A 56,368-nucleotide genomic window follows, 5' to 3' on the forward strand; every position below is an offset into this window, starting at 1 on the left:
AACGCTAACTCTCACCCTAAATATTATTAGCAAAATAAACCCTGGATAAAAAGGTGGTAGGATTCTAGACCAGCGCTCCTAAAAAACACATACGTGACAACGCAACCTTTAAACTATTTCCAAAATGCTTTTTGTAAACGTCTATGATTACAAAATTGGTTTCAAAAGACTCAAAAAAAAATTGGGTGGTCTAGCATCCTAACAAATTTATTTTAACATTACGAAACGAGTTGACAAGGTTGAAATTGCGAGAAGGCATAAATATGTAACAATAAATATACTTGACTCACCCAAACGCTAACTCTCCGCCTGACCCAAATATCTTTAGCAATATAAAACTCTCGACAAAAATATGGTAGGATTCTAGACCAGCGCCTAATTTTTTTCATTGTCAAGTCAAATTAATTTATTATAATAATCGCCATACTAAAGGCTGATTCACAGTTCACACTAGACGCGTCTAGCGTTAAAAGTTGAAATATGTCAACTTTGACGCTTGCGGTTAGAACACCGAAAAGCCATTGCAGACTCACCGAATCTGTCGATCAATGATGCAAGCAGAGCAGACTAGAAAAACAACTAGCCTGCAGTGAGGTTCGAACTCACGACCTCTGGTCAAGCCGGGACCGTCGCTCTACCAACTGAGCTATGCAGGCTCAGAAGGGAACGAGTCGAGAAACAACCATACGCCAATGCTTGCTCAATCTGTTAGTACAAGCAGCTTCATAACGAAGGGGATCGCCAGTATCATATCATAATACAATGAAACATATGTACACACATATATGTGTGCTTACAACTGAGATCTAGCCCTTCTGAAGCTGCTTTTTGACCAACGATAACGGCTTACGTATTATTAGTACACCGAAAAGCCATTGCAGACTCACCGAATCTGTCGATCAATGATGCAAGCAGAGCAGACTAGAAAAACAACTAGCCTGCAGTGAGGTTCGAACTCACGACCTCCGGTCAAGCCGGGACCGTCGCTCTACCAACTGAGCTATGCAGGCTCAGAAGGGAACGAGTCGAGAAACAACCATACCCAATGCTTGCTCAATCTGTTAGTACAAGCAGCTTCATAACGAAGGGGATCGCCAGTATCATATCATAATACAATGAAACATATGTACACACATATATGTGTGCGGTTAGAAGCGAGGAAATTTGCTGGCAACGCGTTATGTATGAACTGGACAACATTAGCCGTTCGTTAAAGCGTTTAGTACAGTGGTTCTCAACCTTTTTGTTCTCGCGACCCCTTTTAAGTTTTCGATAACTTGCGTGACCCCCTAATTATAGTGTGCGATACATCAACCTGAGTAAATAAACAACACATTTAAAAATTGGCAAAATTGAAATAGAGATAAATTTAGATTAGGATTGTATTAAGATTTGGCTAAAATGCGATATGCATATATCATATAACAAGCTAAAGTTAAGGTTCGAGCCAGGGTTTCCAGATGCTTGGTTTAGGGTTAGGAGCAGTGATTCTCAACCTTTTTTAGAGCCAGAGCCGCATTTCAAACCTAAGGTTTGCAAGGAGCCGCATGAAAAACAACAGTAGGCATATAATTAAAAAACATTAAAATAGCAACAAGAAAACAACAAATAAATATTACGCTAGCCTAGGCTAACTAATTAACAGTGTTTGCCATAGCTTTGCCTATTGTCATAGCTTGTCGATTAGGACTAAATATATTGTGACGTAACAAACCACAAAATTATTTTAAAGAGCCGGACGGAAGTAAACCGGTAACATTAATACTTCGTACTCGGGATCCTTGCTGATTAAATTCATTCACTTTTGATTTCTTTTACTTCCTTTGTTGCAATTCTGCTACTGCTAAAAAAATTTTTTCACTCCGTTAGTGAGAGCCGCATGCGGCTCTGAGAGCCGCGGTTGAGAATCACTGGTTAGGAGTCTAGGACATTGTTGGTGTGAAATTTGTACATTTTAGGTCAAATAATATGTACCATGTACCTAGTGCGAGACTAAAGGGAATCAGTAGAGGTAAATGTTCTTGGTGGGCAGCCAAATTTCTCACAAATTTACAAAACGGTTAGTCGTTAACAGCAGTGCAATAATAAAGCTTTCTGTAAATTTTATTTCCTTTTGCCAAAACTGCAACACCAAAATTTTATTCTCGGAATTCTGTGGATGTTGTAGAAAAGGCTATGTAAAAAGTTATAATACCACTGAAAAGTAGAAATAGTTTGCCTGTAACCTATTGTAAACCTAGCACGAGTTTTATTGTAAGTTTGCCTAAATTTCAATTTAAAACTAGAGCGCAGTGCGCACTATGGAAAAATTTTTGGCGCTCTTTCACTATTGTATATGAAAAGTTATGCAAAAAAAAATAATAATAATACCGCATACCACAATGCATATTGTTTGGGTTAGCGTTTGGGTGAGGGTTGGTCAAGTAATATTATGTTTATTATTAATAATAACTTGACCCACCCTCAACCAAACGCTAAACCGCACCCTAACCCAAACAATGTGTTGTGGAATGCGGCATTTGAAGAAAAATTTTTTTTATTAATTTTTACGTACAATAGTGAAAGAGCGCCAAATTTTTGTCCTTACGTTTGTAAAGTTGGTATAAACTATTTTGAAGGCCTTGTGAGCCCATGGTTTTACTTCATCCAATGTTTCAAATAAATTCGGCAAAATTGGGACATTCAGCCTACTGTCCTAATGATTTACAAACCTTGGGACACGTCGTTTTTGGTTCGAATTTTAGGCCTTCAGTGATAAATATGGAAATTTTTAACCTTTGAATTTTTTGAAATTCTTTCTTTGGCCAGGTAGGATAGGATAGTCTAAAGCGTCGTGGCGAAATTTCGTTCGATTCCATCTCGAATTGAGGATGCTACAGACGTTTAAAAATTATCGCGATATGTAATGAATATTAATATCGGTTATCGTCGATTTAAACCCTTATGCCCCATACTAGTGGCATCGAGTGTGGTATCACTGGAAAGGTGAGATCAAGGTCTACAACAATTTGTTAATTAAACGGTGCGGAAATTTTTTCATCTTGTCATTTATGACAAATATTAATATTTTTCATCATTTTTATATATTTTTTTTATATTAAGAAAGTCTAGTCCAGTATTAGTATTGTGGTATAATTTTTTGGTGCTTTCTGGCAATCCTGGTTTGAGCGTCCATTCATTTTCATTAGACATCGTTTGACTGAAGATAGGCTGGATTCATTAATTAAAAGTGTAATTGTGACGTCATAAACGCGACAAGTTCACTGCAGCAAAGGCCACATAAAGACAAACGTTAGACTGGCGGTTGCCTTTGCTCCTTCTATATTGCTAAACTTTTAGTTCATATTGCCTAATTGTTATGATTATTTTTTTTGAAATTCTACACGGCAACCCCTTGCGACCCCCAGGTTGAGAACTACTGGTCTAGTATGAACCAGCCTTTACAGTTAAGCCAAACTGCAGGATTCTGCCGTAATTCGAGAATGGTGTTTGGCAATATAATTTAGTTTATTTTTAAGTTTTAGATAACCGTTTACCAGAAAAATGTTAACATCACATGCAAACGCGTTTTTTTTTTGTAAAATTCCTTCAGAATTTATTTCGTCGAAATTAAAGCTAAACATTATTATCATGTTAAAGATTGTTTCCGAAGAATGTAGGCCAAGCCTATCGCAGAAGCCCAGAAGGTTTTGGTCGCATAGAACAAAAATGTGGATCAGTCCTGGTTTAGGTTAAGAGCAATTCAAACTTGCGATTCGGTTTTAATTCAATTATAGCTTCAATTCACGCGTGTCAGCTAATTTAGATATCATGCGTTGCCAGCGTTACCGCAAACGTTGTCCCTCCTAACCAAATGGGTCAAAACTCAAAACTGTAATATTTCAACTCTCCTCGACCAAAAGAGATTCTTACGCTATAGGCGTTGACGTTTTCCTTAACGAACAACGCATCTGGTTTAAACCAACCTTAAGTCTTTCAACGGTATGAAATTTACAAACTTTTCTATCTTTGACTACGGTGTTTTATTCAATTAATATGTAATTTGTTGCAGTAATGTTTGCCGTTGCTGTTGCTGAGATCACGCATTTGCTTTATAAACCGGTTGGTCTATTATTTGTTTGATTATGGTAAACATTTATAAAACAATTAAAAAAACACATTTTATTCGTATAACTGTGCTGCATAATGGGTACTTCCCTAAATTAATATGTTACTATTCAGAATTATTTTTTCGCGCTTCGTTTTGTCAAATCTGGTTCAGAGATAAATATCTGTTTGAGTTAAATTCAGTAAATTACCTCATACCAAATGACAGATTACTAACTTCAAGTTTTTCTGTCATAAAAAAAAACAATGATTAAAAAAAATTATGCGCATGTCCAATAAGTCAAAATCTTAAGTTATAAATATTTAATTGGTTTCGTCTAACTAACCTAAATCTGAACTTCTAATCAACTGAAAACTAAGAGGAAGTCTAAAACAAAGCAGACGCGCAAAGATAAAAAACAGGATGTGACTTCATGACGACTAATTATACTCTGGTGACTGTGGCAGGCAGGTGTGTACTGAAATAGTAGGCTACATTAGGTGTTGTTAGAACTCCACAATTTTATCTGACAAGTGTGGCGAATCTTAGAGCAATTAAAAGCAATGGCATCTGAAGGTAATATTGTAATTATTGTTCAAATTGTAGCCAGCCTTAACATATATTTTTTTTTAAATAGAGGAAAGACAATTTTACATTACCCAGTTTTTATTAACTAATTTCCGATAGATTTTTATAATCAATAATTGCAAATACGCAGACTTTTCTACGGGCCTGATCACGGTCACCTTGCATGTGCTGGATAACCCAGAGGCGTCATACGAAGGACCTTACGATTATACACAAAGGGTATAATGTGGTTCAAGGAAATAGCCTCGTTCAGGTCATGGAACAAGCTCAGAAAAACGGAAATTTCAAGTAACGACAGTAGTTAAGATGTTAAAATCATTTTAAGCAAGTGCGGATCAAGTTTTCTTTTGGATCAGGGGTCACAAAAGTTTCTTTTTTTAAGGGGTCGGTTTGGCGTAAGGCTTGAACGTCGTGGACCGCATACAAACTTTGTTCAAACTTTATTAACTTAACTACCGGTATCGTTAAATATAGGTAACATATAAATAAATTAGAATCGTCTAAATACGACCTTAAACCTGTCGGAATAAGTCCGTAATCCATCGGAAAAAGGCCTAAGCCCTAAATGGACAAAATAACAACTGAGACAGCAGGGATATCGTATAGGACGATCTAGGGACATCTGTCCGGCACATGTCGACAGTTTAAACGGCGCTGTTGGGGTGCTGCTGTGGGGTTATCGGTGGGTACCCTAATGGGTAAGGTTAGAAATTGAATTGGGGTTGAAATTATTAGGGAAGTTAGTGAAAGTTAGTGATACTTAGGGGAGTTAAGGTTAGGCAAAACGTTGTATAGGCCTATTTCTGGCCATTTAGGCCTTATCTGACGGTTTAGGTCTTATGCCGATTTGGACGTTATTTTAATTAGATATTAATCCTATTTTGGTTTTATTCCAAAATATGTTTTAATCCGACGTTGATGTAGCCTACTTCTTCTTTCGGTCTTTATGCCTGGCCCTTGGCAAGCGTTTCGCATAATAACACCTAGGCCTACACGTCGCTACATTATAATTTTGCAGAAAAGTTCAACACATACACGTTGATATATAATTATTTTTTTTACAAGCATGCCTTGAATAACTGGTTTGTCCATTTTTAGAGGCGAACCAGCTAATTGCAAAGTAAGTCAGTGACCAGAGCCGACGGGAATGTCGATGTCTAATAAATCTGTCTTGTCACGTTTAAATAGTAAACGCAAACAAGAATCACAAAATAATTAATAGAACAAAGGATTCATTCGAAATAAAATGTACCAGAAATGCTAAACTATACAGCTGTAACGTTTAGGGGTTGAGGTTGATAACTTTTTGCAAGGGTCAAGGTGATTTTAAATATCATTTGTCAATTTCACAGACAAGACTATATAATTAATTTGTTCCTTGCTATTTACAAAGGTAAAATTATAACCTATCTTATTTTCTTCTTATCACATGAAAACAGGTTCGAAGCGGTGACGCAACATTCGGAATTGTATCTGACGGCCGTGAATAATAAAGTGGCTGATCAAAGCAGAAAACAATATTGGGCATTAATCAATGCGACCGATGGATCGTTTCTGCCGTTGGGTATAAGGAGTTACATTCCAAAAGACAAAGAGAAAATTCTCTTCCAAATTAAAAATTTTGAAAAGTTTCAGACAAAGAAATGTTTGTTGAGCAAGTAAATCTGTTGTAAATAAGGTAGAAATAGTACACGCATATTTTTGTGCAATATTTATGTTTTTAATATAGTCAAACTACAGTGACTTTTATTTTACGAAATAAATATTTAAACATACAGATATTATAATCGTTTTCTTTTAAGTTTTATTAAATTAATTTTCAAAATTAGAACTAGAATTTATGTTTAAAGAAACATTTAATTGTTCAGTTCAATAATTTTATCTTGAAAAGTCAAGTTTTAAAAAAATATAGGGCAACGTACTTATACCTAAAGGCAACAAACCACCTAAATCCTGATATCACTAAAAGCCAGCAGATTTAAAACAGTTTTTAATTTTTTTCCTAGTTATGTAGACAAACATGACATACCACAACATTAGTTTAATTGTTTCTTTTTTGTGAGGTTTCATGATAGGTGTCTATATTGAAATGTAACATTGTCAGAAAAAGTGTACAAGAAAAAACGTCAACTAACAAGTGTACAAAAGCAATACTTTTACCTGAATAATTGAAGCGAAATGCGTACCAAACAGGCAATAAAAAAATGAACAAAGGCAATTTGGGAAATAAAAAGCAAAAAAATTCAAACAGTAAATAAGAATGAATAAAAAAGGCGGCAAATGCAGTTGTTTTGGTTTGGTAACCGCATATTGCATGGGAGTGCTAATTGAAGTTTTTCAACTGTACCTGAAAGTATATAAATACAGATAAGTTTTATAGATTGTAAAAACTGATAAATTGGTTTCAGTATAAGTTACCTCGAAAATTATGATAAAATCTATTAATTTCATAGTGTATAATAGCCTACTGTTGCTTTCTTCAGGCCCATTACAGTTATTGTTTTTTGCAGAAACCTTAACAAATCAGGAGTGCCCAATCCGCGGCCTTCGTTTCAGGCTGTATCATGAGTTTATTAGGATGTCCCGTGTCAATTCTGGTGGGCTTCATTTTTGCCCCACTTTTTCTATTCTTAGCTGCAATTTTTTTTCACGCTTTGCACAAAACTTGTTTAGCTTTCCAATATAATAAATCTTCAGCATAAATTTGTCGTGCGTCTCATGATATAATTAGGGGTCAATGCATTTGTCGCCTTATCCATGAATGTATTTTCTGTTGCAGATTTGCGTACGGAACTTATTTTATAGCGTCTCGTTTTTATTATGATCCCTTTATTCAAATTACAAGGTTGACCCCTACTTAAATCCTTTTCATTTTCATAGGAAAAAACGTTGACAGCATTGTGGGATTAAGATGAAGAGTCATGTAATGTTAATGACAAATCGCTTTTCTGTAGCCTACGTATTAATGTTAGTAAGTAACATTTATAATTCATACAAGCTGACCAAAGGTATGTGTGTAAGTGAGAAAGAAACAGGGTTATATTTATTTCTGCCTATGTATAAAATATGGCAGTTAACCCGAAGTTATTATCTATAATTATCTTAATGACTCATACTGATAAAGTAGTATGAGCTTGCTGTAATGTTTTTAAACAAACCGCATTAAATTTACAGTAAATATTCGTAATATATTATTTTATTAACTTGAATTTACCTAAATTTTACGTGTAAAACTAAAATGACGTCATAAAATTTGGTCGAGTACATTTTTTTGTTATCTCCAGTTGATTTTTATAATTCTGTCATTTTTTTCTGTCTTGTTTAATTTTGCAGCTAACAAGGAATATGAATAATGTAATTATTACGTATTTAACTTGATATTTTCCCAAGGATATCATTAAAAGTTTTTGCACATTTCGCGCAATAATTCAACAAAAAATAGTTTTGAATTTACCATCTGAAGGTTGAATTGTCGCTCTATTCCACCCTTATCGGACTTAGCTAGCGATGCCAAGGTTGCCGCTTGGACTTCGTCTGGCCGTCATGACGATTCCACTGACAAACATAAAGAGGATAACGACGCACAACACGCCGACCAATGTCAGTTTCCACGAGTTAGCGGGCCGGCGAGAGTGTTGGTCTCCTTTCGTACTCGCCTCACCTTGAAACGAACGCCGGTTAATACCAAAAAGAATGTTTATCTTTTTTTGTGTCATACAGCCATAAGATTTAATTTTTACGCTCCGTAGCATATAGTTACAAAAAAGTACGCAACCGGTCCCATTTTTTCTCTTTACCTTTGCTAATTTGCATGCGGTCGTTTTTGATTTCGATTTCCTGAGAAATTTTTTTGGGGGCTATTTTAATTCTTAGAGAACGGAAGTGTGTTTAGTGCTTAAACGAAGTGTGTTTCTTTATTAGTTTGATTAATTTTACCTTTTTTAAGAAACACCAATAGAAAAAGAGAGCCTTATTGATAAGCAATACCACTAAATATGTACACCCCATTTGAAAGCAATACACAATTACAATGAAAACTAATTTTTACACCCACATTATTTTTTCGACATAATATTTAATCCAAGTTCAAAACTATTTTTTTGTATTTGTAACAATAATATGGTAAACATATAGTATTGATGTAGGTACTCCAGCTTGTTATTATTGTGAACCCGGACCATTAAGTTTGTTATGTTGTTTTTGTGTAAGAAAGGTTAAAGATAGAACACTTTCAACAGTAAATTTATATATTATAACAGCCCACAAGTTCATTGCATTACACTTATGGTATGTCTAAATTATCTAATCTAAACAAACCACTTTTTTGACAATCTACTTCTTTTGACAAACACTTCGTTATTTTTTACAACGGTATATGATATTCAATCAAGTGGTTTTAAAAAAATGTTTACGATTTTGTCAATACTCTAAGCCTAAAATACAATTCTAGTTGTTGACCACCTTTAATAGGTCTCAACCATTTGCGACCCATTGTTTATGATTGAGGTATGTAAGTTGCGGACGTCACAAGCGAGGTCTATGAAGTCATAATTAAAACCACACATTCCAGCTGACCTGGCTAATAGTTTAAATAATAAATGACCGAGTTGTTTGAGAAACCCTGTAAAAAACGCACTTTTCTTGTGATGGCATTGGTCGCGATAGGGAGTAACCACAGAATTGCACTTGTTCGTGTTGCAGCAGCACACGGCGAGCGGACCTATATAAATAGAAAAAAATAAATTATTATATTTTGCAGCGAGTAACCAGGGCCGTAATTTCGTCGGTTGTAGCCCAGTTGCATACTCTGTAATAATTCAAATGAGTAAAAATGATGCTTTGCTCAGTAAAGGCGCAAATAAATAACCTCGTGCAATTGTATTTGAAACGGACTCATCTTGGGAGGTTTCATTAGAACAAAAACATATAATGAAACAACATAAGCTAACCAAAAGCATAAAGTGTTAACGCGAAATAAAAATGAACAATTTTACATAGGTTTTTGCTCTAAACTAAATTCATACAAAAAACAAAAATGCGGGATGGCGCCTTGTTTGGGATGCTCGAGTTTTTATAGAATTTAATGCGCGTGGTACCTTATCAGCATACGCAAAGGTTTTAACATTTGGCTCAGTAATAACGATTTGCGCGACTCTTACCCAGGACGAGTATTAGATTTGACTACCGTATACGGCGTAGCCCAGTGGTCCTGAAAGGCAGCCACTTACTTTGGGGAAAATTTTAAATTTTGGGGAGGAAATTTGTTCCCGGGAGGAATTGGGGAGAAAAATTGGTTGAAAATGGCTCCTTTTTATTACTTGATATTTAACACACATTATAACTAACTGCACAAAATTTCAATGGGAACGCTTACTTACTTTAATACTTAAGGTAGCCTATATATGAAGTCCTGATGCCGCTTCGACCGTGTTAATCTACGTCATAATAGACTTTGATTGGTTTGCAATATCTTTTGTTTCGTCAAAGTAAGCAAAGTTTAGTAGAACCAGGTGTCTATTTTGTACTGTTTGTTTGTTTGTTTTAGCATGGTTGTAAGTACGTAAAAGTAAAGTAAGGGTGAAACAGCTTCAACTTCTTGTAGCTGCAGCTACTTGTAAAATTTGAGAAAAAATACTGCAAGCTAATTTTTAAACAGAAAATTTAGCAAAACTGGACGTACCGATTTACATTATTGCCAATAATCATAATTATCCTGGTTACCTAGACAAGGTTTTATTTTGGCGACTAATCCTCCTTATCACCTAATACTTATTGCAGATAAGTTTGAGTTTATTATTTGGTATAATTAGTCTTAGTAGTGCAAGGATAGTTCAGTGTAGGCTCAGTATAAATTTTAAATTCTGCAAAATGCCAAATCAAATGCTCGAGAGCGACTTTTACCAATTTACTCATTTAAAAAACAGCTAATGTGGTTGGAGCAGAGCAAACATTTCTTCCATTTCCGACTAAATATTTAGTTAAATGAGGTTTCAGTGCCATTGCAGATATTTTGACCAAAAAGGGGGAACACTTGACGTTTGCAAACGCGGAGATCTTCGGGCAAAACTGGCATACTTTTCTCCTCAATTTTCATTGTTTTTTTTTTCAACCTGAAAAAGCTCATGGTTCACATTAACAATGAATAACACGTTGTAAATATGTCATGTAAATTTCGTTCAGTAAAATTTTCTTGCATTTTTGTATTGTTTTTTAATTGTACCCTACTTTTATAATGTCCACTGTTATCTCTGAGATAAATCATCAAAACGCACCTTGCACATTTTATACATATACTGTAAAAGTATGGCAATATTACTTTTTGTGATTTTTGAGGAGGAATTAACAGTGCTTGAGTCTTAAAGAGAGGAATATCAAAAAAATTTGACAACTATACTGGCGTAGCCTATCCGTATTATATAAGGTGTGGAAATAAGGTAAATTTCCTCGTTGCCTAGCAAAATTCTCGTTGCCTAGCAAAGCAAGTTGATAAAATGACAAATAAAAAAAGTAAAAGTATACATTTGACATACCATAAGGACAAGTGAAGTTGTCGCTTACTGTCACGCTAAGTGTTTTGCATTTGTTGCTGTCACATTCTGCAAGCAAGTTCGACTTTACAATGTTGCTCCAGCACCCTGAAAGCATAGACTAGATTTTAGCGTAGGCAACGAATCATTCGATAAATTTGCGATTGAGTTTAAATCGATTCCATTTTTTGAAATTTAATTTACATTAAGTACTATTTCGATTATTTAGTCCAGGGGTGGCCAACCAATCAGATACCAAGAGCCGCATTTGTTACTTGATTAACCACAAAGAGCCACACTTTACACACATGAAACGTAAAGAATAGCCTACAACTCCATTTCTTATTCACTCCCACAAAGCGATCGCACGAAGCGGGGAAAAAAGTGCATTTGTTTCGTTAAATAGACAAAATATTGATTTTAAAAAAATACACATTTCTCGATATAGTGTTATTTATGAATACTATTTGGGTATAGTTTTTGCGTATAAAAAGTGTTACTAAAATACAATAGCCTTGGCAAATAGTCTGAGTCGGAACTGGCAATAATCCATAAAATCGAAACATTTAAAAAAATCATAATTGCAACAGGAACGTAAGAGCCGCACATAACTGGTGAACAGCCGCATGCGGCTCGCGAGCCGCGTGTTGGCCACCCCTGATTTAGCCTATCATTTTGTTGAATATCAAATTTACATTTGCTTGTTAGTGGAAGTCGAATCGCTGATTAAGGAAATACACAAAAACGTGCTTACCTTGCCTTAAAATCACTATATGGCCTTCGGTTCCTAATTGCACCCAGCTGGTAACACACGCCTGTCAAGAAAACAAAATGTAGTACTTTATATTGTAGGGTGACATACGCAAAAAAAATAGTAAATTGTTTAAAACACGATTTAACCCACCTGTCGCTCACGAAAGTATTAATTGTCGCAAGAGATAATCGTTTTCTACTAACTTTTTCGGTCGCCCATGTGTCTACATGAGGGGTCGGCAACCTTTTTTTAGTCGCGGGCCCAAACCAAACTCAGAAAGGTCTCTGCGGGCCGCACAAAATATTAACTAGTAATTGTGTTATTAAATGTTAGAAATGTGAATCAGGCGGGCCTCGGATCGTTTTTGCACTTAAAATCGTGTTAAATTACATTTAAGGAGACAGTAAAGTGTTGACCCAAAGCGAAAAAAGCGTTTGTTTGGTTTAAAATTACAGTTCACACGTCGTCATCCGTGCAACGAATGAAAAGTGTAATAAAACTACTTTGATGGAACACGATAACATTTAAAGATAATCTATAGCTTAGTGTATGTTAACCTTTTAAAGTTAAGGTACACCTGGCGAGCGAAGCGAGCGCGATTTTTTTTGTATACGGGCATTTCTTTTAAATTTCTTGCAAGTTTTTATTACATTGCCGAAAATGAAAAATAAATAAAAAATATATGTCCAATATTTTAGAATAAGATCGTTTTCCGTTTTTCCGCGACGCACTTGGCAACCTTCCACGTCGCAACGGTAATAAAGAGCTAATCTAGTTCAAAAGACCGCATCAAAACGTGAACAAACCGGACGCAGAATGGTCATTCGCGCGAAGCGCGAACATTTTTCGCACTTACGTAGTTAAAATAGTCAAAAAATATGTGAAATGGACTCGTTTCTAATTTATAAAAGATGCGGCGGGCCGGATGAATTACATCGTGTGGGCAGCGTAGTAGGCCTACCCATGTTTTTCAACAACAGAATCACGCCGCGCAACAGAACGCAAGACCTGTGCAAAGTACGGGCGGCCAAGCAATATATTTCTGGTCGAGATTCGTTTACCATAATTTTTTTTTATATATAAATAAGCCTTTACGTTTTGGGTGTTTAGCTTAAAATATTTTGTTAAATAGTTTATATATTTGTGAGACCACCTTTGTTTCTCCTACTCTTATCACTTAGACAAGAATCATGATTTGTACATAATGTATTTCGGATCACCTTGTTAACGATAAACATTCTATTTTAAATTAGCTTGAAACGCCAATCGCTTACAACAAAAATGATGTTAGAAACTTAGAAATGCATTTTGCCAGGTGTGGAGGTGTGAGCGTAATTTTTAGTTTTGTATAGAAAACACGAGCTCAGACATGCTAAATGTAACGCAAAGTACTGAGTTAAGAAGAATGCAACTTACAACCGCAATCCAGCACCACTGATTAAAAAACACAGCCCAGAGGAAAGCATCATATAAATCAGTTACTCAACGAATTTTTGTTCTTTCCTTACGTATTACTATTTACAATTTGCCATATTTGTAAAATCACACACTGTGTGTTTAAAAGTTTGTTAGACTCTGCTAACATCAAAAATGAAAGTCACTGCCAGAAAGCACTAGATTCTAGAAAATGTGTTGTCTGCAGGTCTGCTAAACTAGATCTTTTTACATTTAACTGTATACCATTACCTTAGATTAACGTATATATACACGCTTTATTGTGATTAGCAACAAATTACACACTTTGGAATTTACCTGAAATACAGTTCCCGAATATTTTGCGTAGACTATACCTAAAATTCCAACTTATTGTGCTACGTTGCTTTGTTATTAAACATTTATGTAAAATGTTCCATTAGTTCCATTTAATATTTTACTTTAAAATATCTATTCGGTGAGTTTTTCTCAATCCATTTTTATTTTAGTTTACGTCGGTGTTTAGGTTTAGTTAATATAAAGTTAAATACTAGCGAACTAAGCTTTTTAGTTAAAAATACTGTAGTTTATAACTATACCCATTTTTAGTGCAATCTGATCAATTTTTAAACAAAAATTTCGCTTACCATCGAGCATTCCACTGACGTAACTTTGGAATCAGATTCACCAAATACATCTGCCACTCTTTGGCAAAGTAAACCACTCACGATATTACCACTGCAGAAAGCAGCTAGCAATATCGACAGTAACTTCATAATTGCTGTAGTTCTTACAAATAATCTCTATAAAAACTTAACCGAAGGAGAAATATTTTGTAGAAATCTGCTGAAAGTCAAGATAGTTAACAGAAAGCTTTACAGGAAACTTGTTTGGAAAACTAAAAACACCTAAATATTGCACAATTGCGACCCGATGTAAATATATGCCGGATAAATGAATATCTCTTTGATGAGTTTCATTCTTTAAAGTGGTTTAAAGAAATAAATACCTTTAAAAACTAATAGAGATCATAAGCAACCTTTTGCGAAATATATGAAAAGGTGGCCAGTGTTTTTTGGCGAAATTGAATTTACAGCTGCCTTCGCTCTCGGTCATTCGATAAAACTAGACGAACTTCGGGGAAGTAGATTTGAATACTTATAGGTAAAATGTGTTAGAAACTAATATTCACATGAAAATCAGTTAAATGCCCCAAGCGAATAAAATCCGTGGAAATAAAATTATAGAAACACAATCTAGAGTAGTCTTACTGATCTACTTTGTTCGGAATACTGCAGTTGGCCAAACGCACGTAGGCAGCAAACTCGCATGGGGCCGCTAACTACAGAGCGGTTAACCCGCATATATACTACTGACGGTGGCCTTTAGCCTGTAATAAACCGCAGTGAAATATATCGATACAGCTCGTCGCAAGTAAAGTTCAACTCCCGTGATTTTCTCCGTCATAGCAGGTGCTGGCAGCTGAAGGCGATAACCTCACGCCCAACCTCCTCCCCTTCTGAAAGATAAAAGCAATTCAACAGAGGCAAATGCCAGTCGCCTGCAGATATGCCTGTTACGCGCCAAATCGGAGCTTTCGTTTTCGTAAAAAAAATTGATTTTTTATTTAAAAAAAAAATAGTCACAATACACCAAACTATAGAAAGTCCAACAGTTTTCGGCGACGGGTTCTTTGGCACTGGTTATTTCTCTCGTGATAGCTCTGATAGCTAGAAATAATTAAAATATGTCCACCTGTCTGATTTAACAATACACACTCAAACCAACACGAAACCAAATACATTCTTAAGAACAAAAATATAGGCCTATCTTTTGTTTTGCGCGGATTTTAATTCATGCCTTGCTTTTAAGGAACCTCAGCATGTTATCGTCGCTAAAAAGACATTATCATCGCTATAAACCAGGGATTCTTAAACTTTTTTTACCGCGGACCCCTAAATTTTTTTTTGACGTCGCGCGGACCACGATAGGCAAAATTTTTCAAAGAATGAAGTCATAAATTGACGTCACAATACAAATGAACTTTATAAATCTGTTGATTTAGGTCTAAAAATGTGAAAGTGAAACGGAGTCTAAATACTGTCAGTGCAAAACCACTTTGTTTTAAATTAAACTGCTCTCTTTGAAAAAATGATTACTTTTTAAATTTACACTAATATTTCAATTAGGCCTTCATGGACCCCCTAAAACTAATTTACGGACCCCCAAGGGGCCCATGGACCCCAGTTTAAGAACCCCTGCTATAAACAGAGCTATGGATGGTCAACGAAATGCAAACGTTGGCCATCAAAGATTTGCAATTTTTTGCATCAGTTTCCGTAATATTATTATTATTATCGCAGAAGCTCTATACTTAAGTATCTCTTTATAAAGCAGTGGTTCTCAACCGCCAGTCCGCCAAATATATTATATCTCAATTGCAAAATGCAAGGGGTTGAAGGCTTGTCCATCAAATTTGAAACTTCGCCAGTTCCGCAGTTTGCAGCATTGTGACGTAACATAGAGTTAATGGTCTACTTTGGCCTTTATCGTACGTAGTGTTGTGCCCATCCAGGGCTGCCATTCCTTGGGATTTTTCCCAAGATCTTGGGATTTTAGCCTAGACCTTGGGATCTGGGGATATCTGTTCCATATCTTGGAAATTTTTAATCATTAGCAGGTTGAAATTACAAATATTTTTTGCTTGTATTTAAGGACTCATTTCCTAATAAGAATAAGGAAGTAGCTATTTGCCTGGCTCGTGGGTGTACGCATACATTACTTATGTGACGTAACAATGCTTTTACTTGCTTGTTAGACGAAACTGTTTATTTACTAGCTTGTGTGACGACGTTAATGCAACAGACCCAATCGACGATAATAATGAGAGCTATTAGAGAAGGGGTCGGTAACCTAAAGCCGGATCCGGCCCGCAAATGTAATTCATTCGTCCCGCCGCCTATTTGATAAACTATGACACGAGTCCATTTTACTTTTTAACTATTTTAACTATACGTAAGTGCAAAACGAATGAACTTTGTGCATTCGGTTTGTTTATGCTTTGATGCTGTCTTTTAAATATACAACACAGCGCTTCGTTACCGTTGCGACGTTGAAGGCTGGCAATTGTGTTGCTGACAAACTAATAACGGATTCAAAAATATCAACATTTTAGTATTTTTAGCAATGTAATACTTACAAGAAATTGATAAAAATAAAAACTTACAAGAAATTAATAAAAAATACCGGTATACTTAAAAAAAAATCAAGCTCGCTTCGCTAGAGGTTAAGTTATCGCGTTTCTTCGAAGTAAGTTTATTACACTTTTCATCAGTAGTATGGATGACGAGGTGTGGACTCAAAAAAACAATTTACTGCCTCCTTGAATGTAATCAAACACGTATTCAAGTGCAAAAAAAGTCGAGGCCCGCCTGATTCACAGTTGTTCTAACATTTTAATGCCATGCTTCTTCGTTAACTTTGTGTGCGGCCCGCAGAGACCTTTATCAGTTTGGTATTGGCCCGCGACTAGAAAAAAGTTGTCAAAACCTGTGTTAGAGCTTCAATACACATGAATGCACACCACAAAGTCCGCCAGGGTCTCTTATATTTCAGCTTTTTTGATCTTGGGATTTTTAGACATGAAACCTTGGGATAAATTGAAAATCAGAGTGGCAGCCCTGTGCCCATCTGTTTAAAAGTAGACTACAACTCGTTAAACTTTAAGACCAGTTATATTAAAAAACTTCAACAGAACCACGTATAACACGTATCGTATGTTATTAAAAAGACAGCAGCAAATTGCTCATTAAATTAGGTTTCCAAAATTTGCTTTTAAGTTCCATACTTTTGTCCTAATTACATTTTAGTTTGATCTTCATTTTTTAAGGTCCACCGGTCCGTAAAATTTGTTTTAAAATATTACCTGTCCATAAGTGTTATAAAAGGTGTTATAAAGGTTTATCACTGTTATAAAGGTTTATTATCCAATTTGCAAATTGCAATCGCTAAAAGCGTATATGGTATCTTGTTGTACAATGCGTTGGTTTGTTATATCCCTAAAAGTTAAAGTAAAAAGTTTACGTATTGTGAAGCTGATCAAAAACAAATCTAAATTTTAATTACGACATTCCTTAAGCTGAAACGAAAGTAAATGCTTCAAACGTCGTTTTTGATGTAACGTTTGTCACGAATGCATGTTGGGCCTCAAAGTTCGTATAATTTAGTGTTTTAATTTCGAAATCTGTCTTTCATCCTCAGGCGAATCGTGTGATCCCCATAGAAGGTTACAGTGGGAGTGCATTACATCATTATCACATTGTGGTATTCCGAAGCTCATTAATCAATTATGTAGAAAAAAGTGGAAACACTTTGAAGCTTATTCGTACTACTTCTGGCCAAATGGCGAGAAGAATATTTTCCCAGAGTTTTCGCATTCAAAAGTCCCTCCCATTCCTTTTCCGACAGCTACAGCTGGCATTCCAGGGAGTAAGCAGAACAACGATATTACCAACCCGACTTATAATATCAATATTGCTAACCAAAAAAAAAGGTTTCAGCTCAAAAAGTATTTCGCGCGCATGGCAAAACATTTTCTTCATCACGTTTTTTGAACTTCATTTTACCGCGTCACATCGAACCGAGCATGAAAATTATTCACGTACGATAATAACATGTTGGATCCAGTTTTTGTTAGCATCTTTCATTGATCTTTGAGAAATATAAAACAAAAAGTCGTGGATCTGTGATAAGTTAGTTCTTTGTCACATTAATTATAAGTTAACTAATTTGTTGCTGGTTTTATTCATCATCATTGTTTTTACCACAACTACAACGATATTTGTTTTTCAAGGTGGAACAAAATACAGACAAATTTTATTCTGTCGTTCATTAAAAAATATTATTCATAAAATGAAAACAAAGATTTGTAATTTAATCAAAATAATTACACAACAGGTGCGATCGCGATGTTGTCCTAACATATTACAGTAAAATACTGCTTATATAAAGTACAAAAATATTTTACTGCAAATTAATATAATACCTGTATATCTAAATCTACCATTCATCGTTGTTATGTTGTATCAATTACCTTTTGGAATTAGTAGATATATAATGTTGTTAATGTCGCACACGCTTCATACCTTTTATTAAAATCAAATAAAATATAACAATAAATATTCTAAATGAAAGTTCATTAGTTAAAATAGAGTTCATTTTTACAATTTGATAACGTTGAACAATAAAATACATTGTCAGCATCAAACTTTGCATATGGATATGCTACGAAATACTAAGCAAAAATAATTAGATCCTTGATTGCATGACCACCTTGAAGGGCTTCGGGCTTGTCGATATACTTGGGATCGGACTTTCGTCCAACTTATCGACGCTCGCCGGTGGCGAAAACGTAAACTGCTGCAGCAGAGAGGCAAAAAGGACGAAGAGTTCCCGTTTGGCAATGTTCATTCCCAAGCAAATACGAACACCTATTAACAAGTTAGTTTGTTTTATTCATAGTGTCGTGGTGTATAACTGCTTTGACATGTTTATGCAGTCTCTTGCTGGCTATTAAAGTTTTTCAAAAAATCCTGGATTTTGTTTAAAATGTAATATTACAAAATATCGCATAGATTTAAGCCGGATAATTTAATATTTCACGAAGGCTTTCGAAACGATAAAAGTGTTAGGGTTGAAAAAATTATATGCTCACTCTAGCGTTCTTATTCTGTTCAGTTGTTTGGATATTATACTATTTTATCGAACAACGTTATCACCTCCACCGTATGGCATGAACGCGGGCCTGGAACCAACTTTGCCGTCGTCGTCTAGAAAGTTGTTGGGATCAAAGGTGTGGGGCGACTTCCAGTGGTCGGGTGATGCGTGGATGGAGTGGTAGCAGGGGATGATCCCTGTTCCTTTGGGGAGGTTGTAACCAGCAAGCTGAACGTTGTCGATGGTGACGTGAACAAGGCCTAATGAAAATTTTAAACCTACTCGTTAAAAATACATTTCTTGTGTCGTAAATACTTTTGGGAAACAATGCTTATAAAAGGGGAAACAAGGCAAGGCACAATTTTAGTAATTTTTGCCAATTTTATCTATTCAAATTATTAAAATAAATATTAAAGTTATTATCAATACGTTTTTTGATTGAGATGTGGTATAGACATATTGGAATTATGGCCTTGTTAAAAATAAAAGTTTGTCCTACAAAACCTAATTAAATGTTTTTTATTTAAATCCTTGTGTGCTCGTCTTTTACTTAGCAATATGAAATTTTATCTTGTTCGGCACAAGTAAAGCTGATAAATTTAATCAACTTTACAATAGATGACCAAGTTTTGTATTTAAGTGTGATTACAAATATGCGCATACGATTTATTTGTTACGACGTCAACGTATTTCGCTAATTTGTACCCAGTTTCACATGAATGTTTAATGTACAATTTCAAGTGAAGTGTTGCTAATCCTAAATGAAAAGGGTTCTACTAACTTTATCTTGCAAATGAAAGTTTAAAATATCGCAGTTTCTTCACAGTTTGAAGACTCCATAATAAATAGTTCGGCCTTGCACTAGACGTAAAGTTTCTCAAAAGTAAAAAACGTTGTGTAAAGTTCACTAAATATCTATACATTAATCGTGCTTGTTTCAATTGGTTGCCATGTGCATTAAAGTTTTGTCAACGTTGTGCAAATATCGACACCGTTATCTGTGGCGCAGAAATCCCTAAGCATATATTTTGGATGGTAGACGTTGCGCGAACCCACATTGGCCGTTTCGCTTCGGCGCTTTCTGTTATAGAGGGCAAAGGTAAAGTGCCTGGAGGATTGCAATTAGCACGAGCAGTAATTTATAACCTGGAGAAGGGTTTCTTCAACCAATGTGCATCACAACTCTTTTTATTGAAAAACGTGTCCACGAAACATCCTTTACGTTACACAAAACAAATTTTGTAGATGTTTTGTTTATGAAGTTGTAAAAGCTATGTTGCAGCACGTATTAGACTCAAGTCAGTACTGTTTCCTAGGTTTTGATTTGCGACCTGACGTTTTGACCAGTTTGACCAATAGTTGAGCGTAAATTATGTGAGGATTTTTGCCTTATCCAGAGGGCAAATTATAATTCATTAAAATAAGTTCAAAAAACGTCCGGTTCTTTTGAGCTAGACTTAGGCTTTTGTGTTCAATCTTGCATCTTTTATCCTTATAATGGCCTTTTGCCACGTGTAAACATACAAAACTCGTTAGGTTGATTATTACACAAAATAGTTACAATTTAATTTTAATGCGATCCTTAGATGCACTTCCGTCACCATCTTGCGTTTACAAAGCAACGTATAGAAAAACAAAGTAGTAAATTTTTTTTGTGTTTTGAAACAACTTAACTTGATAAACATTATATCTATAGCCTTTATGCGTGACCATGTATAGCTGTGTGTACAAATACAGAGGATACCAAAGTTTTGCCAAACATTTATAACTTATTTTTTTTAAATCAATACGCACATCCTTCTTTGTGGGGCAATGCGTTATCGATTATTGTGAGTGGCGTGGTAAAGTTGACCACGACATTTCTACGCATTTTTTGTGTACTGCATGAAGCGTTTTCGCAACAGTTCTCAAATAACTTAATTTTTCATGGTTCACTGCAGCCACGGTTTAGCATTTTTTGTTGGCTCACGTACAAATAATTTCAAGTCAGCCTAATAAACTCCTCTACCAAAAAGTTGGGACAGCAAGCGGTCAAAATTCACACGCTTTTTATTCCTTAATGTGTTTAAATTCATATTCTGTATTGATAGAACATAAATAATAAAAATAAAATTGAAAATAGGTATAAATTTAATTTCTTCCAGCAGAATTTAGTTCATTATATAAAAACGGTGGTGTCATATAGGGAAAGACGTGTTTACGGTTACGCTTCGGCGCTTTCCGTTTACTAGGGCAAAGGTAAACTACAGAAAGGTTCCATTAGAAATAGACAGAACAGCACTTATTCAAGAAGTGCTGCATAAAATAATGTATTGCAGCATATTTTTTTTTGCCTAATAAACTCCTCTACCAAAAAGTTGGGACAGCAAGCGGTCAAAATTCACACGCTTTTTATTCCTTAATGTGTTTAAATTCATATTCTGTATTGATAGAACATAAATAATAAAAATAAAATTGAAAATAGGTATAAATTTAATTTCTTCCAGCAGAATTTAGTTCATTATATAAAAACGGTGGTGTCATATAGGGAAAGACGTGTTTACGGTTACGCTTCGGCGCTTTCCGTTTACTAGGGCAAAGGTAAACTACAGAAAGGTTCCATTAGAAATAGACAGAACAGCACTTATTCAAGAAGTGCTGCATAAAATAATGTATTGCAGCATATTTTTTTTTGCCTAATAAACTCCTCTACCAAAAAGTTGGGACAGCAAGCGGTCAAAATTCACACGCTTTTTATTCCTTAATGTGTTTAAATTCATATTCTGTACTGATAGAACATAAATAATAAAAATAAAATTAAAAATAGGTATAAATTTAATTTCTTCCAGCAGCATTTAGTTCATTATACAAAAACGGTGGTGTCATATAGGGAAAGACGTGTTTACGGTTACGCTTCGGCGCTTTCCGTTTACTAGGGCAAAGGTAAACTACAGAAAGGTTTCATTAGAAATAGACAGAACAGCACTTATTCAAGAAGTGCTGCATAAAATAATGTATTGCAGCATATTGTACCATAAAACAGCCACAGGAGTGTCACGTATCAATTACGAAACAAATTATGTCACATTTTGTTATAAAGTAATAAAAAGCAGTTACCTACAGCACGAGTCCAACTGGGATAAGTGCTGATTTTTTATGCTTGGTATGACAAGTTACATTGAAATATTTTATGTAGTTTGGTCTAATTTTGTTACGTAGTTTGGTCTAACAAGAACAGGGTGTGAATTCCGGGAGAACTGTACTTTGTTATTTGTTTAATTAGGAGGTTTGCAGGAGCCTATTTAACATACAAAATAAGGGGATGGTGCCTCGTCTTAACTATAATATGCCGCTTAATTGACCTATTTAATCCACTTAATCGAGCTTACAGCTAAGTCTTGTTTACAAATAAAAACAACAATTACTCAAAAATGATATTCCTTAGTTGCTGAAAATACAGTTGATTGATTTTATTTCCAATTATTCTTCTCAGTTCATATTTTTTTAATTCATCGACAACGCTCTCTTTTTAAGCGATTTTAATGCCTTTTACACAGTTAGTTTAAATGCTATCCGTGTGAAATTTCGACCTGAAAAAAGACGAATTGTCTGTGTACCGACAAAAAAAAGGTGAAGGTGAGTGCAGACACAAACTTTTGTTTTTAGTCCGTTAGTAACTAAAATCCAGTTCTTAAAGCGTTTTTTTTTCAATCTAAAATTGTTAGCCTTTGCCCTACGGCTGTCACACCTTCTTTTGTTGTTGTTTGTAAAGGTCGGCGAAGTCATATTTCCAATGGAGTCGTACCCCTAATGCACTAACATTTGTCACCTAGATTTACGCCCGATGCGTTTAACTTAAATTCTGACAAAAATCAATAAAGGGCAACAGAACAACAATCCTTGGCCGATGTATTATAAAAAAATGTTGAATTTCACTTTTTTGAAGAAGCATTCAGAAGAAGCATTCAACAAAAGCATTCTGAGCATGTCCCCCTTGAAGAATAAGTGATTATTAGGGCGATTAATTTTTGACCAAAAAAATGAGAAATTGTGGCCTAAAAATTAAAATTTTGACAAATTTTGACGTGAAAAACTATTTTTTTTTACAAAATTTTGACTTATTGGACATACATTGATTTAAACCAACAAATTGTTGTATGAAGTACTGCATTAATGTCTTGGCATCTTCAATCACATGTTTTTGATGCTTTGCTCACACTACCCAGTGCCTGTCGAACACAAATCAATTATATTTCGGGTTTATGAAAAACTCATAAAAGTGCTTATAGTTAATATTTTTGTCATTTTAAAAAGATAAACCACTACAAAGAAAAACAAGACGCTGGTTTAAAAAAAATGCTGTGTAAATAGTTGAAATAGAACGTAAAAATAATTAATAACTAAACCTAGTATATTATTAGAATAGTAAATGGGATAAATAATTGCATCACAAGCGAAAAAATCCAGCAAATATGTTTTAATACATTGCTCAAAGACCGAGACACACAAATGTATAAGGCAAAAACGAAGTTCGAGCTAAACGCGATAAACCAGGCTTGCGTGGTTAATTCTTCTGGCTCGCGTATATCGTTTATTACTTCAGTGAAGATTTATTACACGTAAAATGTCATCGAATTTAATTCAAAACTTTTTTTTTCTGATTGTCAATTTCAAAAAGCTGAATATAGTTTTTTTTTAATTTTATAAGCGATTTATATGTATTTTTAATCGATTTTTATTTAAAATAATTTTGACAAATTTTGACCTAACGTGCAAATTTTGACAAAATTTTGTCATTTTTTGATAAGTCAAAAAATAATCGCCCTAGTGATTATATAACAAATAGTGGTTTTGTCAAAATTGTGCGATGTGCAAATAAATAATGGTATTGAGTCAATGTGATCTTTGGGAGGGATTTGCGTTTGATTTTTTAGAAATTTTCCGATCATGCTGTTTATTGACCCCAATTGGTTTTACCTTTGCTGTCCGCAAAACTATGAAAAAGTGCGTAACGGTAGGAATAAACTGTTAAACGCCAAAAGTAAGTCGAAATGTAGGTTTACCGCTATCTACATTAATATTGAATGACATTAGGTGGAAGGGCAATACTGTTATCAAACCTGACCAAAAATAAATCAAAAATTTTGGTCTGCAGGTTGAAATACAAATGAATAGATATTGCTAGAATTGTGAACCTTGGTTAAAATTTTAGTCCCGAAATATGTAACGGCAATTTGACTATCCTCCTAGGTTTTGATCTAAATGCGTGTTATGATTCTTTGAAAGCACTTCGTAAACTAACATGGTTCAAAGAGCGGTACTTACAGCAAATCAACAAGCATCAGGAAATTAAATATCAATTGATTTTTTTCAGCCCAGGCAAACTTTCAACCAACAGGCTCCGATGTATTTCATTAGATTCTATGCTACTAGCCTATACTAATGGCTGAATTTATATAATTTAGCTGCAACCCTTGACAAAATTAAGAATTGTTGCCCCTGGCGGCCTTTTTCTAACCATTGTAGTGTTTTGTTTGTGATTATTTTGAAACCCTAGATATTGCAAATTAAGCGTTCATCATTTAACCTCAGTTTTTGACGTAAGGGAGCCGGAGGAAAAAAAACACGTAAAAAGTTTAAGCGAAACGCCAAATGTGCAATTGGTGCTTGGTAAACTTAGCTGAGATAGGTTAGCAAAAACTGTAGTACGAATTGGGCCGTTCTATACTATTGAATTTATATTTATATTTCAAATATAAAAAGCACGCCATGGTACGCACGACGTCTTTAGGATCAAAGCGTTCCTCCAAACAGGCTTAAGATATGCAAGAAAATGAAATAAGATTCACACGAATCGCAATATTTTTTTTTGTGATTTCATGGTTAAAGTTGGCAAAATATATTTGGGAAATCGATTATATGCTTGGTTAGGTCAACGGATGCGAAATGGCTGGGCTTAGAAGTTGCGTTAAATTTTTTTATAAGATTCGTACTTATTAGAGTCCTTATTTATGCGAATACTTTACTCAAGTGAATCAATTTCCAAAAAAAGCAATCAAACAAAGCAATCCATTGTTGTAGGATTTTAAAAAATACAAGGACATTTCTGCTCGTTTGAGTTAAACTGGTTAATTTGACATGATAACACCCAAGAACAAAGTTTTTATTAAATAGCATTTTCCTTGATTTAGTTCGTGTTTTCAAAATTTTGTAAGGTAAATCCTTTTTCAAGATGATTTTTATATCGTTTTCCACTAGAGTAAATGAAGGTAGAAGAAAAATTTCATGACTGAAGTATATTACTGTTCAGATAAGCACAACTTCAACACGTCTTAAGTAGTCATAGGTCATGGTTTAACTTTAAATTTGCTGGAGTTATTTAATGGTCAAAAAAATTGTAATTACTGATATTCTTTATTGCCAAAATTTTTCTAATTTAAAAAGTTAATAAAAATCAACAAATATAATATACTCGATCCAGCTACTAATAACACTAGATAAAAATTATCCATACTATTGAAAAGTGTTTTGAAGCATGAATGTTCTCAGAATTTTTTTTTTATAAACCTATTTAGAAATCTGTTTCAAATTTTAAATTTTTTGGTTTTTGGATCTGCAAATCTTTTAGCAATGGCACATTGAATATAATATCGCCGCTTGCTTGATGTTTGTTGTTTAAATTTAAGTTTTTTAAATAGTTTGTTATTTACAGTTATGTGCTTTTTCATTGAATCATATTACAGCGTTGAATGTCCGTGACCCTCTGATCCTATGACTACACGTTTTACAGCACAAGGCGCGGCAAATGGATTTTTGCCAATATGTAGCCTATGTATAAAAAGTAATCATTTCGTTTTTTGTGTTTGTAACCTTAGTATAATTTATACCAGAAAAAGAGATAAGTCTTTTCAAACATTACAATTTTCCCAAAAGGTTTTTCTCTTGCCTTCGATATCCTTATTAACGCTATAGTTAGTAAACCGTTTCGACAGTTGGGCCATTATTGTTTTTGTTTAGGATAATCGGTTGTTTATGGCGTCATTTTATTTGGTAAGTTTGTGCCCTGAAGCGTTTAGTGTTCAGTCAAACTGAACAGTCAATGTGCTTTTGGGTTTACACGATTTCAATAGTCGATCATTATAAAAACCTTATCCGTTTAATTGCTGTAATGTCATAACTGCTTATAAGGCAAAGTTTAATATATATTTTGTTTTCATTCTTTAACCACACGATAATCTAGAAAAAATAAGAACGTTTATTTAAACTTGAAAAAAAAACTGTTTAGTAGAAATGCGCATCACTACATCAAACTGTCTCTCGGTGAGCTGACTTTTGTTTCTTCACACCAAGCTGTAATATTATGTGAATGCTAGCCTCCACACAGTATTATGTTACTAGATCAAAAGTAATTGTTGGTTGTCATGATTGCCGCGATTGTTTTATATTGTGAAAAAACGATGGCAATTGGCTGTATAACAAACTTAGTATTTTCTGACAATTGGATGAATAACAAATTGAGCTTTTTTGGCAATTGGCTAAATAACAATTTTAGTATTTTTTTGGGGGGGAGGCTTGCGTGCCATTTTTTATTAGGTTGCGTGTCAGATTTGGCACGCGTGCCGCTTGTTGGACACCCTGCACTATATGATTATTGCACAGGAAATGTGCTTGGTCATAGTTTAAACTTTTTAAATAATTTCTGGCTAATACGATTACTGCACAGTGAATGTGTTTCGTCATAGTTTAAATCCCGTCTGGCCCCTAATCAAACTAAACAAGGGCGCCTAGTTGTTGAATGGCTTCGTGTTTACGTGGCACGGTTTACTTTTTCGCAGTGAAAAACTGGGAAGGCGGATTTCTATGCACCAGTACATGTGGTGTAAGAAAAGCTGAAAGACTAACCTAGTGTACTGCGGGACTACTAGATTAGATACGACTGAAGCTAATACCTCAAATGAATAAAAAAACGGATTAATACCAGCGTTGGATTTTTAAGTTTGGATATATCAGTTTGGATATACTTAAACTTCATGTCATAATAAAGTGGATTTACTTGATATTCATATCCGAACGATTATTATTCGGTAAGAACATTTGTTATCGATTTAGTGTTTCAAACAATAATTATGATTTATTAAACATAAACAGGTGTTTAGATCGATTTCTAATGCCTTTAATTTTCGCAATACTTTGGGGTAAAGGCCAAGGTTTTTTATTTGAAAAACAGGTGTATAAAAATACTCTTGTGCTGTTTATAAACACTGGAAGCTAATTATACATTATATACACGTTTCGCCCAACCGTGGAACATTTGCGCCCTTAATTTTAACGCGGCCATTAAACAGTCTATTTAAAACAATTGTCGCATTGCTCGCTTGGTGTCTCTCGTGTATGCTTAAAATTTGGCTGAGAGCAATTGGAACTTTTGATGGAAGGTCGAACATTAATAACAGGGATTCGATTTATCGCAAAGAACGATACTCAGACAACAACATTACGTTTTAAACATAGCCATGTGTAACTTCAACAGGAAAATAGGTAATCGTTGGTCATAAAGCAACTTCCGAGGGGCTAGTTCACAGATGTTATTAAACACATATGTTTGTGTGTGTCTTTCATTCAACAGGAAACATTGATAAATAAGAAAATTTTAAAGATATAGTCCGGTTGTGTTGGCAGTTAGGCGTACATCTAGTGTAAATAAATGAACTGTGAAATTTCGCATTAGCGCCGCTTATGCCACTAACACGAGGTAATTTTCAAGATTTTAAGATTTACAAACCGCAAAATTTTGGGTGTTTTGCAAAGATTCAAGTAATGGTAGATGAGCGCCATTTTGAAGTAAAACATTTACCTGTCTCTTCTTGGTAGCTATCTCACTTCGTCTCGATGCGCGCCGTTAACCACGACCAATCCGATAGCTTGGCGCCAAAGGTTAAAGTTCGCTATCCCAAAAACTAACCAATAGGAGCAATGTTGGCTTTTCGCTGTACTTCCAAGATGGTGGCTTCGGTAAACGGCATCGACAGGCGATCGTCATAGCTCGGCCATTTTCCCCTTTCCAATACTTGATCAATCTCGGCTTGAACCCTCCCTTTAAATTTTGAAAACTAAAATTAAATGAAAGATAAAGCAAATTTTGCCCCATCCTTTTCAACAGATCCTGTTCAACCAATCAAAACAACTTATTTTAGTGTAATTCTTTACGTCGTTTTTGTATACGGTTGACTTCTGATGAACAGAAAATTTTATTTGGATTTGTAGGGCAATTTATGCTTCGCAGCATAACGTGTTATAAAACTTTTTTGGAAACCTTATGAAAAATCTTTGCCTTGCGGGCACCTAACAAACTGCACACTAATATAATTATAATTACGCAAATAATATAATCACAATGGCGTATTAGGAAGCGAAAAGTCGCCGAAAAATGCACAAAAGCTAAATGTGCATTAAATCCAAAATATAAATAAAAGGCGCAAATGCACATATTAATTTTCCCAGTTTAAGCCGCAGAAATAGCTATATACTCAAACCTTTTATTACAATACTATAAAACACAGTTATTTCAAATAATATAATTACGGCGTTACGTAAAAAAACTTACTAAACAACGTGACCACTCCCCCAAAGTATATATTTTGCTTATTTTAACATTATTTAAATACAAACGTTGTTTGTGCTTCACGTGACACTTTGTCCATTGTATATTATTTTCACTTATTTCAAGAAAATATTTTCAGTGCATTATAGTCCCCTCTTCTCGACGCCATTCCCATTTGTTAATTTAAGTAAATGTAAAAATATTGAAACTTATTCCTACTTGTGGTATGTTGCGTTGTAAGGGAATCTATTTCCAGCCTAAAGGCTCCATGCATTCACTGCAACCATATAAACAATGCAATTTTCGCCATGTTACTATATCACGTATCTGAATGCATTTTGTTGTGCTTTCGCACGAATGCATTGCGTCAATTTAAAAATCTCAGTCATGCGACGTCAAAAGTTTATCGCCTATTCAACTAAAACCATAAAGTAAGTCGTTTTGCAACACCTTTCCATTGTGATGCTGAATTTATTCGTATGGACAGAGACTTTCAACCCAATAAACGCAGTTTAACTTTACCCATTTTCAATTGCGAAAAAAATCCTGGGTCTGTCCTTGATTAACAACTTTATAAAAAGTCGCATAAAAACAAATGTTTGATAAACAACTTGGTCGTACAAAATTTATTACAGCCCATTAAATCGTTCTAAATTTGTTTTTACGATTAACGAGTCGGGATCGACAACAAGCACTGGCGCTGTGTGGATTTAGACTTTTAGACTATACAAAGTCTGTCAGAATAATACTCAATTCGGAATAAGGCTAAAATAGGACTAATGTCTAATGGTATTAGTACCGTCTAAATCGGATCAGGTCCTAAATCCGTCGGAATAAGACCTAAAAGGTCAGAATCAGGCCTAAACAACACTTTAACCGACCCCAAACCCCACACATAAGTACATCACTAACTCCCCTATATAGTTTCAACACTAACCCAATTTCTTACCCCACTCGTTATCCACCAATAACTCCAAATAAGACCAAAAATCCGGTGCCAAAACAGCGGCACCCAATCGGCGGTGGTCAGACTATAGGGCGTTCAAACGTAGTCACCAAAACAACCGATGGCCACCAATCATCTCATACCTCTGCCCACACTTTGTATTTGGGCCATTTAGGCCATATTCCCGCCTTATTCCAATGAATTTAGGACTTATTTCGATGAATTTAGGACTTATTCCGATGAATTTAGGCCTTAATCCTATAGATTTAGGCCTTATTCCGCCAGATTTAGGTCTTATTCAGACGATTTTGATCTTATGCTGTACTGGATATTACTGCGTATTTGGCTGTATTACGTCTGTGGTCCTAATACTATGGTTTTATAGATTTTTCTGCTTTAGGTATTGTTGCTTTTCAGGTCTTATTGTGTGTTCCCCACAATACATGGTTGGAAAATATTTCAACATATGCTATTTTACAATTTCAAGTTGGCGGCCATATCAGTTTAAAAATTTGGTAGTGCTGATGCGCATGTCGGACTCGGGACTCGGGTAGCTTTACGTAGTCTTCCTCGAGTCCCGAGTCCCGAGTATACGACTCCAGCAAAACAAACCGACTCCTCGAGTTCCGAGTCTGTAGTCCGTCTCCGACTCCGCAGCCCTTATACTAAGTGTAGTAAAAAAAAGTTGATTGGACTGTAACGATATAATGAATTATAGGACGTCATGTGTGTAATTTAGCTTATACACTTATGAGCAGGTCTGCGAAGTAGGTTAACGCCATAGGAAAATTAGCCGATTCCGTCGAGTCCCGAGTCCGGCTCCGACATTCTAAAGCCTGTTCGTTTGCCCATTTTCGTTCGTAGAATAGCATGAATATAGACATTCACTTCATTTAACTCACGGGTTTTCAAACTTATATGCCCCATCGCCCCTCATAACAATCTATGCGTCATGATCGCCTTCCTATAATACTAAAAAACGCAAATTATTAAACTAAAACATTAAACAAGTACACCAATTTTATTAATTGATGCTTTGGGAGAGTTTAACTAGCTATGTGACCAGTCCCAAATTCTCACGCTAAAAAAGTAATTATGTGTCATATATAATTTAAAAAATTGGATTTGTTACACAGTACATTATTTGATCTGAGATCGCTTTCGAGTGTCTATGGACATTTTTGATTTTTTTAGGCCTTGAGAAACATGGAAAAAGCGTCATGACGTGTTAAGTGCGATATTTTTTCCGAGACGTTTTGGGGATTTCCTGCCACCTTTTTCGTTGTAAATCATCAAAACAATATCCTGCTGATTTGATTGGCCTAAAACAATATTATTAGCGGACACAGCTTAATTAGCTTCAATATATTTCCTATTTGCTTAATCTATAGTGCTATAAGCTAAAAATCAGTACAACGTACTTTAAAATTTAATATAAAATATGATATGTTGTTGCAGGCTTCCCACAAGGGTTATGTACCTGCGTCCTCATGTGATACACCATCTGTGTTTATAGACCCTGCTATGGAATGGCTTTCGCAGGTATTTTGCTTATTCTGCTTTTCAACTTCTAGCGTGCTATTTGTAGCATATGGCGTTAGTGATTTACCATTGCTTACGTTGTATATTTGGGTTGTTGGCCATGAAAACGATAGCCCACTTAAGAGTTGTAGCCGTTGTCTCCGTACCGGCTTGAAAAAGATCCAAAATGGCCATCTGAAGTCCTGCATGACAAATCAAACTTCCTTTTCGAATACTACATTAATATATGTTACAAACGATAATTTTGAATTTAGTTATGTCAAAAAAATCTTTAGGTTATACGTTTCACAGCAATCTATTTGTAGAAAATCAAATAACCCTGCATTTTTTATTTCATTTTATAAATTTCGTGTTACCCTCATCAGTAAAATTTGTATCGCTTTTAGCCAATTCAATAAGGTAGTAATCAATGAAATCCCTCGGAGAACAGACATCCAGTGTTCTCTTGTGATACGCTACTTCAGATTTTACAAATTCCTTGATGTTGCTGAAATTACAACAATTACTGTAAACATTAAAAAGTCCTCTTTAATACGTTAAGGCTATAGATTATGACCAAAACATTCATACATGAATCAGTGAAGAAAAAAGGGCAATTACTTAATACACTGTAAAACATGTTTCAGAAACTTGGGATGCCATATTTTTTCAAGGTAGGGTATTGCACTTAAAAGAAATATTGACCGTTTGTTGGCGATATGTCTAAAAAATTCATGGTTTAAATGCACCAACTTTGTGAATTTGGGGTCGACATACGAAAACCTAAAACACAAAAAAGTTTTTCTTAACAACCCTACTGTACATAGTTCCAACTCCAAAACATTAGTTTATCGGTTAAACCTATTTCCAAATGTAAAAGATGAGAGTATGTTTAGAACGGCGAATGCGAGAACATTTGAAGGGTCAACCGCGGCACCATTCTTCACATTTTTTTGAAATTCCTCAATCATGAATGGAACCTCACCGCTGATGATTTGCCCCATTCCTCGATTGCTTAGGCCCATGTTACGAATCGTGCTGTGGAAAAGTTTTCTATGTGCAGCCCAAGCAGGTCCATAAGGTGCACCGGCAATGCCTTAAACAAAAAAATACGCCGATTGACAGTTTTTTTCAAATAAGAAAAATAAGGGAGTAAAATATGTTTTCAATCTTATTATTTGGTTTTCTGAACTTTATTTCTGAACAAACCTAACGATCATGGTGTGTTAAGTAATTAAAACTTGGTTTTTGCTTCCAAAGGTATATAGTATAGCCTATAAACATTCACTGGGACCTTTCGTTAGTCGGACATGTATTTGATATATGAAACAAAAAAACGTAAAACTTCAAAGCGCCCACTGACAGCTCTTAAAACAAATAAACATAAGACCGCACTATACAATAGGTCGAATAAGACAATGTTTAGAAAGCCAAAAAAAATTTTGGAGTGGGATTGTAGGTATTTAATTTATTCCTATATTTTTTTATATTATGCTACTGTTTGGATATTTTCTCAAATTTGTTACTGCTAAGAAGTTTACATACAAATGGAATAAATGGCGCCTAATCCGATATCAAGAACAACTTTAAATAGCAAATAAAAATCTAAAAGTCATATACAACTTTAATTTAATTTTTGGCATTTAGACGAGCTTTTATGAAAATGGTTGTAACTAGGCATATGACTGTAACATGGTCACAATCAGTAGAGCCACACCATTGAAGTTATTTCCTCGTAGAAGCCTCGACAGAAATCCACAAAAACGACTTGGAAATTCTCTTTGTCTGTCCACCATTACCTGTAAAAACAATTGCATTTACCAAATGTTTTTTCACCAAATATTGTAGTTAACTCATGATCATGAACCTCTTTAATTAAGTCGAACCCCAAAATGACCACAAGTAGCCTGTTGGAATGGGAGAGTCCATAAATGTTTCCATACATTTTTCCAAACTTTGGAAGAGCTGCAAAACACTTTACGTTTACATTATTGTTTTTCGATCATACAAACTTATGTTTTGTGGAAAAGATATCTATTGGAAGGCGTATACTATTGCTTAACGGCAAAATCTTATTTAAAACAAATAAACTGTTTTGTTGGCGATGGTCGCCAAGTGTCAAAATACTCCGGTATTTCTCAAAAAATGTTTTAACTGGCAATGATAACCAGTAAGTATACTTTCACGATTTTCAATCAAAAAGGCACATGCTAACACATTGTGTTGGGTTATGTTCTTTGGTGGAAAGAAACTTACTTTGATTAAAACGTGGAATAACGTATATAAAACTGCCAAATATTGGAATTCCGATTGGGCCTGGGGGGAAGTTTCGTGGCTTGCGAATTCCAGTACTGAAGATGTAAATCACGCCAAATGCTAGCAATCCACACAAAAAGGAAAAAATGACATTTTCCGCACCAGCAATATCATTGTGGGACAGCTGCATTGCCACCTTATTTAGTAATAAAAAAAATACATTTTTCAGCACTTTACCAACTACGCCATTTGCCTTTGTTTAAAATTCCCATCATCGAATACAGATAGACGTTTTTTGTCCTACATAGCTGTAACCTTCTGTTCTTGCAAGGCCTGTCCTACACTGCGGGCGCATACTCACTACTCAAGTTACCTTTTTTCACAACGAACGAAGCTTTATCGCGGTTACCAGTTGTTTACCTAAACCTAAAATCGCATATTATCTTTTTATAATCTTATTTTGATATCTATAGTTATATTTTAGTGTCACGAAAGCAAAATTTATGTTCTACACAAGAGACTTGAAGTATGCAATTACAACATATAACCATATTCTCCTTTATAACATTTAACCACCCGTAAAAAAACAACGCCTCTTAGATTTTCATGCTGTGCAACATTCTTATTCTTTATGGCTGTGTAACAAATCATGGATGACACTAATTTTAAAGTAAAAACGATTATTACATTTTTTTACGACTACCTGAGAAATTAAAAAAATCGGTATGTTTTTTGTTTGAAAATGTATATTCTTTTGAAATCAAGTTATTGTCAATTCATTTTTACAACTAAGATTTCATAAGTGTTAATAATAGCTAGTCAGACTAAAATTTTGACTTGACCTACAAATAACAAATAAGATATAAAAATCGGGTTCAAAGCATAAGGACAACGAACATTGCTTACTGTTGCATAAAATGTTTAATTACATAAATTTAAAGAAAATATTATAATTATTTGTAATTATAATAGATGTAAAATATTTCAAAAACGCAAACCTAATACGTATTTTTTTTGCCCAAATCATATAAATGTTAACAACATTTTAAACAATTTTATTTTAAAAGCTTCAAAAATTGCCACAACAATTTTAAGTAAACTAAGATTTTTATGCTGTACACCGGCGTTCTCTTTACATTTTAGATTATATGTTTTTTCCTTTTTCACACACTGTCACTCCCTTAACTCACTTACTCCTTGAAAACATTTGATATCTTTAATTGTTTACTCTTCTGACAGGCAAAATACATGGATTTGGAACCAAATTAACTGAAATCGTCGGTGAAGTTCAGATTGTGAGCAATTTCAACCAGTTTGGTGATGTGTGTGTACATGTTATTAGCGTTTGCCTTTTGTAACCAGTCTGTTTAATGTTTTCACTTAACTTTCTCTATGCGCCGTGGCGTGGCAAACTGCTGTGTAGTACTTCGCATTTGCACTATTTTATATTCCTTTTAATTTCGATAGTTAAGCAAAAAGTCATTGTCGTTGTTATTGCTGTTGCCCTCATTTTTACCATTAAAGAGGCTAAGAGCATTTATAGGTTACCCAATATTTGCTTTAAAGAAATTGTTTTACAGAGGTATTTCCTGCAACTAATGATAGGTGTTTGCAAATGTATAAAATTAAAATTAAGACAATAAACGTTTAAAACACGGAAAATTGACGTATACCTTCAATAGGCTAACACTGTCATATTTTGGCGTTTTAGCCAAAGTGGTGTTGAACTATCTTGATTTTATTTACAAAATATGCTTCCTTTGTTCTTGGTGATACGGCGATGGGATCATTTTCTAATTACTAGCGAAAAAAACTTGGCATGTAGAAAGTATTGTATTCGTCTTCCAATCTGTTTTGTATGTCACTCATATATTTACGATACCATAAATGTACCTCTTGTATATTTCTGTACATAAGTGCTTTTAAAAAAAAACTTAACCCAAGTCAAAATCGCATTTAGATCCAAATCAAATCTTTAACCTTTGGTCTAACTATTTGTACGTATATGTAAAACAATAACTCCTGTCAACTCTTTAAAACGAGACAAATACTCAAGTCATTGACTTATGGCTTCGCATTTTTAAAACCTTTTGAGAAATGAATCTGTTTGAGTCAATTTTTTAGAAAATGACTTGCTTTTAAAGACAAAATCGGAGAAAAACAACACAAGATTTATTAACGTAGCTCATTATTTTCAAAATTATGATATAATTGCGATATAATTGCAGTAATGAGGTTGTATTATTAATGTAGGTATAATTAAAATTGCTCAAAACACGGTGGTGTACATTTTAATAAATATTGTTGTCAGCTTAACATCGTTTATAATGTGCACCGCAAAAAGAATACTTATCTTATTTTTTTCAAATAAATCAAGTTCGGTTTAAATCAATTTTACTTTTTATAACATTTTAAAGCGGCGCAAAAAGCTATAAAAAATGGCTACCTACAAGCTTTGGCACAACAAAAGGGCTGGTTAGGCCTTTTACATAAACATCTTCTTTCTTTTAAAAATAACTAAATGCAAAACATCTTTATATTGCGGAATTGAACCACCCCCTTTTTTACTCGATGTAAAGTTTTGATGCACTTGTTTCAGTAACTTTTAGAAAAGATTTTTATCTTGTTGAATGCACATAACAGCACTTGCGCCTGACTACAATTTGTTTGCTCAATAATAATAATAATCTGTTGTTTCAGTAAGAGCGGTTATGACACAAAAAACCCTTGGCTTGGTTCATTGCTGAATTTCACCAGGCTATTGTCATTATATGCAATTATACAACGCGCAGCCGCTTAGAGACAGTAACTCTTTAATTCTGTTCGAACATTAACCCCATCTTTTTTTTTCCGGAATATAAATGTTTTTTCGGAATTCTCGAAAAAATAACGCTTTTGTAACATTGTAATGCCATGACTTAACTTAAAATATCGTGTTAATGTGTGTTTGTTCGGCGCCTTTCAAGTGTGAAAGTTGTTAAGCTATAAGTATATAGTACGACAAATAAAATGGCCCCCATCCGTTCTGTTTAATTAACTGTTGGTAGTTTACGTATTTAAATATTATACATCATTATTTATAGTTAGTTGTTGTTGTTTAAAAAAAACATTTTAAAATTGTATAAGAACGACTTATACGTTTACTGTATTATTCGTCTAAAATCACACAAATTAAAGATATGTAAATGTGTGCAAAAGGAAGGATCACACCCTCGGTTGAATAACCACCTTGAAAGGTTTGGGGCACATGGACAAGCTGCCCACTGGACTTTCTTCTAGCTTTAGTACACCCTTCGGCGTGGTAAATGTAAAGTGGTGCATCAGTGAGGCAAAAAAGATGAAGAGTTCCTGCTTGGCGATGTTCATTCCCAAGCAAATGCGAACACCTGATAAAGAGAAAATGCGTGTACTATGACCTGGTCAAACCACAAGTTTCTCATGCCGATTACTAGCTACTTAAATCTAACCAATCACAATTTTTAACTGAGATGAATTAATTTAGTGGTTCTATCTCCTATTTTTTTTTTGGGGGGGGGGGGTAACTTGCAGTCATTTAATCTTAAACGCACTTTTGTCATAATACCTTTGTTTTAAAATTAATAAGATAAAACTTTGCCTCAAGCTTCATGTTATAAAATTGTAATAAAATTAATCTCAATTCGATAAAATGCAACAGGATTTGTTCATATTAAAATGAATTTAGAAAACAGTGGGCATTCGTATTTTGGCATGGTATTTAGTACCGTGAAAGCTACTGTGTTTAAAAAGAAAGAAATTCTATCAAATAACACATTTATGCAAACAAAATTAAAAACTAAATCGAAAAATTTATTCTTGATGTTATACTTATTGAAAACTTGGATTAACGCTTGGGATTTTTCCAGGCTAAAGTACACTTCGTGAGGCAATAAATAAACTGATTCATCTGTCAGATTTTTTAATTTAAAGAGTACCGTTGTTCACCCTGCTTTGACCAAATTAAAAAAAGTTTTGCAAACGTTTTTTTCACCTCCACCGTACGGCATGAACGCCGGTCTGGAACCAACTTTGCCGTCGTCGTCCAGAAAGTTCCTGGGATCAAAGGTGTGGGGCGACTTCCAGTGGTCGGGTGATGCGTGGATTGAGTGGTAGCAAGGTATGATCCCTGTTCCTTTGGGAAGGTTGTAGCCAGCAAGCTGAACGTTGTCGGTGGTCACGTGTACGAGACCTTTGTTTACCAAGAACATTATTATTTTAATAGCCTATCTAAATTGGAATTGTGCATCGGATATTTTCATATTTCCCACTCCAGCATTATATATATTTAGTCTGGTACCAGAAGTCACATCCAATTAAACAAAATATCTTCTCACGATTGTGGTAGACTTCGCACAATTCCGATAAAAATCAACAGAAAACAATTTATTTAAATTTATTTAAACGAGTTGATGGCCTAAACAGCATGGTCTACTAGTGTTATAAGCATTATTCTGCTTTATTTAGTAAAAAGGTTAATTCCAGGACATTAATGATCATATTGGTAAAAATATTGCCGGTGCTACATGCTTACGCAATAAAAAGTCACTAGAATCTTAGTAATTTCCATAGCGTGATATTTAACAGATAACCTACGATTGTACCGTGGAATACAAACTTAGAAGTCAAAACTAAACCATTCGGCTATCGAGACCAAATGGATAAAATTGTTTAGTGTGGCGATGCATTTAAAACGATAGCGCACGTATTTTTTATTCTTTAGCCAGTATGATAACCCCCCCCCCCCCTCCCCGATAAACACTAAAAATTTAAGTACTGCAATATATTAAAATAAAATCACGTGACCTGCTCTTACGTAAGTTTGAATTTGTGGTGAGATGACGGTTTCGCTTCGGCGACTTTCGTTCACTAGGGCAAAGGGTACACTGCTTAAAGGTTATCGCAGCACGAGCAGAAAAGTATTGGTTGTAGAAGTGTTGTCCAAAAAGTGTGCTGTTGTACGAAGAATAAGAATACCAACGGCCCAAAACGGTTAGCTAACTGTTTGTAATGAATATGAAAGAGCTGTTTTAGTTATATAATTTCTGTGTTATATTAGAATGGATGGTAGCTACAGGTTATAGACTTAAACTTAATATAGACGAATTGAGGCATTATTTCTGCTTATGAACAGGTTTCTGTAGAATTCATGCTTTGCCGAGGGAGACTAAGCTAAAAAGACATTGGTTTAATGCATGGGTCACTTACAGCATTTATCATATGGTTAATATACTTCTAGTTAACTGAGCATCTCTTGTAGCACCCACCTACCACGTATGACTTTTAGGTCTTATATAGATATTGAAAAAGCACCGGTTATAGTTGGTACATCTTTCCATGTATTTTAGGATGGACTGCTACGCGTATAGAACGTATATGGGTGAAAGAGAACATAATACCCAACCATATTGGCACCTTCGAACCAGATGCTGTAATTTCGTTTCAATTCGTTTCAAATTTAATTGATAACAATGTTCGTTCTCAAACTAGTTTTTGTTATTATTCAAATGATAATTGAACCCCTTCATTCGTTGCGCCGATTAGGTTTCCTAATAACAAATCCAATTAAATGGCTAAAATTTAGCTAGGGAGTTAAAACATATTTACAGGTGGAAAAATAAAACATGGAAACAAGTTTATTTTTTTCTGTTAAAACAAAGCTACGAAGCATGGCACAAGTCATTTGAGATTCAACTACATTTTTGTAATACTACATCGATGGGGTTTAATTGTGATTCGCTTGCCTTAATTGGTCCGCAAGTTTAACCCGGGGGATAGTTCCATGTTTTTAGAAAAATGCGGTGTACTTTATTAACGGAAATGTTTGTCGAAACCAAATTCGAGCTAAACTTTTATGACGTTTTAAACAAAAACAATTTTATGAAGATATTTATTTTTACCTTTTTCTCGATTAATAAAAAACTCAAATAAGGTCTAAACTCTAAACAAAATTGTTAACCCGGCTTTCAGTTGCAACGCTTACAGTTATCCGGCCCGCTATCGCCAGTACTTATCCAGACCTATATGAAAATATATTTGATTACCCTGGTTTACAATAAAGCACCATGGCGGTCAATTCTCACAAGAGGCACTCTTCCAGTAAGTGTGCCTCACGAGCCTGGATAGGCAGAGAATTTCTTATTTCAGTACTTTACCGGTAGACGAAGCAGATTACAATGTTCGAGGTAAGGTTTATACTTGACATTGGGATAAATGAAGTTTGCCTGCACTGCATGTACAAGGTTTCTTTTAAATGCGAGTTAAGTCATTCATTTTCAGTTTAGTGCTAAATTGATAAAATACCAAAAGCATAAAAACTACGATGTCGTTAGTAAAGATTGTTTACAATTAGAATAAGTCTAAATTCCATTAGTTCTTAAACAAGTAATATATCGGTGGTTCTTAACCTACTGATAAATTAATCAATCATAAATGTATAATTTGACATTTTTAGGAGGATCCTTTTTAGGTTTCTAACCAGCAAAACACAGTATCCACTATTCCAAATGTAATCTAATGTTTTTTATTGCAAAATGATACATCTAACTAGCTTGTTTATTTGTTAATTGAATGCTGGTAATTACTATAACTTGTCAAAAGAGACAAAAAGAACCACTGAAATAGATTATATACATTGCGAGCAGCAAAAGCTCTTTCTTTTAAATAATAAAAAATATTAAAGAAGATTTCCGCTGACTTTGCACCACATTAATAGATACAATGATACCATCATCATTAAAAGGGCAAAAGCGTCACAAAGGGCCAAAGCGACAAAGCCCCTATTATTTAAAAACGCGATAAACATTGTTTACAAACAATGCCAGAATATGGATAATTTCAGCCACTTCTTTGGAGAGTAACTTCAAAAGTGTATAGTTTGTTTTTGATTTTTTTCAGAAATCCCCCGCGGTAATTTTTTCTGCAGCTGCCCTAGGTATGGTTACGTCACTGGGAGTTGTCTTTTTACAGTGACTTTTTTCGCTAAGAAAGCTGGGGAAACCGGCTTGTTTCGTATTGGCTGGTACACGTGGTGTCGGATGGTTTAGAAGCAAAACAAAATGGAAATTTATTTTATCCAATCGGACTAAACCTATTAGCACGAAGAAAGGAAAATTGGAATACGGCTAATGTCGATGTAAGTGGACCGCTGCAATACGTTCTGATGGATATATTAACTTGGATTTACATGAAAAAATTCAAAGTGGAATTGGGCGCCCGGTAAGGACGTTTTATTGTCATATATAACCACGGTGGCTTCTACTTGCCCTTTTTAGAAAGCTTTCGTGCTCATTACATAGTCAAACAGTTCCAAACATCGGTGCGGTTAACTAGCTAAGCAGGGCATTGTGTTAACAGCAAACAATTCAATGCGACTGGGACAGCTGTTCGCTTTAAAGCTGACTATTTCCTAAGAGCGGAATTAGTTGTCATGCATAAATAATACCATAAAAAAAATATTTTAACAAAATAATTTCATTTTTTGTTGCATCACAACAAGTTGGCGAAAGCTGTTCTTCATGTTTTTTTATATATTCGATTTAAAGCAAACTATGTACAATAAATGATCTTTCTGTATTTCGACGACAATAAACCTTTAAACAATAGTTAACCATTAAACAAACAACCCAACTTATGCAAAGTGAAGTAAAAATTAAAAAGAGCGATTGTTTCGCGACGAGGTTTACATGTGCCAGTTGGGCAAGAACCATGAAGAACGGCCATATTGCGAGCACCTGTTATGTAATAAATTAATTCTCTTTTAGGTGGATTATTTTGAAAAACTGATACTTTTGCTATTTTTAATCCCCATGCAGCCTAACCTAATTAAAAAATTTACCATAACGTTTTATAAATGTCGGCTGATTAAAAATATGGAGTGAGCAACATGTTTACATGTCTGATTTACTAGTCGAACTTTGTCTGGCGGTCTGGCGCTGTCGCATACGTCATTAACCGCGACCAATCCGATTGCTTGGCGCCAAAAGGTTAAAGTTCGTAACAACACAAAAACTAACCAATAGGAGCAATGTTGGCTTTTCGCTGTACTTCCAAGATGGTGGCTTCGGTAAACGGTAGAGACAAGCGATCGTCATAGCTCGGCCATTTTCCTCTTTCCAATACTTGATCAATCTCGGCTTGAACTTGCACTTCATAGTTTTCAAAACAAAAAGTTTCAAATCATTTTCCATTCAGAAGCTCTGCTAATTTTAATATTCATCAGTCTTCACTGAAAACTATTGGGCGATCATATTTTAACTTGACGAAAAAATACCTTAGGTTAAATTTGTCAAAACTATCTTAAGTCAAAATCGTTCACAAAATTAATTAAAACTGTTGTTGGATTTTTTTAAATTATCGTTGTGTGTCAAATTTTGTTAAAATTTAGTTTTGAACCCATAACAGTCTTAATATAAGGTATACGCGAAACGGCAGAAATAACCATGCAAACCTGCTATTTTTTAGCTGTGTATGTCTGATTTTGAAAAAATATACTGAACAGTGAGTGACAGCAGTAAACTCTAGCAAAGCTAACAATTCATCGTCCATAACTTATATTCGAGTAAAATACGATTTGAATAAGAGATGCTGAGATGCCTAAATTGTTGGTGAAATATATATCTTTTAAGATCTTTTAATAGTGTCTGACTTGAATTGCTAGCTTTAATAGAGTATTTTGCTGTTACTGATCAGGAATTAAAGGTGACATTTATCCTGCAAGGGTTTCCATTATCACATATTCAGTGCAACATTGAGCAGTAGGTGCTGTCATTTTTCGGTGGTGGTTATCCCATTTCCTATTTCGATGATGAGGCACGTCTTGGTTAATTCTAGCAATTCTATTTGCTTCAAATTTCAACCAGGTTTAGCTGGTTAAACATGGTTAAACAACAATTTTCCAAGATTACCATGTGTCTTGTTTTCTTTGAAATTTTTATAATTGTTCTTCTTTTTGATATTTTGAAAATATCAACTATAAACATTTTCGTTTTGCATAAACACGTAAAGCAACATCAGCTTGAAAAAACGTTTCGATACGTACTTGTATCACCATCACTTTATGTCACTAATTGTACTTATGTTTACATTTAATGACATTAACTGATGAAGATACAAGTATCAAGATTGTTTCCATTTACTCCACCATTTTGGCTTTTAGATTTTTTTTCCAGCTACGTTTCAGATCCTTGCATAGTACATTCAATTTTATAGGTCATAAAATAAACACCCTATCCGACAAAGCAACAACGTTCATACTAGAACATAAAACTAGTTAAAAAAACTGGCGTCCTGCTTACATTTCTGTAGCAGTGTGACTAAATATTTCGTTAATATTGGGCAAAAAGTACAACGCACAATCTTAAGGTTTCATTGTCTAAATCAGGGGATCCCAACCTTTTTTATACGGTGGCCCTTTGAACATTTTGAGAAATTAATGGCCCAACTATTTTTTTTAACCATTTGAAAAAATTAAAAAAAGTAATTTTAATTAAAAAACTGGTTATACAGTAACCGGTAGTTAGATGGAGAAGACTTAGAGGTGATAAATTTAAACAACTGTTATTTTTCAAATTTCATCATGTCCCCCTAGGGGCCATGGCCCACAGGTTGGGAACCCCTGGTCTAAATGCTAGTTGAACGCTCCTAAAAGTCTTCTGACCAACTATCGCAAAAAGGTAAATAAATAGGACTTTAAAGTTAAATAATAGCAGCCTGGGATATTTTAGGAGCACCGTAATACCACAAAATTAAAAGGCAAAAGACCGTAATAAGCCAATTATTTGCGCCTTTGGCGCATCCGAAAGAAAACGTTCTTTTGAGTATATTTTCTTTGGATTTATTTAGTGGGTGTATCAAAGGTTGCGGCAAACTGATCTAGTTTCACGCATAACGCAACAAACTGGCTCATATGCCACACAATGAACACGCGCCGATCACGCAACAAACTCGCAGTCCAGGTAAAGAAATGCCGTCACGCTTTATTTTAATCGCCATGCTTAGCCTGCGTCCTTTGTACAAAGTAAGCGCTTGTTTAACTGGCTTACGGTTCGGAGAGCATCAAGAAGACAGCTTTAAAGCGATTTTGCAAAACGTGAAAACGATTAACAATACAAAAATTTGTATTTTTATAAACTAAGACGAAAATGGTCTTACTAATTCGATTGGTGCGACGACAATAAAAAATGCATTGATAGGGCCATTTATTTTTAAACCATTGACAGTTATACTTTTAACGTTATCTAAACACATAACACTTTTAATGTCATTGTGTATTTGCTCCGGCATTACAACAATCTGCGATAAAAAAAATGTTTGCCTTATGTAAATAAGTCAGTACCAAATAATGCAATGTCTGATGCACTTTAAAACCTTACCAAGCTTAAGTAATATCTGCACTATGAGTTTAATCCATTGGTTTACACATCCTCTAAGCCTTTTGGTGAAATAAAATTTCATAAACCTACATCGGTCACTAAAACTATATTATACCATTACTTCAAAATACTGTCAGCGGCAAGTTTCGATCCACTGATCTCGGCCAAAATGGGTCTTGTGGCTATAGATGGCTTTCAGCTGTTGCATCATCTTTAAACAACAACTTACTCGTATGGATCAACAATACCAAATAAAACAAAATAAAAATTTGTACGTATCTTCTTAGCTGTTATGTTTATCTTTATCTGAAGACGCACTGGGCAACAACAATATATTGCATAAGCACTATTAGCCTACTGTCAAGTTTAAAGAGAGGTTATCTGTCACCTATACGTAACATGGGAATCTTTAAAACATGATTTATGTTACCATTCTCACCCAAAGAAATGCCAAGTTGGCCTGTGCTACAATGACCTTCTTTTTAGTGACATATGCGGCACCTCTGTAACAGTATGCCCAAGGGCCGCAACAAGCAACAGAAACGGGCCGCATGCTGAATATAATATAACAATTTGTAATTTGCGTGCACGATATATAGTCGTAAGCAAACTCGTACGCAAATAATATGCGGCTAAATTTCCGTCTAATTGAGATCAGGGTGACAAAAATACTTTTATTTGGTCCAATTTGCTGAACTTTCTGTTTAAAAGCGTGCTTGACGCATTAGGATAATAAAATAAATTCTCGTGCTTCCATCGTCTATTTTGACAGAAATAACACTTTGTACAGTTTATAAGTCAAATGTTGAAACATTCCATGGTATGCATGGCGTTTTTGAGTTGAATGGATTATCCTAAAACTGACAAAACAATATTGACCCCGAAAACTACGACGCGTGGCGCAAACTCTGTCCTGGCATTCAATCTTCGTAACTGTGATAACTGATAACAATTGCGTCACATTAACTAAAAATGATAAAGCTCGTATCGAAACGTCTTAATCAAGATCACGTCGTGTACTCGAACTTATTGGCTTTGCAAATCATTATCAAGTTAAACTATATGTGCATTGTTGTTTTCGCTACTTTTTGCAGCAATTATGTGTTATTGCGTATTACACGAGTAAGCCCGCACTTATTTATAATAGAGTAAACCGGGAATTGCTATTACATGGTTGGACAAGCCGGCCGTATTAAAAGGTTGCGCAACAGTACTGAATTCAGAAAATACACTTTTGTGTGAAACAAACCTTGGTAACATATTTACGTGTAGGGCCATGCTAGTTTATTTATGGAAAAACAACTTTTATGGAAAGTGTATTTTTTTAGTTTGTTTACCGTTAAATCAGAAGTTAAATCTTGCCCAGCACATACATTAGTTATCATAAAAATCAAACAGTTTATTTTTATTTTGAACACTGAGCTTCTTGTCCGAAGCGTATCTTGGTTATTGTTAAATGCTGTAAGCAGGGCTGGATTAAAATAGAAGCAGATCTAGCAGCTGCTAGGGGCCCCGCACTTGGTGAGCAAAACATTCTTTAAAAAATGTCGATTTAACTCTTTTGAGTATTGAAAATGACGTTCTGTCACTAAACTTTTTTGAAAAGACCAAATTGCGTCGAAAAGACTTTTGGATGGATACTATTGTTGAAGTTCAATATTTCTCCTGAAATCGAGTATCGGCCCCGATCCGAAATTATCGGCGTCCCTAATAATAATTAATGATACTTTTGGAAGAGTTAACTATTAACTAAGTGCGCGACACTGCGTTCAAATAAGGATCTTAAGCAATAACCGATTTTAGATATATCTCGAAAAAAAAAACTTACAAGTAAATTGGGACAATTCGATTTTTCGCGTTATTTAGTCTATATGTAATTCCGCATGTAAAATGATAATTTACTAATTGCGCTGTTATTGGCATATTCGTGCAAAATATTTTTTAACAATTGTGTCTCCTTTCTTCTTCTGGCTGTAGATTTAACAGCTTACTCACAACTTTGTTATTGGCAGTCGTTAAAAAATAAAAATATAAATGTGAAGGCTAAAGTTGGACAAGTTTCTTAGTTTTATTACTATCGCATAAGTAAGGGTTGGTGTCAGTGGTTTGTCGAGGCTTACGTTGTATATCCGGGTTGTTGGCCATGAAAACGATAGCCCACTTAAGAGTTGTAGCTGTCGTCTCCGTACCTGCTTGAAACATATCCAATATGCTCATCGATAGACCTGTGAACATAACAATTGAATCTATTCACATCTAAAGGCAAGAACATAGGTACCATGAAAAAATGATTGCTTTATAAAGGCCATTTAATGGATTTGCTTATCCTATTAAAACTTGTTTATCTTACCAAAACCTAGCTGTGACTTGCGTTTATAAAAACAAATTATTTGTCTTGATTTTTTTCTTCCGAAAATGCAACACCCGCGGAGTAGCTTTCTATAGTTTTTTAGTTCTATTTTAAAATTATATATCAAAATTTAACTTAATGTGTTTCGGCGAAACAGACTATCCGTCATAATTGTTAAAAATTGCTATCTTGTATAATACCTTCCTCTGTAAATGTTGTATTACATTTAGCCATTTCAATTAGGTAGTAATCAATAAAGTCTCTCGGAGCAGAGGCATCCAGTGTTCTTTTGTGATACACTACTTCAGATTCCACAAATGCCTTGATGTTGCTGCGAATATGAACATTAAATTGTCCAAAAATCTAATGAAATAGACTGGCAAACTAAATGTCACCCGAACTCCAACGCTAACTTACTTTACACACTCTGCTATGCGCTTCAGAGACTTAGGATGCCATATTTTATGTAAAAATGGAATTGCAGTTACAAGAAAAATTGATGTTTGGTTTGCGATTGAACGAAAGAATTCATTGTTTAATTGCATTAAACTCTTGAACTTCGGGTCCCCATAGGATAACCTGGAAATAAAGTTCTTTTTTTAAATATATCTTACGTTTATCAACAAATTGATTTAAAAAATTAACAGTTGATTAATTAAAGTCAGCCTATTGGTTTAACCTATTTCCAAAAGTGAAATTTGCCAAAATGTTTAAAACAGCAGAGTCAAGAATAGTAGAAGGATCAACATTTGCGTCTTGCTTCATTGCTTTATGAAGTTCTTCAACTAAAAATGAAACTTCATCACTGATGATTTGCCCCATTCCTCGTTTTCCTAAACCCAGTTTTCGAAGCGTGTTGTGAAATAGCTTTCTGTGTGCAGCCCAACAAGGCCCGTAGGGTGCACTGGCAAAGCCTTAAAAAATAAAAAAGTCGCCCTTTGTTAACTCCTTAACCGACTGCGCCGTGTTAGCTATATCTTGCTTGAAAACATAGTGTTGTAAAAAATCACTCCAATACTTTTTACGTTTGTATGTCAATTACTGGCTTGACAACTACACGCATAAATATTATTGTAAAAGGTAGAAAAGTATTATTTAAGAAAAGAAAAATTAAGATGCCGGTACGACTAAGAACGCAAGGGACATGTTTGTTGGAAAGTTTAGATTAACAATGAGTAATGGTAATCCAGTTTTAGTAAACTACGCAAAATCTTAAGATAAATCCTTTAAGCCTGAGAAAAAGAAAAAAAAATCTTTGTTTTATGAACGTAGGAAGCAGAATGCTCATGTCCTAACAGCTGAGAATAGAACAATATGATTGGGTGCCTAAAATAAAACTACACCAGCAATGTTGTTTCCACGTAAGAGCTTAGGTAGAACTCCACAAAAACGAGTTGCGAATTCTTTTGGTCGGTCCAGCATTACCTTTAAAAAACAAACAAATAAGAAATTAAACTAACAAAACCTTTTAATTAATTAAAGACAATAACCTCTTTGAATAGGTCAAACCCAAAAATAACAACAAGTGGCCTGCTTGAAAGAGTGAGTCCAAAAATGTTTCCATAAATCTTCGCCAACCTTGGAAGAGCTGCAAAACATTGAACTTTAAAAGTTGTGATCCATCTTTAATTTTATGAATACTGAAGGTAGAATATATTAATGATGGAGGATGTAACGCTGTATAAATGCCCCGCCACTAAGCTCAGAAAATAAAGTTTACCGAAAAACGCCGGTACATAACTTTTGCTAGAAGCTTCATCTATAAATATTTTATCATAAATCTGAGGCAAGAAATTTATAAACTATCTCAAAGCAGCTTGTTCTATACGCTCCCCGTATTTCCGGGTTACCGTAATTGTAAATACAAATATCTTCTTACTTCAGTTTTGTTACCAAGCCAAATCATTTAAGACCAAGTCAAGTCTTTTGCAAAAAAATTAAGTCAAGTCCCAGTCAAAGTCATCCATTGCCTAAGTCAAGTCCTTATTAGAGCAAGTCGAAGTAAAGTTATTAAGACAAAAATAAAACGTTAAACTATTATACTTGGTAGGCCGGTGTATGAGTAATATCTAAACAATAAAATAACGCAATAGCAAGCAATTTGTTGAACGTGCAAAAATGAGATAAATAACCTAATTTTATTAACACATTAATGAAAACTCTTAATTTCAACCCATGTTGTGTAAGTTATTTTGCCCAAACGACAGATCAGTGGTTCCCAACCTGGGGTCCACGGACCCCTTGGGGGTCCGCGAGAAAGCATGGTCCATGATTAGGTTGCGGTTGTTGTATATTTTGTCAGGGGTCATTTTTCAGGGCCTTATTTTCAAGGGGGATTCAACAATTGTGCCATTATAAATAGCGTTATTTACAAGGTTAATTTTTGTAATATTATATATTACACTTTGGTTTATTCGTTTTACAGTTAATATTAAGTTGTAATTTCTCTTGACTTGTTTCTGCAAGCAAAAACAGATATGGGCCGAAAATGTTCTGCATTCTCTTGTGACGTACCCCCTCTCCCCCACTCTCTCAAACCACATAAACACAATTTATTTTCCCCCTATTAATAAAAAAAAAACCTACGATCAATTAAAAACGAAATGCTTGATGACGCCGAAACCATAGATAAACGATGAACAAAAAAAAAAACATTCTCCACCCGGGAGTAAATATTTCATTAACAAAAACAACATTTTTTAAAATTTTTTTTTTCTAACCCCATTCAAAAAAATGCACCCCCAACCTTTGGGCCAAAATCACAAAAATCTACAACGTTCTTGAACATGTTTTTATTGAACAACAGCAACAATTTGACAGAGTTTCAAGCAAAATTTAGGTAGGGGTCCGCACAATTATTAATTTCTCTAAAGGGGTCCGTGACAACAAAAAGGTTGGGAACCACTGACCTAGATCAAATGAAGTTATTTGAAAAAAACATCTAGATCAAATCAAGTTATTTGAAAAAAACGTATGTGCGGTCATGTCATTGACTTCTGTCATTACAACACAGTCTTTGTCATTACTTTTTAACTCTTAAATTTTATGTGTTAAAATTTGTCGAATGTTATGGGAAACATGCAGTCTGTGATAAGCCAATGTCGCTGTGTGTGATATCAACTTCGAGTAAAAACCAGAAGTATTGTACTTTTTTCGATTTCGTTCTTATATACTATAACACTTTACAACTTCCGTTGAACGTTACAAGCGTATATTGATATTTTAGATTAATAGAAAAACCAACTTACTTTCGTTAAAATTTGGAATAACGTAAATAAAACTGCCAAATATTGGAATGCCAACTGGGCCAGGGGGGAAATTTTTAGGCCTGCGAATTCCAGTGCTCAAGATGTAAATCGCAATAAATGCCACCAATCCATATAAACAGGAAAAAGCGACATTTTCCACACTTTGATTTATATTTTGGGACACTTGCATTGCTAGCTAGTTTAGCTCTCTAAATATTATATTTACACAAAATTGTTAGCCTTTACTCATGCATTTTACAAACGTTTTTTGGTATGTTTTAAAATTTACAACAACAGAGCTTGCTCGTTTTCTCCTATATGTGTCACTCTCAACTTACGCAAACCCGTTGCTATACCGCAGCCGCAAGCACCTCAGCTTAACCTTTCTTTCACAACGAACGAAACTTCACGCCAGTGTTGAAGGTGTTGTTACCTGCTTTAACTGTACGATATATAAATATATTTTAGCTACTCAATTTCGTTAGAACTAAAATATTCAGTATTTAACAAAAGAAGAATTTTACACTATAAAGTAATTAGACGACCGTCATATAAAATAACTTTTTGACCTGATTAGTGCTTTGGGTTCTTCCACATATCCTATGAAGCGTGAACCAACTAAACCATGAAACTAAGTGCATTTAAAAAACATTGTATTTGTATTTTGTTTATGTTTTCTTGGAAAATTATTTTAAATGCTATGTGAGCTTAAGTAAATAAATAAATATAGGGTTTCTTAGAACAATTGACGAAATATTAACTTTTGGTTGTTTTGAGATATCAGAGTATTTAACCGTGGCCTTCACTTACCGCCTCCCACAATTTTAAGGAGCAACCAGCCTACAATGTTTCTATCATTCGCCCGTTAAATTCAAAGGGGGGTCTCTCTTGTGATGTTCTATGACGTATTTTTTTCTGAAACGTAAGCAAGGGAACACGAATGGTTGAAAGCCTGATAGGGAGCAACTAGTCATAAATAGCATTTTCGCTCTTATATTTTCGAAAAGTTTTTTCTCAACCAATTTTAAACCAAGTTTCGTTTGACGCAATAAAGTAAACTGTACACTTAATAGCTATAAAGTGCGTTTAATAGGCTTGTCGTAAATTTTTATTTTATTTTTTATATACTGATGAAATGCACCTTAATTTAATGGTTCTGAATGATATATAGTTGGCGCTATGAAATACTAATGTCAACAAAAATAATACAATCAAAGGCTACATTACATTGGCGAAACTAACAACACGTACTGAAATTAAAAAATACTATATTTAAGTATATCGTTTTCTGTCGCGTTTAAGTGCATTTAAACGGGACAAAGATAAATTCGCTTTCACCGACAAATACTCTAAAACACATTATAGAGGGTTCTCATTCCGTGCTTTTTTCTGAGGTTTATCCTTGGCCATAATGGCCAAACGAAGTGTCTTAAAAATGTGATTGTTTTTGTCAAGTTGTGTGCATAACTGTTTAGTTTTCGAATGTTTTTCGATCACTTGACTTCAACGAGCAGTAAAAGACCACATCCATCTCTATTTATTCATAAATTCACCGATTTTACAGATTTTTTTGGGCCGGAATAAGAAAACATTGTATTATTTTCATCATAACAGTATGGATGGATTGTTATCTCAAAACATTGTATTATTTCCATCATAACAGTATGGATGGATTGTTATCTCCAAAAAGTACATTATGGCCTCCAATGCGGTAGCTTGTGATTGTAATCAAGTAAACGTTTAGATTGCTGTTCTACGTTAAGGCCAAATTTGTAAGTTTATATGTTCGTTCCAGTGCTGATTGTACAGTTTTGAAATGCAGTTGATGTGGTTGCAGGCTAAAGTCATATTAGGCTTACCGTACGTCCCGCTTTAGCCGGGATATAATTTATTTCTTACGTCCCTATAATGTACAATTTGTCCAGTGGTTGGTTGATTTTTAACCTATATTAGCTATTTCAGTATAGTGTGTCAGCTGCTGTAACTTTTTGAGAAAACCAAATATAATAAAGACATTTTTAAGAAAACAGTCCAATACACAAGTCTGCATCAATTTTGTTAAATGAAAAAGTGTGTTTGTTGATTCCAAAAATGGCCTTAGATTTTCTATATTACCTCAATTTTTTCACAAAATGCACTTTAATATTCTAAAGGTAAGAACAAATAAGTGGCGTTCGCATTATTCGCATTTACAAATATATTATTTTGTGAGTATGTCTATAAATAAACAGCACTAAAAGTTAATTTATTGCTAGAGTACAAAACAGCACAATGTATATTTATAATTCTAGATGACAATACAGGAATTTGTCTTTTGTTTGTAGAAAAATACATTTCTTATTTGACTTTTAGAATGTTCATATGCATCTTCCCTATCTCTCATAAAACGCCAACAGTAATCGGTCATCATATTGTTGTTCCACTAACCTTGGTGCAGTAAAAAACTCTCTATCTCTATCTAAAGGTAGCTACATCTCCCTAACCGAATTCCAACTGTGCTGTATTATTTAATCTTCTTGTTTTCGCTTGTATGTCTTTTTTCCGGGGAAGACGGCCTTGGTTTCCCAGCAAGGCTCAAAAAACATCTCTGGCCTCTTCCTTTATCGCTGTAGTCAGCAACCTTGTATTTTGCTTTGTAAATAGCCGTATTTGTCTAGTTGTTAATAGGGTAGTAAGGTAGTACTATATAAAGACAAGTTGTATTAAATTCTCGACAAGCTTTCGCGTAACCGTGCTTCATCAGTCAAATAGAAATGAAACCAATTAAAAAGTCTTCCATGATGCAATATACTTAACGACCAAACAGAGAAGTAAAGGGCAACCAACAAAATTGTGCTTGTTATCATTTTCCATAGTTCTTACGACTTGTTGGAAACGTTCACCTTGCTCTTTATTTGTAACTCTTAAATTTCAAAAGATAATCCAAATAGCTCTGCAAATGTATAGCCCTCCACTCATGTTAGAACCTATAGTTTTTGAAATGCGCAATACAGAACTAACGAGTTCTTTGTATAATCAATCAGGTTATTTTGTCGGAACCAGAAAGTTGCTCGCAACCTGGGTAAAAGCAACCTAACCTTATTTTTATTTTGAATCATGGTTTTGATATATTCATTTTCTTTCATTAGCTGTATGATGTAGGGGCCCATTAAACATGTCTGCTTTCAACTCTTCATTAATCAAGACAGGATTTTTTGGCAATTAAATCAAAAACTAACCTATTTATTCCTTTGTAGCAAACTTTTTTTTAAACTACAGTACTGATTTTCTTGACATTCGGCACAATGTAGCCCCATTATCACCTATTTTTTTAATCTGTGATACTTTACATTTTTCTAACTAGGAATTTCTCTATAGAGTCTAAAACAATGGATCCTAATAAAGAAGTAATTTAAATAAAATTTTAATAAATTTTAAACTGAACTACAATTTAAAAATCTCAACCCTGTTTTGGTTAATTTGTAAACTATTTCTGTTTTTTTTTTTGGCAAACGATTCACACTTGAAATAATTTTGACCTTAACGTGTAAAGTTTGACACAAATAATACGCCTCAGTTATCACACATCAATGTGCTTATTTTTCATGTTATCGGATTGTAACCCTGGGCATTGTTAACAACAAACTGAATACTTTTGTGTCCCGTTTAAGTAAGAAATGATGTTGTTTTACAGAATTCAAATGTGCTTTAATGTTTTTTCAGATTTTAAAAAAAATAATGGGTCTCGAACAAAAGTTTACTATTGGACAAAACTAATTACAAAATGCAATACGGTTCGCCCATTGATTAACATCATTGCACTTGTAGCCATAAATACGATTAGTTAACTATAGCAAATGCTATTAATACAATTGTTCGTAATAAAATCGTTCTATTTTTTGAAGAACGTGTTGGCTGAATGATGGAACACACAATGGTCAATATCTTTAAAGAGATGGCCTTCCAGTGATCATAAAGATAAAGATGAACATCGAAGATTTTTGTCTTACTTGCTGGCGTCTTTGTGGTTGAAGTTTCACGTATTTTTGTACCAGTAGCAAAAACTAGCTTTTCCAACAAGTAAGTAGATAATTTCATTAAATATCTCCTAATAGTTTATGAACACTGCAAACCGTTAAAATTTTGGTGATGTACAATTGCCAAGCAAAAATACCTTTCTTTCAATTTTTATCGATTTGTTTTGTTTTTTACTCTTGCAGGTCACGGACTGCGTTATGGAAACAATTTTCCAATCTACCCGTACAACAACTTTGTCAAGGTCGTCGAGAAATTTGCTTGAAGGAGTGAGGCGCCTTCCAATGGTCGAGTAATGCGCTAATGGAATAAGGGGATGGCCCGGATCATTTGAGGAGGTCGAAGGTCGCGAGCTGAACGTTCACTTTCAAGAACGCTTCGAGCGCAACAAGGCGCCGAAAGTGCGATTTTTCGAATTGTAATGTGTGACTAAAAAACTTATTGTCCTCGGACTATTTCATATTTCTACGTTTTAGTTACCAACTTGTCGAGCTATACCGACTTGTCGATTGGCGAGCTATTCTGTTACACAAATGGGTGTAAAGCACGCACTCGAGACTTTACACTTTCCGTTCGATAACAATATTATGGTAGTTTTCCGAAAGCCGTTGTTCCGCAGTAAGGACCACTGTTAAGTTTTAAAATATTTGATTTTAATACAATAATGCATTTTGAAATAACAAGTTTGCCTTCTAATTAGGTTGAGTTATTGAACTGCAAAGTCCAGTAATTTTCGAACTGTGTGCCGCGGAGCTTTTTAAATTCCGAAAAACTGTTTTTTATATTACGAATAGGCACTTGAGCATACAGGCTATACTTCTATACAGGGCTGCGGAGTCGGACCCGGGAATCGGCGGAGTCAGTTTGTATTGTTGGAGTCGGACTCAGCACTCGAGTAAGACCATGTAAGACTATCCGAGTGCCGAGTCCGACGTGCACAACTGCACATGCGTACCGAATTTCGAACCTGAAAAGGCCACAAACTGTAAATGGTATAAAGGTGGAATCTTTTCCAATCATGTATTGTGGGTAGATGAATTATATGACACCCCTATCACTATCAGTGAATTTCCAAATTACACCATAATTTAATTACGCGAATGGGAGGGATGTAGATTGTAGAGTGGGAGCCGGACTCGGGACAAATCGCACATTTTGCCGTAGTCAGAATCGGTTTTATGTTTTTGGACTGTGGAATCGGGCTCGGGTTATTTTTAACTGACTCCACAGCCCCGTTTCAATGTACACTATCCATTAGTGCACCCGTTCCCCACCTGTGGATTGCAAGAGGTTGCCTGTACTATTTGTTGAACAAAAACTTACTATATAAACCAAAAAGCAATATAGAAGAAGAAAGCTCTCGTTGTGTTTATATAACATTTACTTCAGTAAACCAGTCGTGTTTGTTACAATTGTTACGTAATAATAGCACAACACATATCTTTATTCTTTGAGATAAAATCGTTATGACGTTATAAACCTTTAAAATGTAACTTTAGATTTTGTTGCATATTTCTGGCGTATATCCGGGAACACACAATAAAACCTAAAAAGAAACCATACCTAAAGCCTAAAAATCTATAAAACCATAGTATTAAGACAAACGACATAATAAAGCCAAATACGCAGTAATATCCAGTACAGCATAAGATCAAAATCGTCTGAATAAGACCTAAATCTGTCGGAATAAGGCCTAAATCCATCAGAATTAGTTCTAAATTCATCGGAATAATTATTCTAGACGATCGGGGGCCATCGGTCTGGCATCGGCCGTTTTGGTGACTACGTTTAGACGCCCTAGTCTGACCGGCGTCGTCAGGGCGCCGCTGTTTTAGCACTGGATTTTTGGTAATGTTTGGGGTTATTGGTGGGTAATTGGTGGAGTAAGAAAACGGTTTGGTGTTGAAATTATTAGGGGAGTTAATGGTGTATTTAGGAGTGGGGTTTAAGGTTAATTAAAGTGTTGTTTAGACCTGATTCTGACCCTTTAGGTCCTATTCCGATTTAGACGGTATCTTATCTTGGTCTTATGTCTGGAGTCCGTATATCCGAATATTCTTACCTAATTTTGATACAGGTTTTTAAGAAATTCGAACATTTTGCCAAACTGCGTATATGATTGTATTGTAATTTATGTGCTATTGATTAAAATTGGGTGGTCGCGTTGGTTTTGAAAAATTGAAAACGGGATAAAATTTCGGTGTGATTAGATAACGAAATATTGTATGGCAATTGCCTATTACCTTGCTGTTTAGTTAGATTGTTAATAAGATTGTGCGGTTTTGCAAAAGTGTGCCGCGAATCAATTTTTGGTGTGCCACAGGCTGAAAAATTAGAAACTGTCCTAAGCCTAATATGATCGAGTCGTGAAATAGAACCTTAATCATTTTCCGACAAGTTTAAGTCTTATTCATACAATTTTAGAGTTCTCTCGTCGTAGATAGTAATGCGTAATTGGCTTTAATATGTCGTTGGCCTTACCCTATAGTATTATAGATAATTCTGCTTAAAATAACGTTGCCTTAATTTCGGTCAATTTAAGACATAATTTCGGTCAAAGTCAGGACAATTCATTTGCTAAGCCAACTTTAACATCCAACTTTTTAAGACAAGTAATCTTAGCAATCCGGCAGATTACAACAATCTGAGCAGGCAATCCAAGGCAATCCTAGCGATATTAACGATTTAGCAAAATTTTCGCGTAAACTAAGTGCTACTGGCGATCCTAGCAATTTTAAGTTATCCTTGGCGTCCTCGCGGCTCGAGATTTTAGCGTTTCAAGTGATTGAAATATTTCCATTTTTCCTATTCAAGCGATCCGAGATACCATGCTGATCGTATTCTACCAACAGAGATAAAAATGATCTTAGCAATTCTGAGAAGTTCAGGGGTCATAGGTTAATTTGCTGTAGCTCTGAGAGTACCAAAATATAATAGGCTTTGCTTATTCCAAAGGAAATCCAAAAACTTTGCAATTAAAG

At 34.7% G+C, this 56,368-nt stretch overlaps 2 protein-coding genes, 2 long non-coding RNA genes, 1 other non-coding gene and 1 pseudogene across 5 annotated transcripts; 3 read left to right on the forward strand and 3 right to left on the reverse strand.

Annotated features, from left to right (window-relative positions):
* Positions 1-935: 935 nt before the first annotated feature.
* Positions 936-1,010, reverse strand: Trnaa-ggc (transfer RNA alanine (anticodon GGC)). The gene has a single exon. It is a non-coding gene; the product is annotated as a tRNA-Ala (tRNA).
* Positions 1,011-4,650: 3,640 nt separating this feature from the next.
* LOC146139999 (uncharacterized) lies at positions 4,651-6,358 on the forward strand (annotated as a pseudogene).
* An 11,902-nt stretch (positions 6,359-18,260) lies between these two features.
* LOC146140000 (cytochrome P450 2U1-like) lies at positions 18,261-33,776 on the reverse strand. The gene is made up of 10 exons (XM_083391628.1): positions 33,388-33,776; positions 32,999-33,096; positions 32,849-32,930; positions 31,993-32,227; positions 31,753-31,914; positions 31,509-31,639; positions 31,230-31,334; positions 28,026-28,157; positions 19,147-19,344; positions 18,261-18,858 (listed from the first exon to the last, which is right to left on the reverse strand). Exons 1-10 carry the CDS (start codon positions 33,575-33,577, stop codon positions 18,677-18,679), a joined length of 1,515 nt encoding a protein of 504 aa, XP_083247754.1. The 5' UTR covers positions 33,578-33,776; the 3' UTR covers positions 18,261-18,676.
* Positions 22,336-36,415, forward strand: LOC146140001 (uncharacterized). The gene is made up of 3 exons (XR_014501301.1): positions 22,336-22,699; positions 31,069-31,152; positions 34,627-36,415. It is a non-coding gene; the product is annotated as an uncharacterized LOC146140001 (long non-coding RNA).
* LOC146140002 (cytochrome P450 2U1-like) lies at positions 35,519-47,059 on the reverse strand. The gene is made up of 7 exons (XM_083391629.1): positions 46,805-47,059; positions 46,543-46,704; positions 46,326-46,456; positions 45,896-46,000; positions 41,418-41,549; positions 37,397-37,594; positions 35,519-36,773 (listed from the first exon to the last, which is right to left on the reverse strand). The coding sequence occupies exons 1-7, from the start codon at positions 46,945-46,947 to the stop codon at positions 36,592-36,594; spliced, it is 1,053 nt and encodes a 350-aa protein (XP_083247755.1). The 5' UTR covers positions 46,948-47,059; the 3' UTR covers positions 35,519-36,591.
* On the forward strand, positions 38,297-55,074 carry LOC146140003 (uncharacterized). Its single transcript, XR_014501302.1, has 3 exons — positions 38,297-40,620; positions 53,258-53,432; positions 53,573-55,074. It is a non-coding gene; the product is annotated as an uncharacterized LOC146140003 (long non-coding RNA).
* Positions 55,075-56,368: the final 1,294 nt, after the last annotated feature.

This window comes from Ascidiella aspersa, chromosome 6 (assembly GCF_963924565.1).
Source record: "Ascidiella aspersa chromosome 6, kaAscAspe10.2, whole genome shotgun sequence".
Lineage (NCBI taxonomy): Eukaryota > Metazoa > Chordata > Ascidiacea > Phlebobranchia > Ascidiidae > Ascidiella > Ascidiella aspersa.

What these genes read in the sequence shown, in the direction of transcription:
- LOC146140000 (XM_083391628.1), bottom strand. Translation starts at nt 33,577, where the DNA reads ATGCAGCTGTCCCACAATGATATTGCTGGTGCGGAAAATGTCATTTTT. An exon ending in ACGAGGAAATAACTTCAATG is followed by an intron (nt 32,228 to 32,848) that starts GTGTGGCTCTAC and finishes TTTTTGTTTAAG; the next exon opens with GCATTGCCGGTGCACCTTAT. An exon ending in CATGTTTTACAGTGTATTAA is followed by an intron (nt 31,640 to 31,752) that starts GTAATTGCCCTT and finishes TTGTAATTTCAG; the next exon opens with CAACATCAAGGAATTTGTAA.
- LOC146140002 (XM_083391629.1), bottom strand. Translation starts at nt 46,947, where the DNA reads ATGGGGCAAATCATCAGTGATGAAGTTTCATTTTTAGTTGAAGAACTT. An exon ending in AATTTCACTTTTGGAAATAG is followed by an intron (nt 46,705 to 46,804) that starts GTTAAACCAATA and finishes CTTTATTTCCAG; the next exon opens with GTTATCCTATGGGGACCCGA. An exon ending in TACAACATTTACAGAGGAAG is followed by an intron (nt 46,001 to 46,325) that starts GTATTATACAAG and finishes TTATGTTCACAG; the next exon opens with GTCTATCGATGAGCATATTG.